This window comes from Corapipo altera, unplaced genomic scaffold (genome assembly GCF_003945725.1).
Source record: "Corapipo altera isolate COAL_440 unplaced genomic scaffold, ASM394572v1 308, whole genome shotgun sequence".
Taxonomy (NCBI): domain Eukaryota; kingdom Metazoa; phylum Chordata; class Aves; order Passeriformes; family Pipridae; genus Corapipo; species Corapipo altera.
The window spans coordinates 1,745,428-1,813,357 of NW_020884925.1; the positions used below are offsets into that span (position 1 = coordinate 1,745,428).

The following is a 67,930-nucleotide window of genomic DNA, read 5'->3' on the forward strand; positions in this document are numbered from 1 at the left end:
GTAGCCCTGCAGGCAGCCCTGGCTCTGACAGACAAGTGGCACTTGTCACCTTGTCACCATGGCCACACTGCCCGATGGACATCACATCCCCCAGTCAGGTTTTCCAGGGACTCTCTCTATGTCAGGGTGTAAGGCCTGGGATCTTCACCTCCCTTCCCAGAGCACCAAAACTCAGCTAGAAAGAAGATCCTCCCACTCCACCTTTTGGTCCCAATCCAGATGCCACCACCATCCCATGGAAGGATGGACACCCCCAACCCCAGGAGAGCATCCAACTGGGATGGATCCCAGCCCCCCATCCCTGACCCCTGAGTGTCCCAGCCTCAAGGAATCGACTCTCCAGCCATCCCTTGGTTTTGCCTGTGCAGGGAAGCAGCTCTGACCTCACCTCCCAGGAATGTATCACTCCGTTAAAAAGGTAGAAGGAGCCTGTAAAGTTCATGGCAACGCACACACAGGTCTGGAAGCCCCATTCCCCTCCTGTGGGGTCACCAAAGGCTGGCAGGGTTTGAAAGCAGGGCATGGGATTTAGACAGGTAAAGCAAGCCATGCCAGCCTTGGAATGGGAGAGCATCCTGAGAATGCAGCATCAGGATAAAGAATCAGTTCCAAAAGCCACGCTGGGATTGTCCATGCCCCCCTCTCCTCCCCCTGGCATCACCCACAGAAGGACAATGAGCAGAAACAAGATGCACCTTCCCACCAGCCCAGCCAGGCAGCATTATCACTGTGATCCACCACTGATGCCACCTTGCCAACGCCTGGATTTGCAGCCACTCAGGGACATGGAGGCCAGAGAAAAGCAGGAAGGGATGGAGAGAAAGGCTCCATGAGATGTCTGGTGCACACAACTCTCAGCAGGCAGGCAGCAATGTCTCAAGACTGAACTGACAATCTCCTTGGGTGATGTGTCATGTCCCCTTCCAAAACATCCTGCTTGGAGTATCACACACACCTGGATCTCAGAGCTCTGCTGCCCATTCCTGTCTGGGTTTGGGACCAAGATGAGTCAACACTGTCCCAGCACCATGTGATGATCTTCAAGTCCTCCAGTTCCACCCACTCATCCTCATGAGATGGGTGCTGTCCTGTTCCAGGAGATGGTCTCCTCTTGTGGTCTACCACGCAGGGTGGCAACATCTGGGTCACCATTTGTGAAAGGTCTGGAGAAACCAGGAGGTGCTTCAGAGCCTCCAACCTGTCTGCTGGACACCATCAGCCAAGCCACAACGGTGTGACACAGGGACATCCCAGCCTGGACACCAGTGCATCTCTTATTGCCAGGTGCTGGAGGAGAGACCTAACTAGGGGTGGGTATTTTGGCTGGGGAAAAGCATTCCATGAGGGCTTCCAGCCTCACATGGAACAGGGAAGGGTTAACTCTCTGTTTACTGTGAAGGTAGTGAGGCCCTGGCACAGGTCGCCCAGAGAAGCTGTGGCTGCCCCATCCCTGGGAGTGTCCAAGGCCGGGTTGGACGGGGCTTAAAGCAACCTGGGATAGTGGAAGGGGGTTGGACTAGATGATCCTTAAGGTCCCTTCCAACCCAAACCATCCTATGATTCCTGCTCAGGCTGCAAATCCCGCTGTCCCAGGAGAGGAGGGGCAGGTGTGCCAAAAGCTCAGCGGGATCAGCATCCCCAGCCAGGGCAGGGCCCCAGCTCTCCACCCAGCTTGGCGGGCGCCGGCTCCTCCGGCCGGGGCTGAGCCAGGAGCTCTCTGGCTTTGCAGCCCCCCCATGCCCCGGGTTTCCCCGAAACCCGATCTCTTTGCTCCTCTGCGTAACCTCAGCCGAAACAGGCTGGGCCTTTGATCGCAGCAGCCTCGCCCGAGATTGATGGGCTCAATAAAGCTCCTTCATATTCTTCATTTCCCACTATCCATCACTCTCCGGGGAGCTTTTGCATCCCAACACTATGAATTAAACTGGGAGGGGAGGAAGGGAGCCATAAGGGAATTACCCCTCTTCCCTCCTCCCATCCAGCCTAATGGTGATGCCTTGTGTACAGCTTTTAATAAAAATGATAAAGATCTCATTTCACAATTGTTCAGGGAGCCCTTGGGCCGGGGGAAGAAGGGGGGCTGTTTAAGCAAGACCTCCTCTAATTCAATTGCTTGTTCAGGAGCTGCGCCGGGACCTGCAAAGCCAGGTGGCACAGGGGTGGCTTTGGAGGGCGTCAAAAAGAGGATGGGCTTCCCAAAGGTGGATTTAGCAGCTTCAGATGATGCCTGGAGAGGCAAAGCCTGATCTGTCATTGGCACAAACCAAGGCAGCCAACCGCAGCCCCAAACTCCACTAAACTCAGTGTTCCAGCCCCAAAAACGAGATGAGAAAGGTTGGTTTGCAGCCACTTGTGCTCAGCTGGGAGGGACAAGGAGACAATTGGTCCCATCTGTTCCCTCCACCAGTGACTCTGGAGTCCTTCAAGCCCCAAAGATGCCCCAGCCAGCCCTTGCTTTTTGAAGACTTTCTGGAAAAGCGGAGCTGTCTCCAAGTTCTCCAAACACAAGTGACAAGGAGCCCACACACACCCTGGACCCTCCAGCTGGATGCTGGGGCCTCCGGGAAGTCGCTCTCCACCCTTCCCCCCAGGGACAGGCTCAGCCCCAGGGTGCTGAGAACGCTGAACTCATTGTGCTGATGAGTGGATGCGGGGGAAGCCTGATGAGTGGATATGTGGTGAACTCTCCTTATCCCATCGGGAAAGCCCCGGGGGCAGGGAAGGGTCCGGAGGAAGTGTTTCATCCCATTGTGACAACATTTTCCTCCCTCCTCCCAGCTCCGGCTGGTTCTCAGCTGATCCAAGTCCCATCCCCCCCCCCCCCCCCCGGCCCCTCCGCCCCCCCATCCTCTCTAAATCCCTCCAGCACCTCGACTTCCACCACCCAGAGAGAGCCGTGGAGCTGCTCCAATGCTTCACAAACCCTCTCCCTTTGCAGAGCTGGAGTTTGCAGATAATAAATCCACAGCGGAGATCATAAACAAACTCACAAGAAAGGCAAAAAAAGCCCCTTTTTGCATTTTAAAAGCAAAGGCAGCTTAAACGTTTAAGCCAAGGGGGCTGTTTAAGCTTATTTTTAGACTCCTGACCCCCCATCCTTGGTTCTTCGTTTCAAATCAAAGGCAGCAGCACCTGCTGCTCACAACCCCCAGAAGCCAGGAAAGGGGAAAAGTTTGGAGGATCACAGCAAAACCTGCTGGCACAGTCATCCATTGGCGTGGGAAGCAGTGCTGGGGGAATCCAAGGCAGAGCACCCTGTAACCTCTGCTCCTCTGGTGCTGGGGGAAGGAGCATCCCCCAGGAAAAGCAAAGCTGGAGGTAAAACCCCTGCTGAAGGGGATTTGGCGGGGGGCCTGCACCCCCCAGAGCAGGATTTGACTCTCTGTAAGTAAACAGGAGCCGCATTTACAACCTGGAGCAATCAGCTCCGTGGAGTAAACCCGGCTCCCCCCGCCTCACCAAGTCTGAAGAAGAAACAACAGAAAAGGGGTGGGAAAAGAGGAAAAGAGACCAAAATAAAGTTACCTTCTTCCAGTCGGCCACCTCCTTGGAAGGCGCCTAGAGGCTCAGCTGGGCAGGGGTCTCTGGAGCAGTGTGGCCTTGCTAAGCGGGGCCTAAAGCGCTGGCTGGCGGGGGTCGGGCGTGGATGCAGCCATGCAAACCCAAACGCAAAGTTCAGAGCACTGGCGAGTGAACGGAGGCTCGCGGTGGCTCAGGGAACTTTATCCCCTCCATCGCCAGGAGGCCTTGGCTGGGGGCCACCCTGGGGTTTAGAAAATTAAAAGCAACCAACCCCGTGCTCGGCTCTCCCTTTGATTCGGCAGAGCTTTTCGGGAGAGGAGGCAGCTTGAGCCAGCCCCCTTCTTCCACAGCGCTCCGCCGGCTCAGCTGGGGTTTAACTGCTCCCTCCACGCTGAAATTTAGGGGGAAACCCAGGGATAGAGATGCTGCTGCATGTCCGCCTCGGGATGAAAACGTCTCTCCTTCCTCCCAGGATAAAACAAAGGACCAGCTCCTGATGGGTGTAAACCAGCCGAGCCCAACCCTTCGCCCAAATCTTGCAGCTTTATTTGTTTTTTCCCTCACCCAGTGCAGCTGGGAACTGGGAAGGAAAGTTTTGGTGGGTGAAGAGCTTGGGGACAAACATCCCTGGGGACAAGCATCCCTGGTTTGGGGACACCACCACCTTGGACATGGCAGGATCCTGCCCAGGGCTCACACAGAAAGTGCCAAGGGTGCAAAGTGACGGTCCCACAGCAGCAGGAAAGGGATGCAAAACATTTTGGGATAAGAACTGGGGGATACTTTGCCCTAGGGGCTGGTGAGAGCAGCTGGGAGCAACAGGAAGCTTTACCACTGCTCTCATCCACCTGTCCCTTGGCCAACACACCCTTCCCACACAGTCCAGGAGACACCAGCTTAGGAAAAAATATATAATCTGGACAAATACACACACAGCCCACATGTGACAGCAAGCCAAGCAAAGGAAAACTAATTAGGGTCGAAGATTTAGCTTAATTTTTAGCCAAAACCTTGTGGCAACGCTAAACAAAATGACCTGAGGGTTTGTTGTTTTCTTTTTCCTTTCCCTGCGATTGTTTTTAAATAAGAAACACTGCTGTTGGATTCCAAAGCTGCTTCCTGGGAAAGCTGAGAGACTGGGAAAACAGCTGGTAGGGAGGGAAGGGGCTGAAATTCAGAGTCACAGGGTTTTTTTGCCCTCCTAGACAAAAATATGCCAGCAATATCCAACCTGATCTTCATAAAGTGACCATTACATAGACACACACCAGCCCTGGAAGGGTTTTGTAGCTACCAAAACACCTCGAGGCACTCTAACCCCCTACAAAGAGTTGGTATTCCGGGAGTTTTGCAATGTCAACTCAAAAATGGCTGTCGGGAAACCAGCCCCAAGCCTGGGATGTGTGGCTGTCAGGAGGTCAATGGCATCCCAAGGTGCTGCAGCTTGTGCTGGATAAGCAAGGAGATGGGATGGTTTTCCTGCTTCTCACACCTCTCCCAGCCCTGTGCAGCAGTTGGAGGATGCAGAGCCCCTCCAACACCACTGACCCCTCGCTGCAGGCATCCTTAACTTCTGCCCCACATGTGATAAGGTTTCCCCCAAATCATGGAATCACAGAATGGTTTGGGCTGGAAGGGACCTCAAAGCCCATCTTGTTCCACTCCCTGCTCTGGGCAGGGACAGCTTCCACTAGACCAGATTGCTCCAAGCCCCATCCAACCTCGCCTTGAACACTTCCAGGGAGGAAATCCCTTTTTCTTAGTCTCTGGAGAAATGTCCTCTCTTTGTGTGCATTGGTGTCCTGAGCCTGTTTTATCTTGTAACACTGGGTGAGGAGCTGCAGCATTGAAATCCAGGTGGAACCCGACTGTGCTGATGGGGGTCTCTCCCTCAGGAAAAGGAATTTCACATGGAGAAACAGAGCTAAGGACAGCCCAAACACACCTGTGGCCAGAACACTCAGCTTTCCAGACCCAAACCTTGAGCTCATTATGCAGGCAGAGCTCCAGCCATCAGGGACCTTTTCATCCCACAGAACAAAAACCCACAGGCTGCCAAGACAGACAGACCTCACACAATCCTGTGAATCAGCCTCACACCCAACAAAGCCGTGGAAACTGGTATTCACCTTTCTGGGGGGCAAAGGAGGGTCTCAGCCCCGGGTATGCCCCAATAACACAACAGGGGTGGCACCTCCTGATGTGCTGCACGTGTGTCTCTGGTACAGCTGGGAAAACTCTGCAGGAATGAGCCGTGCCTTAGATTAGATTATGGGAAAATTAGTCTTTGATGATGTTGTCATTAGTGATGGCTCTGTAATGTGTTTGCACAAGGGCAGGGAGGAAATTAAGCAGGCTAGTTAAGGATGAAATAGCTCCCGCTTCCCCACATTAGAACCTGGAAGGGTTTTAATTGAGGCAAAGGAAACTTTCAGGAGCATTTGGGAGCTGAGGACCAGGGTATGATCCTTCCCACAGGCACCAGTTTTATCTCCTGGATTCCTCCTGCTGCTGAGCCCCAGGGAAGCAGAGCCCAGCTCAGTGGCATAGGGTACAAAGGGGGGCCGGGGCAAGTCCCAGCTGCACATGGTGACACCTCCAGATGAGACCAGCAGCCCAAATTAGTAGGAATTTGTAGGTGGAACAGCTCAGAGTAGCATCACACAATCAATTCAAACCATCTCTGGGATCCTGGGAAAAACCACCTTCTCCAGCACAGCTCTGCTTTGGGAGCACTGTGTCTCCACCCATGAGGGGAAAGAACCACCAATTCCTCCAGCACCACTGAAAGCATTTATGCACTCAGCCCTCCCAAGGAAGCAATCCACCCATCAGCATTTCCCTGGAGACATTGGTTTGACTGGCAGTGGAATGACTCCCCCTCCTCATTTCACCAGCTCAGGCTTTGCACCACTCAGAGCACCCTTTTCTTCTACTTCAACTCTGTGCCCCAAATCCCTGAATTATGACCCATTTGCCTTCTCTCTTCATCCCGATCTCCACAGCATCCTCATCCTGACATCCTCACCACAGTGGGAGGTTAAATCCATGAGCCAAGGTCATGTTCAGGACAATTCCTCCAGGTGGGACATCAACCTATGTCTTTGTTCCCCAAAGAGAAACTGAGGAAGGTCCAGGACACACAACTGGTGCTTCCAGGGAGGTGTGGGAGAATAGGATTTATTTTTGAACTCCATCCATGGCCCATGCACATAGCCAAAGGGATTCTTGGAGGCAGGCATTTTGGAGCAGATTTTGGCTGGATGCCTTGCAGGTGCCTGGGCTGCTCCCATACTAGGGGGGAAAAGAAAAACCACCAAAATCCTACGCTGCAGGGTCCCAGATGCTGTTTTATCCCCCAGCCCGCTCCCCTCAGGGATAATCTTGTTGTTTCAAGCCTGCACCAGCGTGAAGAGCTTGGAATGTGGTTTTTTATATGGAGTATGGAGCTGTCTTAGAGAAGGGCCACCTGCTAGCCCAGCTCTGGCTCACGTTTCACTGGAGACATCCTGAAAACTGTGGGAACGTGCTATTCTCAGTGGTAATGGGGGAATGAGATATGACAGGGTGCTCCTGGTGAGGATCAGACTGAGCTTCCAGCTCCTGCCCAACCCAGACCACCAACCCCCTTGATGTCAGTCCCGAAATATCTGTGGTGAGACTAACCTTGGGATGCTCAGCTGGCTCAGCAGCAGGCTTACTAGGAAGGGAGCTCAGCTCTAGTTGCACCAGCCAGAAACACACACTCCAGTGTGGGAAAGAGCAGCCCGTGTAACACTGGGAAAAGCAGCCTTGGACCAAAACCCCTTTGTAGGCAGCCCTGACTCAGGTCACCCCAGAATGCTCCTGACCCTCCTTTAAGCACCCCAGCAGCCCCACTTCGCCTTCTGCAGCCCAACCCTGACTCCCGGGACACGCCCAGCCCTCCCTGCAGCACTGAAATCCCAATTTGGCTGCCTGATCCCAGCAGAGATCCAAAAACAAGCCATGGGCACAAGAGGAGCAGAATTAGGGCCAGCAAAACATGGGAGCAACAGTCAGAGCTTGTACCATCCTCAACACCTGCATCTCCTGGAGGCTTGAGCACACTCCTTTGAGGTGGAGGTCCCAAGGAAAAGGGCTCAAGGAGCCATCAATGCACACCCTGCCTGCACACATGTGTGTCACAGAGCTCAGCGTCACCCTGGATATTCTGGGCTGTTGCTGGAAGGCAGCCACCACTTTGCATCTAGTTACCTGGTTCCCCAGCAAACAAACTGGAGTTCAAAGTGTCTGTCCTGCCACTGCACAGGGGCAGGAAAGCTCTCGGCAGCTCCCCACGGCACCGAAGGATGATTTTTCAGAGACAGGGATTTCTTTTCCTTGTTTGCTGCCTTTGAAAACTGCCTGCGGAGATGTGAGGCCAACACACACCCAGGGGCACCTCCAGGCATTTTCCCTGCCGGAGAGGAGAGCAGAATCAGAGCTGGCTTGGCTCAGAAACCTGCCCCAGGCTGCCAGGAAGGCTTCCTCCAGGGAAGAGACCCTCAAACTCCCTGCTCCAAGGAGGCTTTATCCCCAAATCCTACTCTGTCCCCATGGCGGGCAAAGCAGGGGAGCCTCACATCCCCCTGACCCTGCAGCGCTCGCGGCTGAAGGCTGAGGAGAAAACCCTGGATTTTGAGTTCGAGGTGGTGAGTGCCCAGTTTAACCGGCGGGGCTGCTACGCCCTGAGGCTCACGGTGGAGAACCCGCTGCTGCAGGGCTCCGGTGCCGGCATCCGGCTCCGTGTCAACAGCGGGAACACCGCCTGGAGCAGCACCAGCACCACAGACACCATCGAGCAGAGACACCTCAACCAGATCTACTCCTTCCAGAGGAGGAAGTTCACATTCACCCTGCCCAGAGGTAAGGGGGCCGGGCACCACGGGGGTTGTCTGACAGGGGAGGTGACCCAGGAGCACGGATCTGGAGCAAGCACAGTCCATCTCAGGCTTGCAGGCCCCCGTACCACACTCACACCTCCACCAAACCAGTGAGCTGGGGTCAAAGCTGCCTGAGTTTCATGGGATGGATGGGGCAGGTCCAGGTTGGGGCCAACACCCCCGCCCAAGATCTAGACATATGCAGGCTGGATAACCCGTTTTCTAGTGCTCACAGAGCAGAGCTAAGCAGGGCTGCTGAGGGGTGAGCCCAGGAGATGCTCCTGGGACCACCAGCATTCCTAAGGAAGACTTCACCCCCCACCCTGCAGGTTTCTGCAAGAACGACAAGAACCACGACGTGCGGCTCCACATCGAGGCCTTGCGCTTCCCTGGGTGGGCAGAGAGGCTGAGGAGGGGCAGGCGGGTGGGAGAAGCCTTCTTTGCCATCTACCCCCGCCCTGACCAGCCCCGGCTGAAGCTCTCTGCCAGGAGGAACGAGGACTGGTACCGCTACAGCGCCGTGGTGGCCTTGCTGCGGGTGGGCAGCGAGCAGCCGGCGATGCACTGTGGCCGCCTGGCCTTCACCGCGTCCCTGCACGAGCATCGGCCACCCCCCACGCCGGCTGCACCCCCACCGCGCTCCCCCAGCTCCCAGGAGGACCAGCAGGCAGCAGGAGCAGCCCCAGTGTCCCCAGATCTGGGAATCTCCTGCCGCTCACTCGGCACACCGGAGTCCGCTTATCACTCGCTGCCCACCGAGGGCCATGCCCACTTCACCGAGGTAGGAGAGTCCAGATTTGGGGGCTAGAGAGCAAACAGGTCTGTTTAGGACAGGATGTGGCCCTAGAGTAGCTGGATGGTCCCACACGGGCTCCAGCTAGAGAAAAAGGAGAAAGGCAGTGGTTTCCATGGCTTTGAAGGGCAGCTTTGGGACACAGCACAGCCCTGCCTCAGTTTCCCCCTTTATTTCTCCACTGGCACAGGCTGCCCAGGGCAGTGGTGGAGTCACCATCCCCAGAAGCGTACAAAAAACATGTAGATGTGGCACTTGGGGACATGGTTTAGTGGTGAACACCACAGTGCTGGGTTACTGTCTGGTTGGACTTCACCTTAAGTGTCTTCTCCATCCTAAATGGCCCTGTGATCCTCTTTGCCCAGAAAAGGAGCCAGCTGGGACAAGCTCAAAGTGCTGTCAGGGTCTTGGTGAGATCACAGCCACCCCAGCAAAGCCAGGAAAGAGGGTTCTATAGTCAAACCATGCTCAGAGCTGTAGGAAGAAATCCCTTATGGGGTATTCACCTGGTTCTTTCCACCACAGCACGGTCCAACCCTGCCCTACCATCTACAAGACCTACATCTTGCCCCTACAGCACTTGTAGGACCTGAACCTCCAGCCCACCTGCATCCCACTCACCTTCTGGGTGGTCCAGGAAGACCCCCAGGAAGGATGAAGCTCCCCAACATCTCCCTGCCCTCCTCTACCTCACTCTTCCAAGCACTGGGAGCAGCCAGCCCCCTTCAGAGACAGTGGGGAGCTGGGTAGTGCTCCCTATAAAGGATGGCGGGAGGGCTGGGCTGTTACAAAATTCATTAATAATTTAATTAATTAATTACGTATAGGTGTGTTCTTTTCTTTATTTTCCTGAGGCAATTGGGGCTGTGCAGGAGCAATCCCTAGGGGTGCTTAGGGAGTGTCTCTTAAGTCTAAAATAAATGTTGTTGGGGTGGTTGTGGCTGTTTTAGTTGGGTGTTTTTTTCTTTGCTTCTTTGGGTTTTTTTTTGATTGCTATCAAAGGTTCTGCCCCTGAAGGATGAGGTCCTGAGCTTGACTGTTACAGAGGAAGGAGCTGGGATGCAGAGGGGTCACCCTGGGACACTGACAGGAACGGAGAAGGGGTTTTGGATCTCAAAGCTGAGTCTTCAAAACCTTTTTCTCCCCTCCAGAGGCTGCAGTCTGACCCTGAGCTCAGCTCCTCCCCGGAGCTCCTGGGTGGCTCAGGTGAGCATCCTTCCTCCTCCTCCTCCTCTTCCTCAGTGCCTGCTGTGCCGAGTTGCAGCAGCTTCCACCTCTCCTCACCAGGGCACAGCCCGGACTCAGCCTCCTCGCCAGGGCAGGTGAGTGCAGCTGGTGGAGAAAGCACCATCCTAAATCAATATAAAATGCTATTACTTATTGTGGCTTCCAGTGCTGGGGAGGAGATGGAGGGGTGGAAGGGGACACTGGAACCTCCATCCCATCCCTGGGTACCAGCGCTGCTCCCAGGTCATCACAACTCCAGCCTCGTTGCGGGAATGGGGGAATGACACCAAACTATGCATTTTTACTACCAAAACACATCCCTGCATGCTAGCTGGGCCCAGGCAGTGGATGGCATCACCTGAAAGGCCTTAGAATGGTGAGTGTGGGCATCTGGGGCTGCCATGTCTTAAATATTTCACCCTGCAGCTCAAATCTAGACTTAAGCAGCAGAACTCATTGGGCAGGGCTACAACAGTCCAAGAGGCTGTGTTTTTCTTCCCTTAGTTGTGTTAAAAGCTGTCTAAATAAAGGGAAAAAAAAGACAACCCTTACCCCAGGGGCTCCATTTCCTGCATCTCGCTGGAAGAATAACACACCCGTTGACGTGTTGTCTGTGCTGCTCTCAGAGGTGTCTCACACACCTGCGAAAACATCGCTTGCAAAGCTGGATTGCAGCGCTGGAGGTGGGATAGATCTCATGGACCTTCCCCAGGCATGCTCTGGGCTCTCTTCTCCCAGAGTGGGAGAGTTTGGGATGGTAGGATGGATGGCAAAGCTGTCTGCAACCTCCTGGCCATGGGCAAACGCTGCTGGCTCAGGGATGGGCTGGCAGCCCTCCCTCAGCCCCCCAGCTCTGGGCTGCGGTGCTGAAGAGTTGACAGGGGATACTGCACGGAGTGGCTCGTGGCCAGGGTGCAGTCATGAGGATGTTCTTAATGCTGGACACGTTCCTTGGTCCTGGTGACTCCACTGGTGAGGTTTTAGGGTCAAATTTGGGTTTGTCATCCCTCTCTCCTGCAGGGTGCCCTGCACAGGGGCTGCCTGCTGCATGCCGTGGCTCTTTCCCTTGTGCTGGAACGTGGAGCTGGTGGCTCTGGGACACTTGGAATGTGTATTCTAAGGGAGTTATGGGGTACTGGAGCTGAGCTGCTCTCCTTGCTCCACGTGCTGCGGGTAGGATGCTGAGCACCACAAACCCCCGGCAGCCCAGAGCGACTCCGGGCCCTTCGCGGCACTTCATTTCCAAGCGCATCTGCTATTCCCGGCCTGATCCGCCAAAAAATTACTGGCCAGAGATGCTTATTAGTGAGGTCTGATTGAGTTTGCTCAGCAAAAGTCTAGACGGAAACTCTTCGGAGCTGCGGGAATCGATAGCAATCAGCTGGGATGTGGAGCGGGATGCGGAGCCGGGCCAGGGGCGTAAGGAGAGGCATTAGCAAATGCAATCTCGCTCCTGGGCCCCTGGAGGGAATGCAATAAATCACCTGCTGCTGATGTCACCCAGCAAGTATTTGCCAGGATGGATTTTATTTAAGAAGTAAAAGCTGAGAGGTGGGGGGATGCTGGCTCCTGCCCTCCTGGGAGGCCTGGAGTGATGGACAATGTGTTGAAGGGTGGCTGAGCTGTCCTGGGTTATGGGGAAGCACCAGGTAGAGCTGGTTTTTAACCTCCAAAAATTTTCCTGGGATGCTGTAGCCCAGAGCAAGCTGGGAGGTGCTTGTGGGTCTGGAGCTGTTTTGGCTCTTGGTGGTCCAATCCTGAGCATCTCAAGGATGCTCATATGTTGACCCTGCAGTGCACAGTGAAAGCAAACCCTAAACTGAGGTTTGAGAGACCAAGTATCTGCCTAAATTCAGGCAGGATTTGGGTGATCTGATGGATTACTGACTTTGGGGAGTCAGTGATGCTGGGGCTGGAGAGGGGTAACTTCATAGGGGTGAGGGGTTTCATCTCAGGGCTGCAGCTCGGACTGGTGTCCTGGGAAATCAGGATGCCGGCTACCACATCCATCTGTTTTGTTTTCCTAAGGAGGGGGGCCAGCTCCTCGACACTGCCTCTGTGCTGAGCATCTCCTCTGCAGGATGCTGGGGGTGATGGATGTGTGCTGAGCTCCCTGCAAAAGGCCAAGGCACGGGGATAATGATATTTTCCTCATCTCCCTGCAACCTGTGGATAATGTATTCCCAGGCACGAAGTGGGAGGCTCTGCTGGCTGTTCAAATGACTGGTGTGTGTTGCAGAGCCAGATCGCTCCCTAATTTTGTCAGGACTTGGGCACAGCACCGAGCAAATCAATAACATGCCATGGATCATCTCTCAGTTGCCTTCCTCACAGGGAAGGAGGAGAAGGAAATGGGCTCACCAGGATCCTTGGGGATTTCACAGCAGGGCTCAGTTGGGGGGAATCAGCCCCCAGGTCAGCAGAAGTCATAGGAGAGTTTGGGTTGGAAGGGACCTTTAAAGGTCACCTAGTCTTTTAAAGGTCTTTAAAACCCTTAAAAGTCAGTCCCTCCCTCCAGGAACCATTCCCATTTCACTTCCCCAGTGGTGCTGGGAGAAAGGAGCCAGCTTTTGGAGATCTCCTTGGCAGCTGAACTTGGTTGCAAGCCCACAGAGTGGTTTGTTTCCAGTCTCCAGTGTCAGATGGCAGCGAGTAGCCAGCCCAGACCCACGGTCTGGTGCTGTCAGGGAACAAGGCATCGCAGCCTCCCCGCAACAAACACGTGGGTTTGCACACAGCTTGTGCTTCCCCTCTGGATCCTGGTTTACCAGGGTGCAGAGGGATCAGGGAGTGGGGTGAGACCCAGCTGGGGCTCCCAGTGGGGAGCACAGCCCACCCACACCGTGTAAAATCAGCTCAAACTTGGGAAGCTTCAACAGGTCTGAAGAATGGGACCAAACCTGCTCCTGACTCTATGGACACTGTGTTTTAACCCTTTGGATTCTCCATGAAACTACTCTGACTTGGACAGTTTCAACAGGTCTGAAAAATGGGACCAAACCAGCTCCTGGCTCCACTAATGTTGTGTTTTATCCTCCATGGAGCTACTCCGACATTTGAAGCTTCAATGGGTCTGAAAAATGGGACCAAGCCTGCTCCTGGCTCTGCTCAGACTGTGCTTTATCCTTTTGGATTCCCCATGGAGCTAAGCAGCTTCCCTGGCAAAGCCTGTGTGGCTGTAAAGTGACTTCATGCAAGTCATAGGGAAGAGGAAAAAAATTCCCCAGGAGTAAAAATCACCTTTATTTTTTAAGCAGGATATAGAAAGTAAAGAAGGGGTTCCTCAAACACTGAAGGAATTTGAGGCACAGGGTCCTGAGGGGTTCTGAGCCACAGCTGGAATAATTTCAGCCTCTTTTGTGTGGGATTCAGGATGGGGCTTCCTTTGTAGCTGTGCCAAGGGGTTGGTTTTGGGCTGAGATCTTGCATTTCTGTCCATCTGCAGCGGTAGGGGATGCAGGATGAGGATCTCGCTGTGGAATGATGATGCCCTTGGAACGTGCCCCGTCTTTCCGAGCGGTGGTGGTGGGTAAAACTTCTGTCTCCCGTCAGCAGAGCAGTGGGGTTGGGGCAGAGGTCCCTGTTCCCGGGTGATGGATGGCTCGGCTGATCCATCCCTCACCCCGCCGACAGTGACAGGGAGGGTGGAACAGCTCTAGCCCTTCTCCCCCGCCTGCTGCCCTGACGACAGGGTGAGGGGCCGGAGCTGCCTCCACTCACTAAAAGCCCAATGAGGCTGAAAAACAAACTTTGCTGACAGGGCTCACCCCGGGACGCGGCTGAGATGAATAATGCCGCTCCGGCGAGCAATTTGTAGGGCTTTGAAGAGCTGTCAGCCCAGGGAGGAGTGTGCCTTGATGGGTTCATTGGGGGCTTCGCCTCTCAGCATTCCTTGATCATCTAGCTCCGTGCTGGAGGGAGCCGGGAGCCAAAGGGGATCTGAGGCAAATGGCTTTGTGGGGCTGCTTGCACAGCTCTGATTTAAAGATGATGATTTAGAGTGTGAAAACACGTGTTGCTGGTGATGTATTGCAAGGAAATTATATTCCTGATCACTACACTGGGGACCTGCAGCTGCCCAGCTTGATCCAAAATTCCCTGCACGCTTCTCCCTGCCCACGTGGAGATCTGCTGTGGAAATGGGCCAGCAACGAGTGCCAATTCACCTTTTCATAGCTAAAATGGAGAAAAGAAAAATGTTCTCAGTTGGTGAAGATGGATCCTCAGGAGGTTTTCCAAGCTGCTTTGTGATTTGCTCCTCTGTAAAACACAAACTCCGGCTGCTCCGAGGAGACAGAAAGCTGTTGGCTCTAATTCCTGCAATTTCAGTCATCATGTCCCTTTAAGTGTCAGATAACTGCGTTGATGAGGAAAGCAAATGGGGTTAAAAAGAGAAAATTGCTCCTTTTTAAAAGGTGGGGGGGGGGAGGGAATTGCACTGGTGCCACCGATAAATATAGAAAGTGTAAAACTGTCCTAATGGAGCAGCCGAGGCGGTGCTGGGCTGCCGGCCCATTTCATTATTTGACAGGTGAATTGGGAGTTTTCCACGTAAATGGAAGGAAAATGAATTTGGCAATTTTTAGCCCAGAGGGATTCCCAGCCAGCAGCCACGGAGCTCCCCAGGGAAATTGTCTTGGAGCTGACATCCGAGGGGGAAGAGCATCCTTCCTCCCGGCGCCCCGAAACAGCCCTGTGATCTCTAACGAGCTCCCGCAGGGTCCCCTCAAGGAAACAAGTTGCTTAAAAATTATAATAATAAGCAGAATATATCAAGCTCAGCCTGAATCCAAGGGAAAAAAAATCTCCCTGTGGCTGACTGGGAAATGGGAGCAGAGCAGGGATGGGGGTTACTGGAGCAGCGGGAAAGGAGGAGGCTGCCAGGATGAAATGATGAATAAAACAGCGTTTGCTTGTCTTCCTCTCACTTTTGTTTTGCTGGGGATCTACTAGGGTGCTTTAAAGTGTGGTTTTCCTTGGAAGGTGGTTTGAACCTGCTGCGAAGGTGTTGGGAAATACCCCTTTGGAATACAATTGGGTTTGCTTCAAACTCGAGCTGGCACTGCCAGAGGAGATGGAGTTTTCCAGCCATATGGATATTTGTCTTGTTTGGAGCTGTGTTTGTCAGTCTGGAGCCTTTGCAGGGGGGAGGATCTGCTTGTGGGCTCTTAGAAATGGAAACCATGTATGCACTGACTCCTTTATTTGGGAAGCTGATGGCTGTCCCTTGCCTTGCACTTCCAAGTCCGTGGCATTCTAGAGGTTATTTTTCACGGATAAGGGCTCCTCTGGCAGGTGCTAATTATAGGTGTCATTACAGGGGGCCGTGTTCTCCTCCCATCCCATGCCAAGCAGCTCCAAGGCACCCAGGAACAAAACCTCAGCAATGTCTGAGCAAATAGGGAGAAAGCATTCATGCCTGGACCCAGAGGGATACCCCTTTCCTGTGCTGTGTCAGCAAACCAGAGAAATTCTTCCCTGAGGAAGAGGCAGGCACTGTCCCAGGTTGCCCAGAGAAGCTGTGGCTGCCCCATCTCTGGAAGTGTCCAAGGCCAGGTTGGATGGGGCTTGGAGCAACCTGGTCTGGTGGAAGGCGTCCCTGCCCATGGCAGGGGAGGTGGAACAAGATAGGCTTTAAGGTCCCTTCCAAGTCACTATTCCATGATGATGATCCCACAGGCCTTCCGCTGACACAGGGAGACCATGGCATTCATCCTGCAAAAGCCCTTTGCTTTGAAGGGGCAGCATCCTGCTTCAATCACATCTGTGCTGGAAGGACCACGGTGCTGGGGTTGCCCGTCCATGCAGCTCGATGTTCCCCTCCCAGGGGCAGGAGCAGGGGTCGGAGGGAGAGGAGTGCTGATACTGTTTTAATCTTCCTTTTAACTGTAATTGTGTTTGCCTGGCTCCCCCGAGCTCGTTCCAGGAGATGCATTTTTCCCAGCTAGATTGCTTTCCTTGTTTTGCTCATTGGAGACAGGCCGGGGCCTGTGTCGTGCCAGCTCTGCATTAATAGAGCCTCAAATGAGATTTCACAGCCTCAAATCTGATTAGCGCCGAGGCTCCGGTTGCTTCCAAGAGTGAGGTAGACAGATGAGGAGCCATGATGCTTGGGAGGGGGTGCAAATCCATGCGGATACGGGGTGCCACGCTCTAACACCCTAGGGACTGACACGGAGCCTGGGGGCATGGGGCAGCTGAGATGCAACGCATCTCCCACCCCCAGCAATCTGTGAATTCAGGATGCTGGGAGAAGGCTGGTCTAGGTGAAGCATCCACTCACCCATCAGCCACCAAGGCCCCGCTGTAAACCCATACTTCACCCCATTTTGGTGCCTGATGAAGTCTAACATCCCTCTCCCCATCCTGGTTTCCCTGTGCCTGGAGGTGTGTGCCATGATGGAGCCGACTGGCTGTTAGTTGGCTGCTCGCCCCATTGTTGAGAGATTCTCTGTGGTGTCCCAGGGGCTTTTGGTGTGCTCTGACATCCCAGAGCCCTGAGCTCCAGCTGAGAGGTGGCTAGATCTGCTGGGATTTCCCCAGGGACACCTGGGAATCCAGCATCTTTAAGCTGTCCATGCTCTGGGATGTCCTGGACCATCGTTGGGACGTCCTGGACCATGCTCTGGGTTGCCCCGGCCATACTCCAGGATGTCCTGGACCAAGCCTGGGGTGTCCTGGCTGTGCTCCAGACCTTCTTCATCTTCACAGTGGCACAGTGCTGGAGGTGGAACCTGTGACCTGATCCTGCTGCTTGTTTAAAGCCAAGTGGCTCTTTATTTTCCATCCGGGAAGGGAAGCAGCTTGTTGGCATTTAGCTGCCGTAAGGAGGCTTGAACGGAGCCTGGGGAGACATCACGAAGGAAAACTCACACCAGCCCCAGTCCATCTTCACTTATGGAGCCTACTATTATTTTATGGAGTCTCTGGAGGAGGATAAAGCTGACACATTCCCAACAGCTACTCATAAATTGCCAGGAGCAGGGAGGAGCTTGGGGCTGTTGATGATTCTGTGACAGCATCGCTCACGGCTTTAGCTGGCACTGGGGGGCTCACTATAAAGGACCACAAGGGTACTGTTCCTTCTATGGTAGGACAGGGACTGGTGTCTTCTCCTGCAGCACCTCAAGGAGCTCTGGGAGGGCTGGGATTGGAGCTGAGGAGGTGAACGCTGCAGGCCTACAGCCCCAGGCTCTCTCCCTCTGAGCTAATGCTGCTCCATGAAATCAAAATTCAAGGAGAACCCTGAAATCACCGACCTTCTTCCAGGGGGGAAACACAACCAATGGTCTCCAGGTGTGGGCAGGGGCTGGAGGAGCCCCTGCAGTGCCGTGCCTGGAGGTCCCTGCTGGCTCCCAGCCCGGGCTGCCCTGAACTAAACGCCGGGCTCTTGAGGCTATTTATGTCTTGTCAGCTCGCAGCCAGAAGCAATTTAATCTTGGCTGAGCACTGCTGAAAAGGAGCTGCTGGGCCCCAGTGCTTCGTTGGAGATGATAAAGAGTTGATAGAAAAACAAATTACGACGATGGCGGCTCAGACGCCGTTAATCAACCTCCCCGCAACAGCGCGGTGTGAATAATTAATAATCGTCGTTAAGGAGGATTTAAGGGCGGCTCGGGGTTAAGGTGCTGCGTGGGATCAGGGCAGAGGGTTGTGGGAGATGCTCACGACGCTCTGCAGAAGTCAGTGATTCTCCAAAGCTCCTCAAAATGTTCAAAACGTGGTGTCACCAGCTTGGGCACACTCGAAATACATTTTGTCTCCACCTCCGCAAGCTACAGGTTGCAAACTCCTGGGGGAGAGCACGTGGCTTGGAAGGCTGGAGAAGCTTTTCTCCCACTGAGAGGGAGCTGCAAACAAGCGTGGGCTTTACCTGGAACTGTAGGGTAGAGATACTTCTTCCTTTTGGGAAGAAACACTGAATCTCCTCCTGGCTTTGAATAGTGACTGGGGTTTTTTTGGGGGTAGTTAATCACAGGCTTGCTGGAGGTTTGAGGTACTGGTTGCCTGTGAAGCCTGGCATTGTTCACACCTGCTATTTTTAAAATGGTTTGTTCTCCTGCTGAGCTTTATTTTGCTTAACCACTTGTGAATTTTCTGGTAAAACCCTCACTAATTATCCTGCTGGCACTGCTGCTGATGGTAAAACCAAGGGAGATGTAAATACAGCGGTGGGAATGAAGACGTGCACTAAGAAACCTGCTTCTGTTACCTGGAATGTGAAAGAAAACAGGGAGAATATAAGAAAATGTCTCAAAATAGTGATCTGGAGCAGTAAATAAGAATGGGGGGGTGGGACACTGGCCCAGCATCACAGCTCATGTCCAGGGCTCCCCCCCAGAGCAGGGCTCCATCAGAGAGCTCCAAGGTGTCTGTGTAACTAAAGCAAGGTTGTTTCTGGGCTCTGCCAGCTGGAATTCCTCCAGATGGGGATTTTAGTGAATATTTGGCAAGGTTGGATGAGGCTTGAAGCAAGCTGGTCTAGTGCAAGGTGTCCCTACCCATGGCAGGGGGTTAGAATGAGATGAGATTTAACACCCTTTCCAACCCAAACCATACTGGGATTCTGCGATGTTTGGGATGAAAATGTTCACTGAAATTCCAGAACTGGAGCCTGAACAGATGCTCTCTTGACAGGATAGAGGGGTCTCCAGGGAGAGCATCCCTGCCTGCATGCCTGTGCCTGCTTCCTGCCTGCAAATCTGGCACCATGCCCCTGCTAAACCCCCAACCATCCTTGCCTTCTCTCAGTGATGGATTGGGATCCATTCTCTACTCTGCTCTGCAGGTCAGGGGATCCTCCCCCACTTTGTGTTTGTGCTCCTTCAGTGCCACTTTCTGGCTGTCAGTGACACCAAGGCTGTCCCAGCCCCAAGCTCCAACTGGTTTGTGAGCTGACAGGAAAAAAAAAAGGCAGGGGGAAGAAAAGCTGATTTTCATGTTTTTCCAGACTGCTGGTGATCAGAGCACCCAGATTTCCATGCCAGAAGTGATCCTCAGCTTTGGGCGTGTTATCCCTCATGGCGGTGGGTCACCAAGCCCACCACTGCTGCAACGGGGCAGCCTCGGGAGAGACGAGGGAGAGACAAGGGAGTGGTTTTAGGACAAAGCGATCCCTCATTACTGAGTTCCGAGGCACAGCCACGTGTCGGAGGGGATTTGCAGGCAGCGGCTTTGAGGAGCCCGCGGGCTGCTCGCCGGGCTGGAGCTTTTGCTTCAACCCCAGGAGGTCCAAAGATGCACGAAGGGTTTGGATTTCAGGGTCTGAAGTGGGGCAGAGTGGGTTTTAACTCCTTGCATCCCCAGAAACGTGAGCTTTTAGATGGATTAATGCTGTGTGCTGCCTGAGACGGTGGCGCTGCGGGACGCAGGGGGTGGGGGACAGCACCGTCTCTCACTTGGCCGGGGTGTGATGGGAGCAGGAATGGGATGCGTGAGGAGCAGCTTGTGGCTCTGCTGCTCCTTATCACATCAGCTGGTGGGAATTAATGAGCTGGGGTGGGGGGAGCCACTGCACTCCTGCCCTTCCCCCCAGATTGGGCTGAGATCCCAGTTCCCAGCAGAGTCCCTATAAATTGCAGAGATGCCTGGGTTGGTGACAAGGGGGAGTAGGGGGATGACAGGAGCTGGGGAGGGGGGTGGTTATTGGGAGGTCAGAGGGACATGGGGGACATAGAGGTGTCTTAGATGGTTAATCCCTGTTTTGGTGACCTGGCCTGGGATGTGTGGACCCCAGTGCAGCTGCCCCCCATGGCACCATGCTGGGCAGGGGTCCTGGGATGATTTCATCCTGTGCAGGATCCTCTGATGCTGCGGGGTGTCCTCCCCGAGAGCCTGGCACCACTGTGGCACTGCTGTGACATGGTAACATCAGTGGTGTGGAGCCACAGGGGACAGGGTGTGGACACACTGGGGACAGGGAAGAGGCAGCTGTGATGGGAATGTGGGGGGCACTACCTTCTCGGCTTGCTCTCCCTCATCTGGGACCAGTTTGGGATGTGGGGATGTGCTGGGATGAAATCTCCTCCCTCTGGGCTCTCAGCACTGAGCTGGGCCATGGGGACGAGGTGGGATGACAGGGACATGGCTGCAGCCCTTCCCACCTTCATGTATCCTCACTCACTCCTGGCAGGTATCCAAGTCCCCCGCTGTGACAGAGGGTCCTGGGCACACATCCATGGCTGGTGGGGGACACGTGGCCCCCCTGGGGAAGGAAAGCATCACCGTCACCGTCCACGGTGCCAGCAACCTGCCAGCCACACGCGAGGGCCGGGTGCCGTGGCCGTACGTTGTTGTGTGAGTATCCAGCATCCACAAAGGGGGACAGCAGGCATTGTGGGGACACAGAGTAAGGGTTTGGGAGCTGCCACCCTCTTCATGAGCCCCGGGGAGGGGGGAACCTCTCTGGCATTGCCTCCGTGAGAGGAACCAGGACTCCTCGCTGCGATGGGGGAAGGCAGACACGAGGCACTCTGGCTTGCTGGGGTGTCAGGAAGAAAGTGTTCTTAATATTGAAAGTATAAAATGATGTCAAAGAATCCACAGGGTAATGCTGCCTGGGTTTGGGGATGATATCACAATAAATAAAAGAGTGTTTTAATAAATAAAACAGGATGTTGGGTAAGGAGGACTTGGCTCCTCGTGCATTATGCATGTGCCGGGGGACTCAATTAGCCGGTCGGGCTTTGGTCTGTGGTAAGAGGGAGGCTGTCCTGTTCAGCACTGCCATCCCAGAGCCAGAGGGGCTTCACTTCCCTGGAAAAGAGGGGAGAAAGCAGCTGTCAGTGCCTTCAGAGCATCACCTGGCCGCAGAGCTTGGTTTTTGCAGGGCATCTCCCCAGGGCAGTGCCGGGCAGGCTGGTACCCAAGTGGATCCATCAGTGCCAAGGGAACAAGGCTGCAGAGTTGGGGTTCATCCACTGGGAACAATCAGCAGCCAGGACTGTGAAAGCCCGGAAACATCTTGTGTAAAGCAAACTGTTGCTTGCTGGGTGTTTTCCAGAGTAGAAACCCTGAGCTCTGCGGTGAAGGGGGTCCCAGGGTCTGTCATTGTGACAGAGTGCCTGGTGCCAGCCCCATCAGGCATCCCAGAGGCTCCCTGGGCAGGGGGGATGTGGGACTCCATCATCAGGATTTTGGCAGCTGGGGCTGGCTGACGTGAGCTGGGAGCCTCCACTGCCACCCCTCTATCACCCCATCCCCTCTTTCCCAACCCCCCCATGCCAAGGACCCGCTCTCCACCCCGACAGCCTGAGTAACTCTACGGCAGGACTTGTCTCTATTTCCATAAACCAATTATACCCAGATGATCTCCGGAGATTTAAACATCAATATCCTAAATGATAGCACGAGGGTGGCGTGTGATTGTTGCATCTCTCTTTACATTCTGGTGCTGCTCCATCACCACATTGCCATGGTAACGGGAGAGTGATGGAAGGGAGGGGAGGGGGGTATTAGGGATGCAGGACACATGAGGGGCCTTTTAGTAACCATAGTGAGGGAGCCAAGGCAGAAGGGAATCACTGATTGTTTTTCAGGGCACTTGCTCTTTAAGGAGAGTAGCATGTTGCAGTTAAAAGGTGGGGTTTTATGGGTGGGAGGGAGAAGTTGGAGGGGGATGTGCTGGTGGGGAGTTTGGTGGCATCCAATCCCCCCAAAACAGCCAAGTGGTAACCAGTGGAGCCATCCCAAGCCCAAAGTGCCAGCACACAGAGCATCACCCCACATAAGGATGTGATCCAAGTGGGGTGGGAGGGAGGGAGCAGCACCACTGCCCTCTGTGGCTGTGCCCAGTCACTTGTGCCTGGACTCAGCATCCCACAGCACTCCGTAGTTGTGTGCACCACTTCCAGAGATTTGGGGAGGGAAAGGTTTAGCAGAGCGAGCCTGAAAGACCTTGAGGAGCAGAAGATCCCACCCAGGGGCTTTGGCTCACCCTGCCTCAGAGAAAGCCTCCTCCTCCGGGGATGCTCTGGGGATCTGGCAGCACCTTGGCTCTGCTCCTCACCCTCTGAACACCCAGAAAATCCTCCCACCCTGCTTTCAGGGGCACCGGTGGGTTTGTTCCGCATCTTCCTTTCACTCCCTGGTGCTCACAGACAAATTGCTGCCGGACCGGCAGGATGCGGGGATGACCTTGGCGTGCCGGAGCCAGGCGTGTTTGCAATTAACGGCACAAAGCGCCTGGCCCCGGCCGGCTTCTCCTCCCCGCTGAGTACCACGGGCGGGTGAAAGGACCTCCTCGCTCCCTCCTTTCTGCTCTTCAGTGCCCAGAGAAGCAACTCAAGGTCGCTGCTGAATGCACCAGCTGCTCCCAGGCTGGGGAATGGGGGTCCGCTGTCCCCCTGCCCACGGGGGACCTGTGAAGGCAGCAGTCCAGGTCATGGTGCCATGGGATGCTCTCAGAAAGGGTGTTCCTGCAAAGTAAAACCTTTTGGCTCTGCCCAAAATTAAACCAGGGACTCAGCTGATAAACCCAGAGCACTGGGGCTGTGAGATCAAGCGGTCCCTCCTTGCCGCAGCATCCTGGTGGGATGAAGATGGGACATCCCAGGGTTAGAAGATCGGGAGCACTGTAACAACTGGGATATCAGCCCCGAGAAATAACTCACCCTGTAGAGATAATAACTCATAACACCGGATAAATAAACATTCTGAAGGCTGGGCACAGCCCTGCCAAGCCCTTTGCTGGGCACCCCGGTGTCACAGCAGCGGGGTGGCTGCGTGCCGCCGTCCCGAGCACCGCAGCCGAGACGTTGATGGGTAATAACTCCCCGGGGGCAGCCGTCTTTATCTTTTATCTTTATCTTTTATCGCAGCGGTGGGCGGATGGTGCATCCCCGCACGCACGGCAGAGCCAAGAGCCTGCCCCGGAGCCGGCAGGGAGGGATGCAGAGAATCGGAGGAGCAGCTCTTGGTGCATCCCAGCCATGTCCTGCCCTGAGGTGTGCGATCTCATGTCTGCAGACCCCGCTCCTGCCCCTCCAGCGCGTCTGGAGCTGGCTGGGGGGAGGAGAAAACATGAAACCCTCTCTGCTCTCCGCTGTTCCCCCTGCCCCCGGCCTATTCATTTGTTTTTTGAGGCACACCCCTGTGCTTTGTGCAGTTGTGGGTTGTTTTCCTCCCCCTCCCCACTTCACAGCTCTTTTTGAATGCTCTCCCGTCCTTAGGCAAGTCTATAATGAAGGGGGCCTGTTCTCACCCTCCTGCTCCTCCTCCCACCCCCCCAGCCAAGGTCTGGCTTCATTCGGACTCTGAGCACGTTGCTGGGAGAGCAATCCCCCACAGAGCTCATTACTGGAGAGCCAAGTTTTTTTCCAGCCCCTCCAAAACAGTGCCAGCCTGATGGCAATTCCCACCTTCCAAAGCTGGCCAGCTCCATCCCTGTGGGATGCAGATGGGCTTTGCTGGTGGGGAAGGGGACACGTGGGAGATGAGAAAGGAGCACGGGATGTGGATGCAGCATGGCTGAGGGCCCACTAGACCAATCTCTTCAGCAGGGAGAGGGAATGGAGATCTTGCAACCATCCTCTCATCCATCTGGGATGAACCTGCTCAGTCCCACCTGGAGCTCACCCTACAGCTGGAAGGACCTTTGTGAACGAAACAATCTTTAAGCACCCTTCCATCTCAAACCATTCAATAATTCTGTGCCTTATAATCTCTTTTCCCCCGGTGTTGAAGTCTCCAGTGACACCATCTCTTCTCAGTCACAACAGTGCCCTGGTAAACTGTCCCCAAGGGCCATGTTGGCTCTGCCCCAGGAAGAGCTTTTCTTGGAGGGGCCAGCACCAGACACTTCATCACCTTCATATCCAGAGCAACCCCTTCACAGGGCTGGGATATCTGTGTCACAGTGGGATGTCACCATCCCCTTTCACCCCGTGAATGGGGGTGCAGGGACTTGAGGTCACCACATCACCAGGCAGTGGGACTCTGCTGTGGTTTTGGGACTCCCAGGATAACACCAAGTGTCTCGCTGGGCAGTGGAGATGCCCTAAAAGATCTTCCAGCCCCACTAAAAGTGTGTGGGGGATTATTATTATTAGCCAAGCTAATGAGTAATTGGTGATTAATTGATAAAAGTGGGAGGAACAACCCCAAAACATGCCTGATGGTGACACCAGCACAGATGAAGAATTACCCAGGTCTGTAGCAGTGAACACAACCATAATTATTGCTCAGCATTGTTATGTGCCGAGTCTAATGATGACAGTTGTTAACATTCAATCTTCTCTCTCTTTTCCCAGCGGCACCTTCCCTGTCCCTTCATCAATACTGTGGATAATTAGCCTCCAGGCCTGAAATAGCCTTTGGGATAAAAGGGGCTGCAAACCCTGTCACTGGGGGCTGGGCAGGATCCAGGAGTAAAAGCAGCACTGAATCCCCAGCAAAGATCCCCCAGAGCAGGGGCAGAGCTTTGCTGAGGGCTGGATGCTCATCCCTCTCCCAGCTCCCTGCTGCCACATTCCCTGCCTGTTTTCCTCCCTTTTCCTCACAGTAAGACCAGTGGAGGGGCTGAGCAGAAGCTGGAGGCGTCTCGTGCCTCCTCAGAGCCCACTCACACACCCACCTGGGAGGAGGAGGTGGTGCTGGAAATGGATGCTGAGGATGCAGGCTGGGCAGGTGAGAGCATTGGAGGACTGTGGGGACAGGGATGCTGGGGGCCAGGACATGGCACTCATTCCTCAAAGGGCTAATTTGGGGGTATTAGGAAGTCCCTGCTCCTCAGGACCCCAGGCAGAGGGAACGAGCCATGTCCTGAGCTCATGGCTGTGATGTCTGCAGGGCGGGACCAGGAGGGACATGCCCAGGGTGGAACAGGCAGTGATGCTAGGCATCCTCCAAAGTATCCAATGGGAATCAGCATCAGAGGGGAAACACCCCAAATCTTTCCCCGCTGCCTTTCCTCACCTTGTATCATTTGGAGCCACATCCTGATGCTGGTACTCCCCACGCAGGGCTGCTAAATCTGTAACTGTGATAAAAACTCGTGGAATTAGGGGCCAGGATTTGATTATAAAATCAGCTCCTTACAAAACAAACGTTGGGAACCAATCTTCACATCGTGCCTAATCCCGTTAGGCCCTGACCTCAATGAAATTGAGGAGATTTTGATGTACTTTTTGCCCCGTGCGGGATCATGAGAAATTCAGGGAGACTTGATGGGGCTTCCAGGTCTGCTCCTCCACCTCCCAGCATCTCCCAGATGTTTGGCCACGTTCATCCCCCAGGTGTTCATCCTGGAGCTGTCATCCCCAGGTGCAGCTCACAGCTTTTCTTCCCCCGGCAATACAGTTTCCATCCTTTTATCTCCCAGAAATCCGAGTGTGATCCATCATTGGTGATGACAGGCAGAAAAGCCACTTGTGTCTCGCTCAACCCCAGAACGTTTTCTCTGGTGCTTCATCCACGAGGAGCTGGGAGAAAAGGAAAATTTCCATTTAAATGGAGCACGTGCTGTAAAGCACAAGCTCAGGGAAGCATGGACCAGGCACTTGCCTTCTTCATCCTCACTCTGGGGAGGTGCACAACCTGTGGAATTCCCAGGCTGGCCAAGCAGGAGTTAAGGCGTGGACCAGGCACTTGCCTTCTTCATCCTCACTCTGGGGAGGTGCACAACCTGTGGAATTCCCAGGCTGGCCAAGCAGGAGTTAAGGCGGGTGCCTCGGCGCAGTCATTAAGCTGGGGGAAGGGAGGCCCAACTCTTGATGGCAGCATAAAGAGAGGGCGGTTTTCCCTTCCATCAGCTCCCTTTTTTTTTCTTTTTCTTTTTTTTTTTTCCCATAAAAGGCTCCTGCTCCTGCTTGTCAAATAAATTGCAGCTTTGCTCTAATTTAAGGGAAGAACTGGGGGTGCCAGAATCCGTGGGGTGATGCTGCCATGCCAGGGGACAGATGGGGACCAGGCACCACTGAGAGGACTGATTTCATGGTGGACCCTAAGGCAGGGAGGACTCAGGGCAGGATGGAACCCTGCAAGCTGAGCAGGGTGGGCTGGAGGCAGGGAGGTGGATTAGAGGGATCAGTAGGAAATCCTGGCTTCTTAGATGGGAATCTGAGCTGTGTTGGTGCCAGCTTCACTCTCCTGGAATTGCCTGGGACCTGTTCTTCATGGCTCCCTGGGATGCACATGTGTGTGTGTGTATTATCCTGGTCTGGGTGTAAAGCCTGCTCCTGTCCACTCCACCCTGGCCTTGTGAGGGGAAGGGCCTGCTGAAAATTAATCACTCTATTGTCTCTCCGTCCCTTCCTCACCCAGACCTTCCCCCAAACCTCTGCCCTTCCCTAATCCCCTCCTCTTTCCCAAACCCTGCTCATCCTGACAGATGACCCTCTCCCTTCCAGTGCTGACCCTCACTGTGGCAGACAAAGCTACCAAGGAGGCACTGGGGACATTCCAGCTGCCAGTCCGGCATCTCCAGCCCTTCCAACCCCACCACTGCAGGCTGGTGCTGGTAGGTACAGCACGAACCCCTCCATCCTGCTCCTTATTCCTGCTTACAGTTTGATTTTCACCACCTGTAGCTGGGGGCTGTGGGCAAAGGGAGCCTTGTGTAATGCCATAATACCGGTGGGAAAACCACATTTGGCAAGTTGGGGAAGGTGCTCAAAGAGGCTTGTGAGCTTCCTGAGAGGGAGGAACAAGGCAAGCGTTGTGCTGGGCTCAAATGTGGTGGAAAAGTGATGGGATTGCAAGCTGGGAAGTGCTTTCACCCTTAGGATCCTGGGAAGGAGAAGCAGGGCAGGACATTCATTAAACACAGGCTGCATTAATTAATGCAGGCAGGTACCCAGCCCCAGAGAAGCAGCTTCCTGAACCCCTCCATGGGCATTTCTCCAACCCAGGGACTTGGCCAGTAGCGCCCTGTACAGCTGAGGCCTGATAAACTCACTCCATTACCCCCCCAAAATCAAACTCCCCTATGCTCAGGCTGGCAGAAATGAGCTTACCCTTCCCTACATAGATTTGGAACAATGAAATATTTAAACACAGAAGGATTTATTATATTGATCTTTTCTGGGAAGGCTCAGGGGGCCAGTGAGCTTTAATTACCATTTGGTGCTTTATTGCCAGTGATGGGCTGTCCATGCCCAGTGTCCACGTTTTGTGGCCTTGACCTTTTTTCCCCCCATGCTTTGCTCTCCTCCACACCCAGCCAAGGAGGCAGGACTCTGTGGGAATGGTCCTGTGTGTCACCATCACCCGCAAAAAGAGCTTCATCCCTCGCTGTGATGGACTGAGCTACGTGGCCTTGGAGGTGAGAGGTGGCCTTGGGGTCAGGGGTGGCAGGGAGGTGTGCAGGGTCTGCACCTTGTCTCCTGCTCTGGCAGCTTTTTCCCCTCCCCACATTCTCTGTCCCCTCACCATGGACCCTCCACCTCCCAGGTGCTGCTGCAGGGGCTGTCAGTCCCCCTCACCACCCTCCCCAGGACCCTCGTCGCTGTGGCCAGAGTTGTGAGCAATGTCCAGGAGTACAAGTGAGTGATGGCCAGGGGTCTGCTGGTGACACAGGGGGACAACTTGAACATCCCTGGTGCCATCGTGCCCTCCCACGGCACTCGGCTCGCTGGGGTGGATGTGGCCCCACACACACTGACCCAAACCTTTCCATCACTCCTCAGGCACCGCATGGAGAAGTATCCCAGCTCTCATCCCAGCACCAGCCCCACCACCATCCTGTTCCCAGACCCTCCAGCAGCTGCCTTTAGCATCGCCCGAGCTGCCAACCACGGCTGCCCTCAGGTACGAGGCCGAGCATATCCGCAGGGATGCAGGGATCCAGCAGCATCCATCCTGCCTGGGTACCAAAGAGCATCCCTCCCTCAGCAGGGGAGCTGAGCACCCCACGCAGGAAAAACTTCAGGGGCAAAACGATGCTTTGAGCGTCAGACATGGTCCTCACATGCAGAAACCCACAGGCAGCTCCTCGTTTGTGCCTTTGTCCTTCATTTTTCCCTCTGCTCTGCTCACGCCTCCGGCTCGAGTGCCTCCTCTCGAAGGCAGCGACCTTCTCCTCCCCGGGCCTCAAGTACCACGACGCACATCTTCAAAATAGCTGTTGCCAGGGAAACATCCCCTTTCCACACAGAGCAGCGTCACTGGCAAGCGAGAGGAGGGCCCCGCTTTTGTTCCTGAGCCCTGCCAAAAAATTGGCAAGGAGGGAGGGAGGGGACTGGAGGGCTGGTGGGGCAGGGAGGAGGCGGGATGGAGCAGCCGAGTCAGGAGCCACCGTGTGTAGCTGCCAGTCCTCAAAAGCAGAGCTGCTCCATCCTTTCACCTCTGCAAAGTGCCAGCCGAGGGCAGATGCCCGGCTGCACCCAGAGGACGGATCCAGCTGGCCCCCAGTGCCAGCGGAGCGCACGCGTTTCTCTGGCTCGATCCTCCTCCCCCGTGCATGGAATTTTGATCGGCTCGGAGCGAAAGGCCCTGGATCAACACATTCGGGGAGCCCATAAATAAAATATCATGGAGAGGAAGCTGGCCAAATGCCAAGTCACCCGTGAGGTGCTGAATTATCATAAAAATCACTAGTGTGTTCCATTCAGTACAATAATTATTGGTTTATCCCTCCACTCCCCCCCCCCCCCCCACCTCCCTGGGTTCTTCTTGCAGGTAAGAGACAGAGGGAGCACTGGGACCCTCTCCACTTTGGGTCTGCACCCCCAGTCCCACCATGGCAATGGATTCAGGGTACCAGTTACCCCCATCAACTCCAGACCAGATACAGGAATGAAATCCCTGTCTGCTACCAAAGATACAGGATATATTCCCTCTCCAATCTTTGCAACCCTGAGGCTGCCATTTCCCAGGGATATTTCTCTTTTGTAAAGACAGCCAAAATGCATTTATTTTGGATTTACAGGCATAATTACAAACACAGACCCCCACAAAGTTGTGGGATCCATGTGCTTGGTCCCAGCCCCACATCCCTGGCACTGCTGCCAGCACCGAGCAGTGGGAGCCCAACACAGGAGGACGAGTGATTAAACTCGGCCATCTGGCCTGTGTGCTGCCTCCTCCTCCTCCTTCTTGTCCTCCTCCTTCTCCTCCTTCCCTTTGCACCCACAGGGCTCAGTCTGTCTCGGCACATCCCCAAGAATGCTCTTCCTGGGGAGCTGCGTGACCCCCATCTCCTGCCTCAGTTTCCCCACCTGTAGGATGTGCTTCCCTCACAGGAGGATGAACTCTTAATGCCTGGGAGGAAATGTTAGGGGAAGGCTGGGGGGAGGAGGAGGAGGAGGGAGCATTGTTGCTCCAGTTCCAGAGGTTAATGGCTTTCCCTGAGTGAACTCCTGGGCGGGCTAATCGGATTCGATAATTCTGCCAGCCCTGTGTGTCCTCTCGCCTGTCGGTTCCCATCAGCATCTGCAGCCAACAGCACTTGGGTTCACCTTCAGGAGGGCACCCCTTTCACTCCTTTTAGGTTCCCAGGTCATTAGCCATTCTCTGCCTGGCTGGGGCTCCTGGAGACCTGGTCTTTCTGGCCAAGAGTAAGCTGAGACCTGCACAGAGCCGCCTGCAAGAGTGTTGGGTGCTCTGCTCTCTTTGGGTGCTCCCATTGGGCCAGCATCCTCTTTGTCACCAAAGGGATAGCCACACTGGTGGCAATGGCAAATCCATGGGGCTACTACAGAAAGCCATGCTGCATCTGTCCTCCCAGGACCAAGCTCAAGCCTTTGTTATGTTGGCCCCCTCTAAGATAAACGTCCTTCAGGGCTATTTTCCTTGGGAATTCTCCAGCTTAACCTACTTAACTGGAGCTTCTCACTCTTGTCTGTGGTCTGCAGCATCCAGACAGGCATCTGTGAGGAGCAGGGATGGCCTCATCCCTTGGGAAGGCAGGAGAGGGGCTGTAGGCTTGGCCGCCTCTACCTCTGCTTGTGCCAAGGATGCTGCCTTTGAAGCAGCCGTTGGGAGATGAGCTGGGACATCAAAAAAGGATGAAGGTGTCTCCTTCCTCCTCCTCCTCCTCCCCATCCCCTTTGTTGTGTTTCTGCAGGTGGCCCTTGGCAGGGGTGGCTGTTGTGCCAGGATGTCTGCCCAAATCAGCGCATTGGCTCTGACGCCCCGGCACAGAGCATCCATCTGTCCCACCGAGCCAGTGGGAGACAGCCCGGCCCCAGCGAGCATCCTGCCCCCTGCCCCCGCCTCTAAAATCAGGGGGGGAAATCAGGAACGTCATCTCCCATCCCTCTCCTGGTGAGAGGAGCCATGTGGGCTCAGGACCTCCAACAATTGGGGTCAAATCAGCAATATGCTCCCACGTTTGACTTTTCCCTTCCCTGCTGAGGCTGAAACGGCACCATCTCCAGTGCCTTGTACAGGTTGATGCCAGGAAAAGTAACTGGAGGTGGCATTTTGTGGTTTTGAGATTTTCCCCAAAAATTGGGTTTTCTGAGGCTGATGAAACAGCCCCATGGGCTGGGAAAGGAGAGGAGTGGCTGGAGGGTGCTGAGCTGGAACCAGCTGCTGTAAGCTCCTCCAATCCATGTGCATTTTCCTAAGGACTTTCAGGCACAGCCTGGGCTCCCAGCAGCCAAACCAAGCTATATCCCAGCTAAAAATCCCTAAGGATTCCCTGACAAATTCCTGAATGAGAGAGCCAGCCTGGTGCTGAGCCAGCACTAACAGCACTGCCTGATGCAGCCCATTGTCGTGGAGGATTTTTTCAGGCTCTGAAGCATCCCAACCCCACATTCCCCATGCTAACACCTCCCAAGGCTGGATAATGCACCTCTGCGGCTCTCCGAGGTGCATAATGCCCATTAGCATCCCAAAACATGAGCAGAGGGAGATGCCCCGCTCTTCCACCCTCCCCAACAGAGCAGAAATGTGCTGATGCAGAAAAGCCGATCGTTCCCGCTGGGCGATGCCGGCTGAAGGGATGGAGTAACAGCATTAAAAAGGAGCTGCTGTCAATAAATTCTTGGCGTTGGGAAGTCAGTGTTAAGGTTGACCTTTGAAAAGCTGGTGGGGCTCTCCGGAGGCGAAGCGGAGTAGCCACTGGTGGGGACAGAGGGATGCCATTTCCAACGACGGATGGCAGCTCTGGGGATAAACATGCTTCCCACTATTCTATATATCTGTCAGGTGACCTGGAATTCATGTTTGTGAAGGGCTTTTGAGGTGATAGACAGACCCTAAATGCCTGCAAAGCAGCCCCTTCCCAAGCGTGAGTGCTGTGTTCCCCCACAAATATGGAATTTCCTGTTGTCTCTTAAGATATCCCGACCAGCCGGTCCCCAGGAGCAGCCATCCTGGAATGCCTCCTTCCTCTTCCAAGGCCAAGATGCTGCCACCATCTTCTCTGAAGACACGGCTCTGACAATTGAGTTTTATCCATACAAAGACGGTGAGTCTCAGACCCCACCAGGGATGCTCTCTGTCATCCCAGCTTTGGCTGCTGTGCCCTCATCCAGCTGTTCTCATCCCTTCCAGTGTGGGATGCTCCAGGCACCCTCATTCCTGTGGGATACTCGGTGCTGCCCCTCACCAGCCGTGTTTTCCAGGAGCTGGCAGTGTGCAGCGGCGGAGTGCACGTGGATGGCCTCGCCGTGGAGGTGAGAAAGGGTCTGTGGGGTAATATCGGGTAGGTGATGGTATCTACAGGTGATGGTATCTACAGGTGATGGTGGGATGATGGGATGGTGGGATGGTGGGATGGAAATCCCACCTCCGTGTCTGGGTGAGCAGCCTGGCACAGAACTCCCAAGCATCCCCCAGGAAGCTGGGATCTCTGCTCCAAACCACAGCCCTGCACCTCTGGATGACATCTAGATGATGCCAAAGACACCAGGAGCTCCAGTGGAAACCCAATTTGCCTCCCCAGGGCACCGACCTCCAAATCAATACTGGAACCATCCCAACCATGGGGCTCTGCCTGCAGCTCCTTCGATTCGAGGTGAGATGCTGGGGATGGAAAATCCCGAGGTGAGGAGGGATGGGGACAGGGACAGGGAGGAGATGGCTCTTTAGAGCTGCCACCCTCTCTGCAAACCTTTCAGCTGGGCTGGATCTGGGTTTTGTCCCTTGTGCATGTTGTCCCAAGGCTCTGGATCATGTCGTCAGGCAGCTAGAAAAAGCAGCATCGTTCTTGCCATCACACATCCATCGCTTTCCCAGGGATTTTGTCACATGCTCATATTCCCAGGAAATCCTGCCTGGAGACATGGCACAGGCAGGGTATTTGGGAAAGGCTGCTCACCATCTCAGAGTGGAGAAACGCCAGGCTGGTTAACCATGGTGACAAATGTCCAGCTGTCTTCCTTCAGCATTTATGTTCCCCAGGGATGTCACAGCAGGGAGGGAATGCGGCTGCTTTTCCTGGGGAGGAGGAAACCCCGCCAGCCCTTGGCTCCAGGTCCGTGGGCAGGTTTGGATGCGTCCACGAGCCCAGTCGATCTAATTACTGCAGCCACCAGCCTCTGCTCCCATCTGCAAACCAAAAATCCTCTCCATAAAGTGAATTTGGGTCCGGTCTGGATGCTGCATCCCTGAGGAGCCGCGGCGGGCAGGGGCCGGCTGGTGGGGGGCTTTGGAGTGATTGCCCAGGGGGGTCAGCAAAAAGGGGTCTGCGTGTGATGAATTATTCACATGGGTGTCACTAAGTGCAGAATTAATCCTTTTGCTTCCAGCTGGCTGCTGCACTAAATTATCACTCGCAGTCATGCGGGAAAATGCTGCAGAATTCATTTAGCTGATTATTGTTTTGATCTGGGAGCCGCAATTTTTTTTTCTCCTCTTCCTCAACCTCTCCCATTCCGCTGCTCGAGCCCTGCCTTCCCTAATGTATGTAAGAGCTGGGAGTGGAAACAAAAAGCAAGAAAGCCAGAGCAAGCCTTGGGCTCTGGATAATTCATCCGGCAGCAGCCCAGGCAGATGGACCTGGAGCGATGCAAATCAGTGAGCGAGTTCCTACCGAGTGGGGTGAGGGCATGTTCTGCTCCTTGTTTCTTGCCTGGAGGTCAGGATTTTCTTAGGAAAATGCTCCAGCTGGCTGGCTGTGATCCCCAGCACCCCAAAACCAGCAGGTAGGGGAGGCGTTGCCTCAGCTGCATGGGCAGGGACTCTCCTGCTTTGGGCAGCCCTAGGCTTCAAGGGATGCTTGAAGGCTTAATTTCCAGCTTCTCAGCTCATGGATTAGTCTTGAGCTTGGCTTTGGGACAGCAAGAAGGGGCCAAATGGGGGCCGAGAGGCACAGACAGCCAATACAGGACTTGGATGAACCTGGTGATGCACTGGGCCTTTGTACCAGCAATGTCTCTGTGGTGCGAGGAGCCCCAGCATCCCTGCCCATGCCTGGATCTGAGGAGCCCCAGCATCCCTGTTCATCCCTGAGGTGTGAGGGAGCCCCAGCATCCCTGCCCACTTCCAGGTGCAAGGAGTTGCATCATCCCTGTCCATCCCTGGAGTGTGATCAGCCATGGTATTGCTGTCCATCCTTGGGGTGCAAGGAGCTGCAGCATCCCTGTCCATCCTTGGACAGCCATGGTATTGCTGTCCATCCTTGGGGTGCAAGGAGCTGCAGCATCCCTATCCATCCTTGGACAGCCGTGGTATTACTGTCCATCCTCGGGATACAAGGAGCTGCAGCATCCCTGTCCATCCTTGTCCATGATTTCTCACCCCACATCTCTCCCCGCAGCCGATGGCAAAGGAGAACACTCACTGAGCTCGTTTTCTTTCCTTTCCTATTTTTCATTTACCTCAGAGAGCTGAAAATGGATAACCCAGATTGGTTGGGCTCTTTATAACAAACAGCAGCTAAATAAACCCGAGGTGCCATCTGGTACCCGGCACACTCAGAGCCGGGTGTAAATCCCGGCTGTTCTGTGGCCTTTGCAGGGATTTCACCAACTCCTACCAGGGGCGTGGATGCCCAGAGCTTGGTTTCAGATGCTCATATCAACCCTTTGTGCTGGGAAAGTGTCCTCAGTGACAGGGTTTTCCAGGGATAAGGGACTACCTGCAAACTAAACTCCCTGTCTCAAAACTCTGCTACGCTTGTAAAAGCCACAGGGAAAGGGTTTGGAGCATCTGCTTTGTTAAAAGCCAAGAACCCAAACACCAGGAATGTTATCCCAGGGAAGGGGCAGACTCCTAGTAAAGGCACTGAGACCCCCAGGTTTGCCCCCACCCAGCCTTGTTCCCCCCCATCTTCATCCCCTCGAGCTCCCCCTCTGGACCCCACAGGAGAACAAAAGACTTTGATCATCTCAGGGAGACAAAAAAATCAAAGACTTCAGCAAAACGCTGGTGCTTCAGCAAATTAACCTTTGGCATTCAAAAGAACCCAGGTTTTCCAGGTTTTTTTCCAAGGGGAAAGCCTGTAGCCAGCTTCCTCCACCTCGGTACTGGCTGGGGCTAAAGGCAGGACTCCCATTTTCCCTTCACTCCAGATTTTCCTTTTTCACCCCAAATTTAGTGTCTTGCCCAAAAGAGATGAGTTTGACCTCACAGTAGCCAGTGGTAAAGCCACGTGCAGGGTCAGCAGGATGCATTCCCAGGCGATTCTGAGCCTCATCCAAGGGCTGGAAAACACACACTGGAGGCATCTGTATTACTGAGGGATTTATTTATATCCCTGTTTAATAACCAGCCGTGTTTTACGCTTTGTTTTGGCACAACCCCACCTTGCTCAGCCCATTAATTTGGCACTTGGGACCTTCGGGGTCACCTCAAGCCTCTGCCACCACTTTGCTGAGCGCCCTTGGTCACGTCACCCAAGATGGGAGTCTGGGGACATCCTGGCACACGGTGACAGCCTCTGAAAAAAAAAAGTGAAAAGTTAGTGCCAGGGTTTTTTTCCAGGCAAGAGGAAAAAAAAAAAATCAACAGGCTGGCTATTTCACTGCTTAAACAGCTTTAATTTATGTGATTGCTGCTGTTCCAAACCCGGAGCAGATCGGTGCCTGGCGTAAATTGTCACAGCGCCGGGGTGTAAATTGTCACCATGCCAGCCTGGCCATCAAACCCCTTTTGGGCTGGCTGAGAAAAATGGGTTTACAATTGGCTGTGGAGTAGGGAATTGCCATGTGTTTCCTGATATTTCAGCCTGGTTTGTACTCCTCAAGCACCAGAATTGGGATTTTATCCCCCAGTGTGGATGCTGACGCTGGTGAAAACTTTGCTTTGGGGGAATCGTATAATCATGGAATCGTTTGGGTTGGAAGGGACCTCAAAGACCATCCAGTTCCACCATGTGCCGTGGACAGGGACACCTTCCACTATCCCAGATTGCTCCAAGCTCCATCAAACCTGGCCTTGAACACTTCCAGGGATGGGACAGCCACAGCTTCTCTGGGCAACCTTGTGCCAGGGCCTCCCCACCCTCACAGGGAAGAATTTCTTCCTAATCTATTTTTTTTCCTGATAAAAATTATGTTCAGCCCTTCCCTGCTGAGCATCTTTTCTCGGTGAGCCGGCAAAGCCCCCGAGGGCTTCTGGCACAGCCAAACTGCTGCCAGCTGCTGATCGGCACTTGCCAGTCAAACACGGCCCCCGTTCCTCTTATTGTACGGAGGATTACAAGAGTCGTGATCTCGGCCAGGAAGAGCCAAACCAAGCAGGGAACGTCTTTGTTAAGGGGAATGGGTTGGCTTTCGCCGCCGGTCCCGGGGGAGCGTTCAGGGCAGCGCTAATTGAATTAAGAGCACGTTCGCTCGGGCTCCGACGGGCCACGGTGGCCGCGGCCATCGCTCCGGAGCGGCGGCAGCAGCTGCTCGCCGGCCTCCGTAATTGCAGCCAGAGCCTAAACTGTTGCATTTTGCATGATGCTGCTCCCCCGGGAAGGGGGAGAGTGGTGGGGCGGGGGGGCGTCTTCACCCGGCTTTGATGCTGGAGGAGCTCGGCTGAGGTCGGGACCGGCGGCGGAATGAAAGGCGGCGGCTCGGGGGATGATGCTGCTGATGGTGTTAATGAGGCAGCGGTGGGGAAGGGCACGGGGCGCCTCCGGACACCTCCTGCTGCAGAGGGGGGATGCGCCCGCCCTCGTTATCCGCACTAACGAGGCGAGGCCGGGCGCAGGCACGGAGGAAAACCCAGAGAGGGCCACTTTGCCGTTGCCCATGCCTGTGGCCAATTTGGAGAGGGCATCCAGGCTGATTGCTCAGCCGAGGGAGCCAGGAGAGCAGCTGGAAGGTGGGGAGTGAGGATTTTCGGGGTGGGTGCAGGGATACCATGCCTTGATACATGAATCCCAGGGCCAAGGCAGGTCCTCATCACCCTGGGAGCCAGGACTGGGCAAAGCTCCATATCTGTGACCTTGCCACTCAGGTGGCAGCAAGGAGCACATGGACTCCATCGTTTATTCCATTAGATCCTGCTTCCCCCTCTAACTGGATTAGAGGGGAGTCTATAAAAGCCAGGCTGGCGGGAGGAGAGCAGGACGCACAGAGCCGGGAGTGGGAAATGAGGGGTAGGGAAATCACATTACTACTGCCAGCAGCTTCTGGCAGGGCTCTGGCAGGGGTTGTTGGTGTGCTGCAGGGGCCTTATCCAGCAGGCACCCAAGGTGGGGGCAGCACCGGCTGGCAAAGTGGTTTCTAACATCCCAGTGCACCTGCAGGACCTGGATACCCACCTGCCACCCACCTGAAGGCTGAGGATGGGCATAGGCCTGCTATTTCCACCACCGCAGGCACAGAACTGCCTCCTTCTCCTCTTTCTCCACCTTGTCACGTGGTCACCTCAGGGATCCCCTCTCTGCCCAAAACTCCCCTCGTAACTTCCTCTTGGCCGACCCACAGCTCTTCCCCATCACTCCAGTGGCACACTGGGAATGTGGATGGGGGGGAGAGGAGACATGCAGTGGATGCAGATCAGCCCAGATGCCCCCTCATCGCCCCTGTCACCACATCCATCCATCCCACAGACCGTTGCCTCTCCCTCTCCAGAGACCAGCAGCATTCCTGACCCCGTCAGGCAGCGATGCCCTCCCCAGCCTGGACCCTGCCACACTCAGCACCCTCCAGAGCAGCGAGGAGCCACAGGCGACCCCCCTGTACACACTTTATGGCCAGGTAAGGACCCACGAGGGCATCCAAAGGTGCTACGCCAACACCCTGCCCATGGCATCCAGCCTCCATGAAGGCACACACCATCCTCATAAAGGTGAAAAACCAACATAAATCTCAATTTTTAATCTCTCTTCCAATGTGTGCATTGCTGGGAGTGGCTGTTTTTACCTCCAGCCTGGCTGTAGCAGTCATTTCTTGTGTTGTGTGGAGCATCCCTGGTATCCAGCTGTTTCAGGGTGGCACAGGGTCTGGAGGGGGGACATCATCCCATCACCTTGCTGGGGGCAGTACTTCAATGCACCAGCTTCGATCTAATCGCTCAATCCCAAACTCATTTAGCAAATTCTCTCCTATTATCACTGCATTATGTGGGAGAACCCAGGCACCTCCAGCTTGTACCTTTCGGCTCCAGGAAAAAAATAAAAGCCAGCTGTTCTCCTCCTCCAGCCCTTTGTACTGACAAATGGAGCCCTTGGATGAATTTAAACCCGGCCCTCGTGGTCCTAATGTCTTCCTGTGCTTTAAGCCATCTGGCTTTAAAAATAACAGGTTGTTAAAGCCCAATTCTGCTTATTAAATAGCTTGGAGAGAAGGGGTGGAGGGGGCCCATTCTTTCCAAAACCCCACTTATTTCCCCATCAGTGGCTTCCCAGACCCCACCTTCAACCTGCGATTCAGGCAGCAAAGCAAGAAGAAAATTAGCAATAAAATAACCACCATAAAGAAAAGAATAATACTACAGCAAAGCTATTTGTTTTTCCTCCAGCTGTTTTAATTCCTCCAATCCACTGAGCTTTATGACTTCCCTTTCCACAGCTTCTTTATGCTCAACCTAATAGAAACCCATAACGGGGCGTGCGGGGGCGGGTACCACAGCACAGCTTAAATGCCATCGGGGTGTGAGCTCCGAATTTGATGGATACAATTACCCAGGGGCTCTGGAGAAGCCCCAGCACCCTCCAGGCCTGCAAAGGATCCAGCCCAGTGCTCCAAGCAGCCTGAAATTCAGCTTGCTGCATCCTCACAAGAGCCTCCCTGCGAGGATGGGTGAGAAGTGATCTCAAGGATGTTTCCAGCATCCAATTTTAAAGCCCAAATGGGGCAACAAGGAGCCCAGAAATGTTTTGCACAAGGTCTGGGCACCCCTGCACGAGTATTTTCTCTCTTTCTGTCTAAAAAAAAAACCATTGCTGGTAGGATTAATATTTCCCCTCACACGCACAACCTTTGGCAGCCGTTTTCTTTCCTTTGCTTTTTTTCTTCCCCCCTAAAGCACAGATTATTTTCACTTGGCTTGCACTGTGGCGCGGGGGGATTTGCTTGGAAAACCCGTCTCCTGACAGCCCCGGGAACCGGGGCTGACACCCTACTAATGGAGCGTGTGTGCGGGAGGGAGCCGGGACGTGACAGCCCCCCCGGCGGCGGGGTTTGGGGGGGGCCGGTGGGGGAAGCACTCGGCTGATCACAGTCCTGTCACTTCTTCCCACTCCGCTCGGGCTGATCAAACCCGGATCCTCATCCCTACCCTGCGGCTTTGGAGGTCCTGCTCTGGATCTGCTCGTTAACGCCTTCATTAGAAAGTGGGAAAACAAAGCGATGAGGAATATTATCGGGGATGGGGTAACCCTCCTGCTTTTCCACCTCCCACGGGGGTGGAAATCCTTTGTGCCGGGACATTAACATCCCCCCCTCCCCGGGCTTACCAAGTTTTCCTGTTGGACGAGCTCTCCGACCTCAGGCTGAGCCTTGTGCTGGGCTCAGCCTAACCATGTTTTCCTACCCTCCTGCCCTCTCCCGGAATAGATTTGTGCCTCTCTTACCGGCTGATGAATAATTTACAAGCAGCACTTAACGATTAGGGGGGCGTTTTCTCCAGCCTCCTCAAACATTTGCTTCTCCTTCAAGCCTTTCTTTCCCCACTCCCGTCACACACATATTTCCCTGACCTGTCGACGCAGGGGGATTTACAAGCCACAGGGTCTCTCGTGGAGCTGGGAGAAGTAAATGTCGTATTTTTTTCCATGCTGGTGTTTTGTTCCCAGCACTGCACGTGTACTGTCAGCTCCATCACGTAAGATAAGAGCCCAGATGTGCAGTTGGTCCCCAAAAATATCCCATAGAAGAGGAAGCTGTGATGGAGGAGGAGGGGGGGGGGAATTTCTTGCTTCCCAGCAGCATTGGAGTCCCTTTGCTGGGCCCACATCCAGTTTCTGTGTGATTTCCGAGGAAGAGGGGGGGCTTTTGCACCCACTGAGCAGGGTCTGCTGCCTCAGCAAGCTGGGAGGGGACACCCAGCATGGTGTGGTGCTGCTGGGCCCAGCAGCAGCTTGGAGCTGGTGCCTGAAGAGTGTTTTGATGGCGAGGGAAGAGAGGGGGCAAGGGGTGAGGGATGTGAGGGGAGAAGGAGCTGTGGAAAAAGAGGATGCTGCAAGGGGTGAGGGTGCTGTGAGGGGAAAGCGGCATTCAAAGGATGAAGATGCTGCAAGGAAAAAGGATGGTGCACAGGGAGAAAGTGCAGCAAAGGGTGAAGGTGCTGCGGGCCCGAGGGTGCTGGGAGGGATGGGGAGAAAGATGAGGATGCTGCAAGGAAAAAGGATGGTGCACGGGGAGAGGGTGCTGCCAGGGACAAGGGTGCTGTGAGGAAAGAAGAGGATGCGAAGGATGAAGATACTGCAAGGAAATAGGATGGGGAACGGGGAGAAGGTGCAGCAAGGGGTGAATATGCTGTGAGGGTAGAGGGTGCAGCAAGGGGAGAGGGTGCTATGAGGGGTGATGGTGCTTCAAGGGGTGAAGATGCTGCAAGGGGAGAGGGGGATACAAAGGATGAGGATGCTGCAAGGAAAAAGGATGGTGCATGAGGAGAGGGAGCAGCAAGGTGTGAGGATGCTGCAAGGGGAGAGAGTTCTGTGAGGTGTGAGGGTGCTGCAAGGGAGAGGGGGATTTGAGGGATGCAGATGCTGCAAGGGAAAAGGCTGGTGCATGGGGAGTGGGTGCTTCAAGGGACAAGGGTGCTGTAAAGGGAAAGGGTGCTGTGAGGGGAGAAGGGGATGGGATAGATGAGGATACTCCAAGGAAAGAGGATGGTGCACAGGGAGAGGGTGCAGCAAGGTGTGAAGATGCTGCAAGGAGAGAGGGGGGAGCAAGGGGAGAGGGTGATGCAGAGGGAAAGGGCAACGTGAGGGGAGAGGAGGATGGGAAGGATGAGGAGACTGCAAGGGTAAAGGACAGTGAACCCCATCACCCCTGTGAAGGGAGAGGGTGCTGTGAGGGAAAAGGGTGCTGGACAGGGAGAGGGTGCTGCGAGGGGTGAGGGGACAGAAGGGTGCAAAAGATGAGGATGCTGCAAGGAAAAAGGATAGGGAGAGGGTGCTGCACAGGGTGAAGGTGCTGTGAGGGCTGAGGGTGCTGTGAGGGCTGAGGGGACACAGGGATGTGAAAGATGAGGATGCTGCAAGGGATGGTGCAAGAGGGGAAGGCGCTGGGAGGGGTGAGGGTGCGGCAGGGGGTGTAGATGCTGCAGAGACCGAGGAAGCTGCCCGGGACGAAGATGCTGCAGGGCCGAGGGTGCTGAGGGCGCAGGCGGCCGCCGGCCCGTGCGAGGCTCCAGCCCCATCTAGCGACAGCTCTGTCGGTCCCGGCTCCCCACTGGGGAGGGGACAACCTTCCACCGCGGATACCGCTCCTCTAGAGCCGGGATGCAACCGGTTGGAACGGGGATGCCTCGCTTTGCCCGGCCCGGGGATGCTCGGAGATGTTTGCCGGGAACTGGGCACCCATGGTTGCCCCGGCAGCCACGGGCACGGGGCTCAGTGCGTGGCAGGCTGGTGGATACGGGGGGGGGATCCCCCAGCAGGATTAAACCAATTAATAAAACAGGCCCATAAGTGAGCTAATGTGACCCCAGAGGTCACCACCCCGGCACTGCCTCCAGGAACAGGGGCAGGGTAAAGGCATTTATAGAAGAAACCTGCCAGCCACCCCAAATGCATCTGCAATGTCACCGCTGGGCTGGGGAAGAGTAAAAGTAACGGGAAAAGCTGTTTTCTTGGGGAGAAGGTGGGATGGCAAGGGCGGGGACAGAGGGACGTGGGTTTTGGAGGGCAGCAGAGGGTGCTGGAGAGGCAGGGACCCAAGGGTAAAGGGCTGGGGGAGGCTGCGTGTGGGCTGAGGGGATTGAAAATGATCCAAGTGCCACAGTTACGTTGCATGAGGGGGTTTTTTTGGTGATCCAGGCCCTGGGCAAAGGTGGGGTTTGCATGGGCTTCTCCTACTTGGGTCTTGGGTGGCTGAAGGTTTAGCTGGGTGGGGTAGGGACTGGGGACACCAGCACTGATCCAGAGCGTGGAAGAAGAGAAAATTATCTCCAAAATACCATTTTAATGTGTTTGGGGGTGCTTGCATTGGAACATGTGGCACCCTTGCGTGTCCTGCTCCAACCTAGCCCAGCAGTGCTACTAAACTCTCAGTGAGCCTGGCACAGAGGGACTCATCCATCCTTGTTTAGAGACTTCTCAGCCTTTCCTGGTCCTAGGGCACCTAAAAAGTGTGGGAATAGGGTAGAGCATATAACTTGAGTCCCATGCATGGATTTTTGAAGGTATGTTAGGATAGCTGCCTCTACGGAGCTGCCTAGTGCTGCCCCATCTCTCACTGGCACTGGGGACTTTTGGTGATATTTCTCCACTTCTTCACATCCCCAGGGTTTGTCTTAAAACACAAATGCAGATGTTTTCCAAGGAGGAAAAAAACCCACAAGGACTCAGTGGGAACCCAGAGTAACAGCTGGAATCTGTTTCCCTCATTTTTTTGATCTCAGGAGGGGGATTTTTTCAGGTCTGGCCCCCGTTTGTGGTCGTGGGTGAGTGGCAGCACTGGGGGATGCTCTGGTCCATGCTGGGAGGAGAAAACCAACCCAGGAGATTCTTTCCCACTGGGCACCATCAGGAGCAGGACATCACTTGGGGACATCACTTTGGCTGTCCCCATCCCTCCTGAAAGCAGCAGGATGAGGGAGAAAACTGTTTCTCGGGAGCCAGGAGCTGACTCAGCCGGCATTTGCTCTCAAAAGTTATCCCACCTGTTCCTAGCTGCATATATTTTTTCCCCTTTTTTTTGTCTTTTTTTTTTTTGTCTTCCTTTCATTTTCTTTGAGGAAAATAAACCAGCAGCGACTCACAGAGGACTCGCAATCCCTGCTGGTGGCACAGCTGCTTCCTTGAGCCTTATCTTGAAGGAGCAGGCGGGAGGGTGGGAGCCCGCGGAGCAGTCTCCTCTCCATGGAGCATCTCCCCTCCCCGAGCTACCCAGTGTAATCCAGAGGCTTTTATATCCTTGTAAAACATGATATCAGCAGCCGGCAGCTGGGCCTGGAGCCGGAGAGCGATGGCAATCACCCGCCCTAAACTCCAGTCCTCGAGGCTGGGGGGGAAGCAGAAGATGTGGTGTCTCTATTAAATGGGACATGGCACAGATTAAGCAGTTTTCAATGCAATCCAATTAACTCCTAAATTGAATTGTAATGCTTTGCCTAATACACACCCCCCCCCAGCACGGCCCCCCCGGTGCTTGGGAAGGGAGTTCAGCCTTGATTTAATCAGATAAAACCCCGTTTATTTGCTGCCTTTCACGTCCTGCCAAGGTGTAAGGGGAGCAGCCGGGTTAAAATTCTCTGTATTTCCCCTGGGAATTGGAGTTCCCCAGGAAAACACTGTGATTTTAGAAGCAGAGGAGGAAAACCAACGTTTTCCCCACTGATCTGGCCACCCAGCTGTCCTGAGGGTGGTTTGGGTACCCAGGAACATCAGGGACCTGGGACCTGGCATCAACCCCAGCCCCATCTATACCTGCATCCCAAGGGAATATGTGAGGTTGATGGGGGCAGTGGGCAAAGCAAAGAGAGGCATCACCATCTCCTGATGAGTTCATGAGCTTTTGTTACAGAAAAGAGGGGAAAATGGGATTTTTTTTTTTCCCTCTGATCTTCCTAAGCCACTGCAGTAATTTTTTTTTTCTCCTCAGATATGTAAATCCGAGCTTATCCCATCCTCCTAACAATTAAGGAATTAGGCTTAATATTCATCCGTGGATGTTTTATTTGTTGAGCTGGAGGGAGATTGTGCTGCAGCAGGGGGTGGGGGGCTGTCAGGGGTTCAAATGACTCTGTGTTCACACGTGTAACAAGTTGTCCCATCCTCAGCCTTTCTCATGTCCTCTCCTCAGACAGGGATGGGGTCCACACTTGCCATGTGGGTACAGAACCCTCTGGCACACCCTATTTTTGGCAATTTTTGGACCTTCCTGCCTCCTGCAGAGGTTTATTTCTAGCCCCCTCCCCGTCTCACTTTGCTCCGTGCTGCTCCATCTAGAGAGGAATTGATTCCAGCAGTCGAAGCTAATCGGATACATCAAAGCATCTTGGAGCAATTTGTTAAGTAAATATAAAAAAAAAAAAAAACAAACTTGGCCTAAGCAAATATGGGAAGGAGGGGGGCAGCATATCGGGCGATGAAAGGCTCCAAAGGCAGGAGAAGCTTCAGAGAGGCTTGGAAATGATGAGGAGGGGGAAAAAAAAAATGTTAAAAAATAAATAACGAGTGCCAGGAGTTTCAAAGCTTCCATCATTTCAGATGCGGATTCCCAGCCTTTCATCCCGGACCCCTGTGGGAAGGAGAGACGCAGCGATCTCCGTATGGATTTGAGATAGGAGATGCAGGGAAAAATGTCTTCAAATACCTTTAACCCTGTCCCTGGGGTGATGCTGCCTGCCGGGATGATGGGATTCTGAGCAGTGCTGAGCTGGGAATACAGGCTGGGGGAGCTTTTCCAGGCTCTGCAGGTGTAGTCTGAGCCTGGAAAAGCCGTGGTGGAAGGCAGCCCAGGCAAGGCAAAGTGCATTATTGATGGAGCAGATAATTGCACGCTTCCCACCATCTCCTTGATGAAAAATTGATGGCACGGGATGAGGTAGCGAAGGGCTCCATTGACTTACACCGGCCTCTTTGTTCCCTGACAAACCCTGGAGCAGAGGTGGATGCGGGATGCCGCAGCAGGTGGGAGGCACAGGAGCCTCTGTGGGGACCCTGAAAAAGGGACAGGATGAGGGACAAGCTGGGACAGAGAATCCCGTGCCTTAAAACACATTAAATTCAGTCTCAGGACGGAAGTGGGCTTTGCTCAGCAAATTATCCAGCGAATTATTCCCAGGCCAAACTCCAAGGTGGAGCTGAAGACTGATGCCACCCAGCACCTCCCAGACATGGGTCCTCCGAACTTAATTGAGTGTTTGAAACATCAGAGGAGCGTGCTGGGAAGGCAGAGCATTTCCATGCATGGAAATGAGGCGCTGTCATCACTGGAGCCACCCAGGAGTGCTGGGATCTGGTGATGGCCTCCACCAAGTCACCCTCCTTGGCTCTGCACTGCTGGGAGCAGGGAATAAGGCAAAAAAATGCCCAAAATCGGGATAGGAATGAGAAGGGAGGGCTGCAAGCAGTGAGGGGCTGAGGTCTCCACAAGCTCTAATGGTTTTGGAAGCAACAGTGAGATATTAAAGGGGAAGAGATGTGGATGTCCAGGGCACCTGTCTGCCTCTGGAATTGTCCCATTCTGGGTGCAGACGGGTGATTTTGGCCTCCCAGCTGCTCCAGGGAGGAGTTGCTAAGAGGCGAGTTGTGTTGTAGCAACAGCTGCTGGTGTGCCTGGAGCTCCATGCCACCTAAATCCTTTTGCCAGCAGAAAGGGCCTGGGAAAACCAGCTTTTCCTCATGCTACAACCCCCCCACATCACCACAAGTCCCCCAGCTGCAGCTCAGGCGGTGGCACAGGAACACGAGGTTTGCCTGGGGGGGATTTGTTTGGGGCAGGAGGAGCCTGGCAACCTGCTGTGGGCAGGGCTGACTGCGGGAACGGGGTGCTGGGGGGACCAAGACACCCCAGGAGCGGGAAGGATGCCCTACTACAGACCCTTCTCCTCCACTGTGAGTGCTGGGAGCGGCAGGTGGGGATGGGGATGTCACCTGGTGTCACCAAGGGAAGGGAGGACCCAGAGATCCCTGTTACACCCGAGCAAGGGTGCCTGGCTCAACAGTCCCGCTGTGGAATGATGCTCATGGAGTTGCATCCACGTCTTACATGTAGCGGTGGCACTTGGGGATGTGGTTTAGTGCTGGTCTTGGCAGTGCTGGGCGAATGGACTTGATGGTCTTAAACGATTCCATGATTCAAAGTCAGGGGTTTCTGAGTGCCCCCATCCTCAGGAGAAGGTCTTCCAGCCCTCTGGCTGTATCCAAGCCCCAAAGCGGGATGCTTGAAGCATCGCAGCCAGTCATTCCAGAGGTTTTGGGGCAGAGCTGGACCCTGATCCCAAAGCAACAACGGCAAAGGTGTTTTGCTCCAGGTGAAAGCCCAGAGAGCTGCTCCCAGCTGTGGGAAAGGGGATGAAGGAGCTTGTTCCTTCCCAGCCTGCTCCTCATCCTCACCCTCTGCTCTGATGTCTCCTGCCAGCTCCATCGAGATGACATGTCCCTCCCAGCAGTTGATGCCGTGGCCAGTATCCTGCCCGGAAAGCAGCCATTCCCACATGGAGAGCAGAGGTACGGGGACCACTGTGGGTTTGGCTCCTTCTTCTTATCCTCCTTGGTTTCATCCTTCCTCCACTCTCCCCATATTTTTCCCAGCGGCTTCTCCTCCTGCCCGAGTGCTGCAGATCTTACTCCTCATCTCCTCCAGCCTCCCACCCTTCCTGCGCTCCCATCCCTCCCAGCACCCCAAACAGACTCCTGTCTCCTACAGAGAGTTCCTTGGCCAGGGTTTTCCTGGTGTCTCACAGTGTACCCCCTGCTCTTGGCTCTGCAGGTCCCAGGAGATCTTTGGAGATCACCAGGAGCTGGTGAGTGCCAGGGAGATGGGAGGAGCAGGGACAGCGGGGACACTGTGGAGGGAAAGCAGTGTCCCCAAGGTTGGTCCTGGCTCCCAAAGCCAGTAAAGGTCTGGGAGGGGGTGGGGGGCAGCCCTTGAGCTTGGCTGGAGGGACCTTTACATTGGGAATGAACCAAAACCTGGATGAAACTGCTCCTGGGCAGATGGGGAGGAAGGAGCGGAGCCTCTGGCTGCACCTTCCCCCCTTTTCCTGCCTTCCCAAGGCTACATGATGCTGCTACAGCCCCTCCCCACGCCCTGGCCCCCCCACGGGCCACTGGCCAAGGCCATTCCCAAGGCTGGGAGCAGGGGGCCCAGGGGAGCTGGAGGCATGCAGCTCCCTCTGGCCAAGGTCCCTGCTGTCAGGATCCTCCCAGCATGGTAGAGAGGGGTATCAGCCTAAAAAGATAAAAATCCACAGGGAATTTTATCCCCCCAGCATCACCTGGCATCATCTTTCTGTTATTCTTCACCCCATCCCTTCTTTCAAAGACCTGCCTGAAAGGCTCAGAGCTTGGGGATGATTCCCAGATCCAGCACTGCTCCACCCCACATCCTTGGGAGATTTCCCCAAGGGGGTTGTAGGAAAAGATGGGGAAATGGAGGAGGGGTCTGTTGGGTGGAAGGAAAGGTGGGTGGATGGAGAGGAGAAGGTTTGGAAGGACAGAATGGATGGCTGGAGAAGAAAAGGATGGATGCATGGATGGATGGATGGATGGATGGATGGAGAAGAGAAGGATTAATACATGAACGTGTGGATGGATGGATGGGAAAAACAATAATAGATGGCTAGAGAAGTGAAGGATAAGTGGCTGGAGAGGGATGCATGGAGATGAGAAGAATGAATGTATGAATGCATGCATGGATGGATAGATGGATGGGGAAGAGAAGGATGGATGGAGAAGAGAGAAGGACTGACACATGAATGGATGGATGGATGGACAAACAGGAAAGAGAAGGATGGATGGAAGAGGTAGAGAAGGATGGATGGTGTCGAGAGGAGTGGAAAATCTGGATGTTCCTTAGCTCTCCACAATGGGTCTGACCCTCAAGCCACATATTCTGAGCTGATCCCTTGGATCTGGGGACAGCCCTGACTGCCATGGGGTGCCAGCAGCTCTGCTCTGGGCTGGCAGGATGTGGGCAGCTACCGCCTGGCACTGAAGCGGATGGCAGGGGACCTCCTGTCCCTGCGCCGGCACGTCACCAGCCTGGAGGTGGAGAACGGGCACCTGCGGGGCAGCCTGGCCTCGCAGCAGGAGCTGGGCCACGCTCTGCTCCACGACGCCGACCTGCACGTCATGACCCGGGAGGAGCTGCTGGACAGGCTCGGTGTGTGGCGGGGAGGGGGCAGGTGGAAACTGGGGAACCTCCTCCCCGGTCCCCTGGCCGGGTGACAAGGACGTGGCATGGGCTCTTGCAGCCACCCTCAAGCACCAGCTGGTGGCCAGCACAGCAGAGATGAGGAGACTGAAGGATCGCGTCCAGCAGCTGCAGAATGAGCTGATCCGGGTATGGATGTGAGCAGGGGCTGCCTGGGGGATGGAGCGGGCTGGAAAAGCAGGGGAGCAGCGGGGCCCCCAGAGCCCAGCAAGTGCCTGAGAGCCCCAGGACCCCTCCATGAGGTTCTCCCAGGTGATGCCCCAAGGCTCGAGGCTCAGCACAGAGCTCCCTGGGGGAATTTCCTCTTCCTTCCTCACAGAAAAATGACCGGGAGAAGGAGCTGGTGCTGCTCCAGCGAGCCCACCGGCTGCAGCAAGCCGTGCTGAGGAGGTGCCAGGATAAGGTGGCCAAGGCAAAGGGCTTGGAGGAGACGGTGCAGCAGCAGGAGAAGGTGAGCCATGGGGCACTAGGTTGGGGTGAGAAGGACAGACTGGGGGGCACAAGGCTCTGTGGAGCAGACGGGACCCTCTGGCCCATCTGGCTCCTCCACGAGATGATCACCACAGCCTGGCATTGGGCTGGTGACATGGGGACAGCTCTGCCCTCTCCCACAGGTCATCCAGGTGATGGAGTGGGTGCTGCAGGAGAATCTCACCAGGGCGGGCAGAAGCACGGAAAAGCCGGCAGGTGGGTGCAAGAGGGAATGAGGACTCTCGGGGGGGAGGATGTCCCATACCCAGCTGCTGGGCTCCCTGGGATGATCCATGGTGGGGGATCAGTCGGTCCTGAGCCCCCCTGCACACATTCCTGGGCATGGGAGAGGCAAGGGCTTGCTCTAGCCCCCATCCCTGCAAGGGGAGGGCCGCAGGGCACGTCCCAGTGTCCCCCCCCACGCCATCCCCCAGGTGAAGCCCTCTCCGGGGAGATGCACACCGCGCTGCTGGCCGAGAATCGCCGGCTGCGGGAGGAGCTGGCGAGGGCCGCCCACCCCGCAGCCCCCATCGCCCCGCGGCCCCCAGCCCTGCCGGTGAGACTCGGGGGGGTGGGCAGAGGATTGGGGAGGGGGCAGAGCCGTGGCACCCCAGAAAGCACTACTGGGGAGTCGCCTGGGGGCATCACCTGGGTGGCATCTCCGGCTGTGTGGGGCAATAGCCACCCCACGGCTCGCCCCCACCGTGAACAGCGGGAGAGAGCAGGGGAATCCAGCACGGCCGTTCCCGCTCCAGCTCACCTCGTGCCCACAGGGTGTTTTGGGGGGCACGGAGAAGCTGTCTCTGCTGGCCAGGCTGGAGGAGGCACAAGCCCGCGGGCGGGTGCTGGACAGGCAGGTGGGCATCACCCCTCTGCACCCCACTTGATGCTGGGAGGCTTGGAGTGTCAGGCACCTCTGGTCCCCATTTTTTGGGGAGAGCCAGCCTGTTTTGGGTCTGTCCCAGCTGGAGAAGGCAGCGAGGAAGTGGGGCCGGGAGAAGCAGGAGCTCGGAACTCGGCTGCTGGAGCAGGAGAATGGCTTCCCTCACCCCTCGGTGAGCACACAGGGGGGACCAAGGACACCCCTCACGGGAGCTGGCAGCCGGTATTTGCTGCCAGCAGGAAGGATCGGGACTCAGTGCCACCCCTATGTGCTCTTGGACAGTTTGAGGGAGGGGTGCGGGGGGTAGTCTCCATGCCCACCCTCACACTGCGGGGAATGTGAATCAGTTTCCCTATAGAACAAGAGATAGGGTGGACCCTGGGGCCCTCAGAATCCCAGAATGCTCCCCTACCAACCCAGAGCCCTCTCACCTGATGCCCCCCAGAGGGCGAGGCTGCATTTGCAGCTCCCCAAGACCTTTTCTCGTCCCTCAGCAGAACCTGACTGCAATTTCCGCGGCCCCCCGGAGAAGACCCCACACCCTGCCCCCCCTGCCCTAACCCGCCCCCGCTGAGAGAGACGGAGAGACGCAATGCTGGCAGGAAGAAGCCGGTGCTTTTTCACGGGATGCGATGACAGAGGAAATGAGAGGCAAAGCAGAACATTGGAGGGGGTCGGAGGAGCTCGGCAGCAGTCCCCGGTGCAGTTCCCAGGGAGCCCCGAGCAGCCGGAGGGTGCAGCAGCACCAACCCACCCTCCCACCCCGCACTCCCTTGGGGTGGCTTCAGTTTATCTCCCCCGTGGCGTAAGCACAGCCTTGAGCCAAGGCAGGGATGCAGCAAGCCAAGGCTGCGGCCCTGAAAGTGTCCCAGCCGTCCCCCAAATCCCATCTCCAGGCTGGAGGCTGGCTGGAAGGAGCCGAAAGTGCCTGTTGGGATGTGGGAGATGTCCCGAAATGGGGACGGGCTGGGTGTCACCCGGGATCAGGCTCATCACGCCCGGGACTCGAGCGGCCGTAAGGTCAAGTAGATGGGTTTGTCTGGGATCAGAATGAGATCAAACTTGGTCCCAATTTCCACTGCTCTCATGGTTTCAATCTTGAAGTTCTCCAGGATCTGGAATGAAAGAGAACAGAGCAGATGGGTTGGATAGGGCTTGGAGCAACCTGGTCTAGCAGAAGGGGTCCCTGCCCATGGCAGGGAGTTGGAATGATTACACAGAAAACTCTGGAGGTAGCAACACCCAAGTGCCACTTCCCCGATCCCTTCCAGTGACAAGTCCCTGCTGTCCCCAGCAGCAGGATGCTCACCTGCATGAGGAAGAGCTGCATCTCCAGCTCAGCAATCCGGCGCCCCAGGCACTGCCGTGGTCCAAACCCAAAACTCAGTCCCTGGAAGTGCTTGGGGCCAGCTGCCAGCCAGCGCTGGGGCCTGAACTGCTCTGGCTTGGGAAAGACCTCAGGATCCCGGCCCATGGCGTAGAGACCGACCTGCACCAGCGTCTGTAGGGAGGGATCAGCCCCGTGGGTCTGGGCTCTCCATGTGGCTTTGCTGGGGTGCAGGGGATGGCATCCAGCCCTCCAGCTGCTCCCCCCATGTCACCCAGGTCCCATAACCCCGTCAGGGTGAGGAGGGACCCGATGGCCATGCTTACCTTGGGGGGGATGCAGTAATCCTGGAGGATGACCTCTTGAGTGGTGTACCTCTGCAGGGTCACGGCCACGGGGTGCAGCCTGGGGAGACAAGTGCCACACACCTCATCTTGGGGACAGCCTGGCCTGCCCACATTCCCCTTTGATTCATGATGGTTCAGGGAGGGAACGGGCTGGTGTTTTTCAGCGGGGCTCCTCCTCACCTGAGCGTCTCCTTGATGGCAGCTTTGAGCAGCCGGATGGTTTTCAGCATCTTCACCCTGTCCCCTGCCGCCTCACGCTTGGCAGCCAGCACCTCTGCCCGCAGCTGCTCCTGGACCCCCGGGGCCCGTGCCAGCTCAAACATGGCCCACTGCAGCGTCATGGAGGTCTGGAGTAGGGCAGGGGAGCAAGGCTCAGCACCAGCCAGGACCTGCACCCTGCCCAGCCACCCTGCCCGCTCCGTACCGTGTCCACCCCGCCCGCCATCATCTCGGTGACACTGGCCCTGATGTCATCCAAGGGCAGCTTGTCCCGCATGATGAGGTTGCAGAGGATGCCCATGTACTCCTTGGTGCTCTTGCGTTGCAGCCGTAGGTCCCGGTAGACATTTTGGATGCATTTGTCCGCTGAGGAGACACGGAGGCATGGCATGGTCTTCCTCCCCCAGGGAACAGCAGAGGAGGAAGGGACCTCAGGACATTGCTGCCCCAGGGGGAGACAGCCTGCAGGAGGGTTATCCCAGGTGCTCAAAGATCTCTGAGGCCACAAGCCCCTCTGGGAGAGCTGCTCCCCTCAACGTGCTGCCCATCATCTGCCCTTCGTCACTCCTGGATGATTCCCCTTGGCTCCATCCCACAAGCTCCAGACGTGGAAACCCTTCCTGGCCTTGGTGACTGGACCCAGGAGAACATCTCCAGAGTGGTGACATGGCGCTGCACTATGGAGCCAAGCCCTCAAAGGGACCTTGGATGACAAAGGGAGGTGCAGGCAGGAGGAACACTCACCCTGGGAGAAGATTGCATCCCAGGCCTGGACGTGGTCCCGCCACGTCTTGGTGTTGAGGTGGCGGAGGAGGGCGGGTGGCAGGTAGAGCATGGGTGATGTGGTGTGGAACATCAGGCTCACGGCATCGATGAAACGCTGCGCATCAGGGTCCACGAAGTCCTGCAGCAGCCCCAGGCGCTCCCCGTACAGCACATGGCACACGGCTGCAAGGACAGCACCCATGAGGGGGCCCATCCCCATCCCCTTCCACCATCCCACGGCCAGCTCCAGCCTTTCCAAGGCCTGGCTTGGCCTCCTGTTTGTTCAGGGTCTTGAGGGGTTGGTTTGGGTAGGGTTGGCCACCAGTTGATGACCAGTAAATGATAAAAGAGTGTTTTATCAAGTATTGAGTTGTTCTCCTCTTGTCTAGAGAGAGGACAGCCTGCCTGGAGAGAGGACACTGCTCTACACACTTTGGCTTTGAGAGAGACACTGATTGGCCCATCTCTGAGGATGCAGCTTGGGGAAAAGGGTGGGTTTTTTTGTGGGGACACAGGCTTTGAGTCTCATGCCCCTGACACTCACACTCCAGGGCGAAGCGGAAGAGCTCGTGGGTGAAGTCGGCCGTCCAGTGCTCCCGGCCACTCTTCTCCACCTGGGCTCGCGCCCGCCGGATAAAATCCTCACCCACCTGGCTCAGCAGAGGCACAAACCCCTCCACCACCTGTGGCGACAGCACCTCCTTGTTCAGCATCAGGCGGTCTGAGCGCCAGGCCTCCCCCGTCCTGCAGGGCACCAAAGTGGGGGTCAGAGGTGTCCCCCTCGCCCAGGGGATGCCACTCCCCAAAGCCCAGGACCAGCCGATGTCCCCATCACCCTCCTGATGCTCCAGCTTCTCCCCAGCCCTTGTGCCGGGGCTATGGCAACAGGACCTGGTAGCCCCACTTTGAGGGCACCCCCCGGCCCCCCGACTCACTTGAGGAGCACACCATAGGGCTTGTTGCGGAAGTCACGATATGCCACCCATGGGGGGACACTGAAGCGCTCTGGCAGTGTCCCCTCTGCCTGGAAGAGGGTGGCGGCGTCCCGGGGGCTGATGATGTTCACACTCTCATAGACACCCAGCTTCTCCCTGATGGGGTGAAGAGGGGGGTCAGCCCTGCACTCTGAACCTCAGCACCCCCAAATCAACCACTCACCCCCTTGCATGCCCTAAAATCCTGCTGGAAGGTCCCATCCTGGGGAATGCAGGGGCTCAGCACCAGGATCGGGCCCTCAGGACTCAGGTGGGAATAGAAAGTGGTGCTGAAATCAAATTCCCAGCCTTTCCTCCTCAGATCCAGACCCCGTGGAGATACGGGAGGGCAGAATGCTCTCCAGCTCCACCATTCCATCCTCCCGATATTCTGCATCCACAAGGCACTGCCGCATGGTCCCTGCCCCCTCCTAGGGCACAGGGTTTGTCCCTTCCTGCCCCAGGTTTCCGGTCCCCTCCCAAGGACCTGTCCCCTCCTGCCTCCCGTTCCCTGTCCCCCTCCCATGGCACAGGGTCTGTCCCCTCCTGACTCCCATTCCCTTTTCCCCCCCAAGGCACCAGCTCTGTCTCCTCCTGCCCCCCTCACACCCATCGCTGTGGCATCAAGCCTGGTCGGCGCACAGCAAGCCAGGCTCCTCCAGCAGCTCAGTCACATATTGCCCCCTCCCTCGCCCTGAGCAGGGTTGGGAATAGCAGCATTATCCCGGTCTGGAAAAGCCACTGGGGTTGGGGGAGCAGGGTGAGAAAGACAAGGAGGGGGGCCAGATGCCACCTCACCTGTAAATGGGCCCGAACTGCTGGAACTTGCGAGCCATGATGTGGTGGACGTTGTTCAAGCCGCCCTCCTGCCAGAAGCGGTACAGGTTGAGCCAGCCGGCTCGCCACTCCCCCGGCAGCTGGTTGAAGGGCCGGGGAGTTCGGGGGGTGGAGGTGGCAGCCCCCCCAAACCGGTGGCACCCCCCGGCTGGGACAGAGGGACATCCCCGCAAGGCGCCGGGTTTGGGCGCAGCACGGGCGAGCATGGGAGCGGGCGGCAGAGAGGGAAGGGTGGCCTGGAGCGGGCGGTGGAGAGAGAAGGGTGTCCTCGCTCTTATCCCCGCTCAAGGAGAGGTGCTCTCGCCCGCCTCCCGATGAGTCACGGCCCCCCTGGGGCCGGGGACAGACGGACACTGGGGCATGGGGCAGCGCCAAGGGGTTGGCAGAGCATCGTCCCCTCCCAGCCTTGCCATGGTGGGGTGTGACAGGTGACACGCTGACCTTGAGCGGCAAGGGGTGACCACGGGTGACACTGGCAAGTGGCCTGTGTCACCCCACTAAAGGCGGGTACTGCTGCCAGCCCTGACAATGAAAACTCGGCTGCCAAGGAGAGAAATGGTTTATCTGCCAAATAAATGATAAAAACGATCTAGGGGACAAAATAGTGGCGGTTAAACACAATAAAGGTCACATCAGCCCAGCAGGGGACAGCCTTGGGGACCCCTGGCCAGGGTCACCCCAGGAGGGGACAGCCTTGTGGACTCCTGAACATTGCTGGGGATGTCTCACTCCACCCTCCCCAGGACAGGGAGTGCTGGGGGCGACACATCTCCACTTCCTCGTCTCTAACCCTAACGGCAATCACCCCCCTTCCAGGAGGGAAAGGCTTTTTGGGGTGTCCTGAGCCACAGACAAAGGCTGCAGCACCCGAGGATGGTGGCAGAGTCCCTTGTCCCCAGGCACAGCAACAGCCGCTGGCAGTGGCGGGGTGGGGGAGATAATGGGGTGGGCTACACTGAGGGGTCCCTGAGGCATCTCTTTGGGGTGTCCCCCGGGTCTCTGGAGTGTCTCTGGAAGGGACTGGGAGCAGGATGAACGGCGGGATGTCCGGAGCCGGGGATACTGAGCCGGGATGGGTGGTGGATGCGACAACGGCGGAGGCCACCGGGAGGCGCGCCTGGCCCGTCAGTGCCACCGCACGGGGACGGCGCCGACTGTGCCCCCCTCCCCGGCACCTGAAACCTGTCCCCTGACAGGGCATGGAAGCTGTCCCCTCCTGCCTCCCCTCCCTGTCCCCTCCCAGGAAACAGGGTCTGTCACCTCCTGCCCCATGAGTCCTGTCCTTTCCCAGCCCTTAATATCTGTCCCTTTCTGCCCCAGAGTCCCTGTCCACTTCCAGAGCACAGGGTCTGCCACCTCCTGCCCCACAGTCCCATTTCCCTCCCAGGGCACAGGATCTGTTCCCTCCTGCCCCATGGTCCTTCTCCCTCCCAGAGTACAGGCTCTGTCCCCTCCTGACCCAGGTTTTTGGTCCCCTCCCGGGGAGCAGGATCTGTCCCTTCCTGCCCTAGGGTCCCTAACCCCTCCCAGGGCATCAGCTCCGTATCCCCTGCCCCACAATACCTGTCTCTGCACATGGCACCGGAATCTGTTCCCTCTACCCCACAGTCCCTGTCCCCTCCCAGAGAACAGGATCTGTCTCCTCTTGCCCCACAGTCTCTGTCCCACTCCAGCCCCAGGTTTCTGGTCTCCTCTCAGGGAATAGAATCTGTCCTGTCTTGCTTCAGGGTATCTGTCCCCTCTCAGGGAGCAGGATCTGTCCCCTCCTGCCCCATGGTCCCAGTCCCCTCATGTACCAGGCCCCAGCATGAAAACACCAACTGGCTGCATGTGCACTCCAGAGCAGTCCCACAGCCCGGAGACATGATGGCACAGTGTCACTCCCTGTCCTTCCCCCCTGCACTGTCACTGTCCTGGGTGGGACCTGCTGTCACCCCTCCAGACATGACCATGAGGTCAGGGCCCAAGGGACACAGAGGGACATGGAGGGACACACTGCCACACACTGAGCTCTGCCCTGTCAGCCACTGCCTCCAGCTCCAAGATCACAGCCCCCATCACACTCAGTGTCACCTCTGCACCCCCCTTTCCACCACCTCCCCAGAGCATGGGGACAACTCCCGGGCTCCTTCGCCCGATGCCTGTCCCCTGCACGATTAAGAGGTCTCACACACATTCTCCATGGGGTCCTGCCCTTCTTACCCTGAGCCCTCAACCCTGGCAGGGCTCCAGATTTTGGCGGCGCCTCTGCCAAGGTGTTACCGCTCCTGCAGCACAACGGAACCGGGACCGTTTGTGTCCCCTCAGGGAACAAACCACAGGGCACCTGGGGGGCTCTGATGGGAACTGGGGGGGTGGGCAGGAAGCGGTTCAAGGACTGCAAACACCCACAGCAACACCCTGTCCCCAGCCATGGCAGAGGGGACGGGACTCGGAGCACAGCGGCTTCATCCCTGACGAGCAAAGCGGCACCGCGTGGATGGAGGCGGCGTTTCCCCCGCCTCCGCAGGCGGCCCACGGTACCCGCCTGACTCGGGTGGATCCCTGCTATTTTGGGATGAGTGAAACAGAGAGTCTCACCCCTCCCCAGTGGCCTTCTCCTTATGCCACCCACACTGGGGACAAGAAGGGCCCCCCCCAGTGTGGTTTCGTCCCGCCGGGAGGTGACACTGTGGGTGTCGTGGGCTTTTGCTTTCCACCCGAGGGGTTTTCCTGACGTGTCACCTCTGGAGTAAGCAGGTGACTCACCACCTTCACACCTTCCCCTGGTAAACAACCCCTCCAGGAGGCCATTGAGACACCCTTGGCTCTGCTCCACAACCCCAGATCCAATCAAACCCCAACCTCTCTGGAAAATCCCCCTCCTCAGCCTCATCTGTAAGAAACTCAGGGCTGGGAATGCCACAACTGCAGTGATTTAGGGTAGAGAAGGTGTTTTGGTGGAGCAGCTCATCCTTATGGTATCTCTGCCCCCCCCAAGGCCAATGGGAATAGGCTGGGATGGGTCTGACCTCAGGCAGCGTGATGCAGGAAGTGGATCTGTTTTGAAGGAAAATAAAGGGACAGTGTAACATCACTGGGTTGGAGAGCAGAGCACAGCAGAGTGAAATCCATCTGGGAAAAGGGCATGGAGCTGCTGCTTTGCTTTCTTACCTTAAAAATATACCCTGCATTCCTGCATAGACCATCCTCTTTGGCTCCCCACTGCTCACACCCATCCCGTGGGAAGGACAGTGGTTTTCATGTATTTCCTGGCAATTTCTTCTCTTTTCAGCAGTGATTTCATCCTGGGGGTCTTCCCTGCTCTCCCACGAATGAATTCATTCATTGCAAGCTTTCAGCTCCTGCCTACAAACAGGTACTTGGGAAAATTCCAGCAGTAAAACTGCTGCCCAGAAACCCCCTGTGATTCAATCTGGGGCTGGAAGAGAGGGAGGGAAACTCATTTTCATAATATTATGTCAAAAAAGAGAAACTTTCAGTTGCAAACAGACTGTAACTGTGACCAAGCAGTTCTTGGTGGAGGGTTTCCCCTGGAAGCAGAGAGAAGGGGGTGACCAGGCACATGGTCATCATCCCCCACAGCATCCCTGAGGCACTGGTGATGCTTAGGGAGCTACCAGAGCATCCAGAGGATGGAGCCATCCAGGACAAGCTTTAAAGTCAAACAGGAACAAGCCTACCTCATTTTTATTCTCCTGCTTCATTAAACAGAATCTCTTCTTACTAATTTATTCCTTGCAATCCCAGACCTAAAAACTGCTGGGCTGATGCCTGGTTTTTGGGGTCTCCATCCAGCTGGGATGGGGTATCCCACCCTGATGGGATGCATTCTTCAGCCAGGATCATCCCCCAGGGACGTTGGAGCGGAAATTCACAGCTCCAAAGGGAAAGCATTTGTGTGTGTAGCTGTGGGGAGGAGGAACATGGCAACTGGGAGGAAGGATGATCCCATGTTTAACTTCCTCCAGCTTCTCCTGGGTCATGTAATTTCTAGTAAATGGTTGAATTTCCCACTTGGCCAGCCCTGATCCACCTCAGCAGTGTAGCATCACCCACACCTTGCCCTCCGTGTCCCAGCATTGGCCACAGAACAGGCAGACACCTGTCCAAGGTGGGGTAAATCCTGAGAGCCTTGGGAAAGTAGGAGAATAGCCACAGGGCAGCAAATAACCCCTACAAATAGAGCTGTCACACCACTGACTGGGAAAACAGGTTGGACAAGGGGTGAAGGCGGCTGGGAGTGAGCCAAGTGGGTGGCACAGTTTCAGGCATCTGATCTAGACATGTGAATTCCCTGGATAGAGCCATAAATACATTCATCCTCATTTATGGGAGGATGGAAGGTGTGGCCATGATGCAGCAGCACCTCTTCATCTGGGTCTTGTAAACCCAGGGGTGGCTGTTAGGGTGTCCTGATTCCAGGCTCCAACAGCTCCTTCTGGGGTGGCTCTGTACCCCCACCCCAGCAGGAAAAGCTTCCCAGTGTGGTGCTATGGCTAGAGACACCATCTCAGCTGAGTCAGTGCATCCACTGGGTGCTACTGTGGGATTTCCCACGAGCTCTGGCCTCTGATGCAGAGGGATACAGGATTTCCTGGGACTATTGTCCTTCACAGCAAACCCTCCTCCTGGAGCAGTTTCTGGTGAGGCTGGAGGCAGAAATACCCCCCAAAAAAATGATGCTGGGGAAAAACTAAATGCTTCTGGCTTTTGTTTGAGGTGTACAGCTGTTCCCACTCTGCCTGTGCCGGAAGAAGCCCAGAGAAGCTGCTGGAATACCTGACCTTCCTGTGCGTGCCTGCTCCAGTGGAAACACAGATCCCAAAATAACTCCTCAAACAATGTGGCCATAGTTGGGGTGAGGGCGGTGACGTTCCGGCTTTTCCCTCCAGCAGCCCCGAAGCCACAATAAGTCCTGATGCCTGTGTTTGCTCCCGGGTTTTGCCTCATTGTATTTAAGGAAACAGCCAGCGGGTGGTGGAAATGTATCCCAGAATAAAACACAGCCCAAAGGCTTCAAGTTTTCCTGCTTTTCTCAGGGAATTTAGCAAAAGGGTCCATGTTTTGTTCTGGCTGTTCCCAAGGAGTGGGGATGGAAACCTGCTAGGGATGGAGATGCTGCTGCAGCCCCTGTGTGTGTCTGTGAGTCTCCCTGTCATCCAGGGATCCCAGGTTGTCCCTGTGGTGCTTGATCCTGTGCTCTCAGCCAGATGGTTTGGGCAAACTGGAATTTTTACTGCCTGCACCTGGCTTCCAACCCACTCTCAAGGGGCTCAGGATCACCTTCATGCACTGTTCCCAGCCCTCTTGCCCAGGGTTTTAGTGAGGGAGTTCAGAGCTTTGAATTTCCGTTGGCATCAACGGAGCTGGGAATGCAAACAGCTTGGTGTCCATATACAGCACCCCAAAAATATGTCTGGGTGCTGAGTTCGTCACCGTTCCCGTCCCGGGCGAGCTCCCCACCTCCTCCCATGGCAGAGAGGGGGCTGCCAAAAATCACACTTCTTGTTTTAGCTCTGCTGAAACCCGCTGCCTTTCGGGCTCGTTTCTCCTCCTTTACGTCAAGCTGCCGCATATGCTGCCGGCGCCAGCGGGAAGTTTTCTGCCAAAGGCAGTGCTAAGGAAGAAAGGAGGCAGAGGAGGGTTTCGCTTTTGGCTGCCAAACTCCCCTTCTGCAGATCAGGGACCTGCAAAACCTCCTGCACGTCCTCCAGCACAGATCCCGGGGGACACAGGTGCCTGTCGGTGCCACTCCTGTGTCCCCATCACCTCCGAGGCTTTGCAGACACATCGCTGCAAAACAGGGCTGCAGCTCAGGACCCAGCCACCCATCCCTGAATATTTTCCAGCAGAAACGCTAAGAATAGCACATAGAAAGGCAGTTGGGCATGAATTGGGGTGAAGCCATGACACTCCAAAAGCCCTGCGCCAGGTCTGCCTTTGTGCTGAGGTGCTTTGATGGAGGATTTGAAACAGAGAGGGAAGGTATTGTTCTCTCTTGCTTTTGTTGGCACCTTTTAAAAGCTTGAATTCCTGTTCTCTGCTTCCCTCCAGCCCAAGCCTGGCCTTTTTCCCATTGCAATAAGCTCATTTTCCCCCAAAACCAGCTAAAAAGCAGGAGCATCATAAGCAGAAGGTGATGGGATGGTTACACACCCATGAGGACCACCACTATTTCCATTCCTCATTTTCCATGGGTGCTGCTCACACCCCTGTTTGGATTTTCCGGTGGGAATTTGCCCAGCTTCTCACTCCAGAAGGTACCAGCCTGAAGCAGAAGCAGCAAACCCAGGACTGGTTTGGGGCTGCTGCTAGTGGGACACGGAAAAAGGCGTGGGGACCCCCCAGTCATGGGGAAGGGGGGGGTAGGGGAGACCCTGGTCACCATCATAGCAGCATCCCTCAACTCCTGGTGAGAAACACAGCACTTGCCTGCTCTTTTCCATTCTTTATTCCAACCATCCACTTTGGTTACAGTTCTGAAAGATTTTTTTTGGTAGCTGTTGTGGTGGTTTTTTTCATCTCCTCTAATCTGAACCCACCTTCGGCAATATTATAAAACTCTACAAGTACAGTAATGACCAGTTAACAATAAATAGGTATTTGTTAGTTCACGAAGTTAAAGTGCTTTGAGAAGGGATGTAAGAAGCTCTATCCTAGATTCCAGGGTGGGGGGGGAATACCTTGGAAATGTAGTGCAGTAGGAAGCTCTGGCCCGTTGTCTGTAGTCTGTGGTCACGAGAGGCACGTGGCACCTCCCCCTTGCCCAAAAGACTCCTCGGGCACTCCTGAGTGAGCAGGCACGAAGCAGGAGCTGTGCTGCTGCGACAGGTTATTGGAAGCATAAGACAGGATGCCCTCACCCTTACACAGCCCGAGGCTGGGGTGTTTCAGACTGGGAAAGGTTTGGACAAGGTGTGGGATCACCCTCTGCAGGGAGAGAATCCCGTTTTTTCACAGTTTAGTCTTGCTCGGAGACCTCAAAGCCCGAGAGAAGCAAACTCTGGGCCCCCCGTGTCCCCTCAGCGGGGGAAGGGAAGCAGAGCTGCTCTGGGTGCTGGGGACAGGCACAGCCCCCCGAGCCCGGCGGTGTCGCCCTGAGATCCGCAGCCTTTTTCCCTGAGGAAGCCCGGTCCCTCTCCCGGAGGAGCGGTGTGGGGAGCAGGGGTTGCCTGCTGCCCACGGATAAATGCCCTTAGCTGCCTGCAGAGGATTTGTGCGTTTCAAACGTCTTCCCAGGGCCTCCCAGTTTGGTTTGGGCTCTGCTTCCACCTTCCCTTCCAGTCCCCTTCCATCTGTCCTTCCCCACACCTCAAATCTAGTCATCTTCCAAGCCTTTTCCATGCAAACTCCTAACTTTGCACCTGCACTTGCAGGTTTCCAGTGCTAATTCCCGATCTCCCTCCCACATCAAAGCCAGCTGCAAACAAAAAATAATAAACCAAACCCAAAAACCCTTCCAGAGCCCAATTCTCCAGACCAGAAGGGGACTCACAAGTGGTGCTGGGAGTGTTCCAGCTGCTTACCAACCCAAACATCAGCCACTAAAAACTTGGAGGCGTCAGTCCCCACTCAGATCAACCAGTTCAGAAGGCCGAGGGCTGGCTCCTCCTCTTCATCACATGCACGTTCCTAAAGTGAGGAGTGGCCGTGCCCTGAGGATCAGTGCATGCACGTCGGCAGAAGTCCCCTAAACAGCATAACAGAGCTGCCAGGGAGAGGCTGTCACTGGTACAGTCAATGTCCCCCACGTGTCCCCAACCCCTGCTCCACCTGGCCCTGCAGTCACATCCTCCTCACTGAGGCTCTTCCACCGAGGCCAAAAACGGAAAAGGTGCTGCCCAGGACCCCTCTGGGGACAATCAAAGATTAATGTCCAAGGAGCGCCTAAGAAAACAAGGATCTCGCTTCAGGAGCGGACAGCAAGTGCAGGAAGAGCAGGACGGTGGGAACACTGTTGTGTTCAGTGGAAGAGTTCCACCAAAGCCACCATCAGGAGCAGCTGCAGCCACGAGCCAAAGGGCATGGTGGCCTGGCCCCTCTGGAACAGGAACCGGAGCTGGTTGACCAGGCGCTCCTTCACCAGCGCCTGCTTGAAGCCGTCCTCCTCCGAGATGCAGACGTAGTGGCCGTAGTGGCCGTGGCTGACATTCTGGATGAAGTGGAAGCAATCCTGCTGAGGGTGGGTGGTGTTGCAGGTCTTGATGAGGCTGTTGTTGTGGTACCAGTTGTAGGTGGCGTAGTGGGACTCGATGGAGCAGTTGAGGTAATAGCGGGAGAAAGGGACAACTGCGATGTTCTGGTAGTCGTCTGCAGGAAGACATGGAGAAGGAGGGGTTGAGGCAGGATTGTCCAGGAACCACAGATTCCCCCAAAAGCACCTAGGGAAGACCACCTGGGTGGATGAGGACGTGTCCATGGCAGGAGGGGTAGAACTGGATGACCTTTAAGGTCCCTTTCAACCCAAACCATTCCATGATTCTGTGTTACACAGCCTTTTAACAACAATGGCCCATGTCCGGTGAGGTCCACAGGACTCTTCTCCCAGGAATCAAAGCTTAATCCCTCTCACCCAGCTCAGAAATACACTATCTCCCCTAACTCCAACCTGGTGTCTTGATTTCACTCCCAGTTCCCCAGCAATGAGTAGTAAAACCTCGCACAACCCATCCAAAGTCACCTTGCCCCAACCACAACTGGGGACATTGTCCTGTGGCTCAAAAAAACCTTTACATACCTTCCTTAATAGCCCCATTTTGGCAGTTTCCTTGCCACACATCCAAATTCAGGTTCTGAAGCACCTCCCTAGCAGATGGAAATGGGAATAAGCATTAACAAAACATTAGCGAAGTGGCATTTCAGGGATAGGAAAGGAATCACCCATATGAGATAGAAGGAAGTTTATTACCTGGTATTGTTGGGGTAGGGAAAACACCTCCCCCTCCCACCCCTATTCCCAATTAGGAGTTTGCTGATGGCAAATGTGAGACCCAGCAGCAAAAAGATGGAGAAGGTGCTGCCCAGGATCCCTCTGGGGACAGCCAGAGGGTTGGGCTGGGGTTGGGTTGGGTGCTCTAAATGCCCTCAAAGGAGGGATGGATCCCTGCGGAGAGATCCCAAACGTTTTGGGATGGCACCGACATCCACGTTTCCCTGCCTGGAGATGATGGGCTCATCTCTCCCTGTGGTGGGAAGATGGCCTCAAAACCACACGTGGCCGTGGTCTGGAACAGGAATACCGAGGATCCGGGTGTTTCTCCCACGGAAGCAGCAGGAGCGGGCACCACGTACCGGTTCAGGGACACAGACTGGCAGGAGCCGTTGGCCCAGCCGCAGTAGGGGTCCCTGGCCAGCAGGCAGCTGTGGCAGTTGTTGCGATACGCCCTGCACATGTCCATGGGGATCTCCAGGACTTTACTCGTGGAGCCGACATACAGCATGGCCTGAGGGAGGAAAGCAGAGGGGATGGATGATCATCCCAGCACCAGATCCCAGTGCCACCTGGTGAGTGTCTTCAGAAGGATGTGGAGCTGCTGGAGCGAGTCCAGAGGAGGCCACGGAGCTGCTCCCAGGGCTGGAGCCCCTCTGCTCTGGAGACAGGCTGGGAGAGCTGGGGGTGTTCACCCGGAGAAGACAAGGCTCCAGGGAGACCTTAGAGACCCCTCCAGTGCCTAAAGGGGCTCCAAGAGAGCTGGAGAGGGACTTGGGACAAGGGATGGAGGGACAAGACAAGGGAATGGCTTCCCACTGACACAGGGCAGGGTTAGATGGGATACTGAGATGAAAATTCTTCCCTGTGAGGGTGCTGAAGCCCTGGTTCAAGTTGCCCAGAGAAGCTGTGGTTGCCCCATCCCTGGAAGTGTCCAAGGCCAGGCTGGACAGGGCTTGGAGTAATCTGGTCTAGTGGAAGGTGTTCCTGACTATGGCAGGTGAGTGGAACTGGATGAGCTTTAAGGTCCCTTCCAACCCAAACCATTCTGTGATTCCATGATTCTACTTTCAGACCCAGGGGTTGGCAGTAAACCATCCATCCCTGCCTTCCCTGCTGCCTGATTTTAAAGTTACAGCTCAACCCACTGTTTTCCTTCCCACAGAACAAGCAGAGACCCACCCTCTGGTGGTCCAGGATCATGGACTGGATCGGGTCCTTGTTCGGAAAGACCTGGAGCTCCATGATATTCTGCACCCCATCTGGCAGCTCCACAACCTTGTGGATGGATCCTTTGTCTAGGAAGAAAGAGAGGAGAGCCCTGATGAGACATCCTGAGAGCGGAAGAGATGATGCCAAGAGATTCCAAGAGTCTAACTGGATTCCTGACACCAGCCACCCAGAGAGAACAGGAACTTTCCCAAAAGCAGCATCCTGAGGGAACAGGGCTCAGGAGTCCTTGTTGTTCACCCTCTTGCATAGTTTCCCCTTCCCAAATAGTCTTCCCTTCATCCCACCATCAACCAGAGAGAGGTGGAAGATGTGATCCCAGCTCATGCAGGGATCAGGACTCCCCAGGTATCTCTCTACCCATTCCAGAGAGAGTGAGCATTGCCGTGCCAAGCCCTTCATGTGGGATCAAGCTTCCCAGTGGGACTCTGCAAGGAGTTAGCTGCATTTAAACTCAGGCTTTTGGAAAATAAGACCAATCAGAGCATGCGTGGGCCCTAATCCAACCTAGGCCACCTACTGAGAGTTTTATAATCATAGATTAGGAATTTAAAAAGTCCCTACACAAGTGCCAGTGAACGGATTCCAGCACAGAGCAGAGAAAGGGATGAGCACAGCTCGGGCAGGTAAAGCAGGCAGGACACGGAAGCACTGGGAAATGATTGAGCGTGTCCCTTTGGAAAGGATTTCTGCTTGTAAAGCCGTACCTGGGGAGAGCTGTAGCTGTGCTACCCCTCTCTTGCCTTAAAAAACTGGCCCTGAGGCCTCCCACAGGTTGGAGCTCAACGGGGTAAATCCCACATGCTTGGGATTCTGCTTTGATTCCGGCTTTGCCTACGCAGCCAAATTGGAAGTATTTAGTAGTACTTGGGACTTGGCAGCTCTTTTCTGCTTGACAAACATATGCCAAGCTGGGAACACAGCCCCTTGTTCGCTCTGCACTGAGGGTCTCATCTGCTTCCCCTGGGCTCCCTACCCTCGAGGGGAAAGCTAATTCCGGGGATCTCCGTAGGGAACGGTTCCCAGTACCTGTTGCCAGATAAAGCACATTGTAGTGGTGCCCGTCAGCCGCAGAGACCTCGTGCACCCCGATCTTCTGGTAGCGGTGCTTGTTGTGGAATAAGGGGCTCTTGGTGGGGGACAGGGGCTCCACCCGGTCCTCCACCTCGGGGTGGCTGTCGGCGATCTTGAAGGTCTCACTGGGGGTGTGCTGTCCTGAGGGAACACACTGCAGCAAGAGGGCACAAAAGCCACTGTCAGAGTCAGACAGGTGCCTGAGGAGGAGGGGGGAGGGCAGGAGAGCTCAGCAGGGGAACGGCATGGACACCTCAGCCCGGAGGAGATGCCCAGGTGTGGTGTGCAGCCCTGTCCTGGGGGCAAACACAGACCCTGGGGGTGTTGCAATTGTGCTAGTGCCAGGTGAATGTAAGAGCCTGTCTCCCCATGCTTTCTGTGAAAGGCAATGGACCTTCTCTGGCCTCCTTTTGTTTCCAGCAACAAGGCTCAGCTCCTTCCTGCAGTGCCTACAACCACCCTCTCTGCCCAGCTCTCACCTGGCTGCTCCGTGTCCCCTCCCCTGCTCCGGGTACCCTGAGGACTGCAGTGGCACTGCAGGGACTAGCTCTCCTGGCCTTGGGACCCTTCTCCACTTCACATGGGGCAGTTCACTCACCTGCCCAGGTTTGATCTCTGGGTTGGGACCATTATAGCCTTTGAGTTTAGAGGTCCGGAACACGTCGTCAATGTCCCCAAAGGAATAGACACAGACAGCAGAGCTTCCCCTGAGGGCAGTGAGACAAAGAGGGGGTCAGGGAGATGCTGGTCACCACCCCTACAGCTGGGGCACAGCTGTGTTCACCACCACATCCACTCCATCTGTTTCCCAGAGACACTAAAGGGTTGGAAAGAAGGATCTGGTCTGTGGGACAGGGCATCCCCCTCCCTGTTTTGCAGAGACCCTCACCAGGTGTTTGTGAAGAGCCCATAAACTTTGGAGAGCCGCCAGTTGCTCGCAGGGACAAAGAAGACATCCTGCAACCAGTTGAAGTTGCCCTTCGTGACTGGGTCAACACAAATCAAGCTGGCCTTCAGGAAGGTGGTCCACTTGGAAGCAGAGAGGGAACTGGTTCCTCCTTTATCTTCCTGGGGGAGAGGGAAAGCAAGGAGTCAAGGTTTGGCAGAGAACACCACAAAGTCCCCAACTTGGGAGCGATAAGCCCCCCAACATCTTGGATGGATAACTGGGGGATGCTCCAGAGGTATATCTGATGCTGGTTACAGCAACAATAGTGTTCCTCTAACATCCAAGCAAGACAGGACAGGTATTTCTCTTCCCTACAAGCAAGATGGGAGCCAGAGGAGGGGAGGGCCAAAGGACGTGGCTGTACCCCACACAGACTCTGTGGCAGAGGAGACGTTTGAGGCAGAAGGGCCAAATCAAGTGTGGATAACCCCAGATGAGCCACCATGTCCATTTGTCACCCCTGGAGCACTCCTGCCTCCCCACCACACATGGTTCCCATGGTACCTTACACAGCTGGGCCACACGGGAGATGTTTCTGGGGGCCTCAGGACTCTTATCTGGGTTGTCTTCACGGAAGAAATAATAAATCTTGTCCTGGTGAGGCTCTTCGTGCCTTAACACGGTGGCTTTGACGAACTGAGGGTCTGAAAAGAGAAGTGAGCCATCAGAAAACAGTGGCTTGAGCACGCAGACTTCATCTGAAAAGCCACTGATGGGGACGAAGCAGCATGTTCTGCAGCCAACCACCCACCCGCAGCCCAGGGAGGGAATGAAACACATCTGTGCTCCAGGGAAAGGACAGGTCCGAGACCATCTGCTGTGCCTGACCTGTGCATTGCACCAACTGTGCTGACACCTTCCCAGTGGCTCTGTTTCCTATCCCTCCTGCCCAACATCCCAGATTCATTCCCTTGAGGGCCAAATCCACAGAACCTCGTGAAGCCTTGGCTGCTTAGCAGCAAAGGAAACCCATCTCCCTTCTTGCTCAGGGAGGTGTTATCGAGGAGAAAGGATCCCTCAGTGCTGTTTGTGTTTGGAAAACCCAGTGACGCCGTTCATTCCTATTAATACACCTCTACCATGACGGGCATCCCCGGCAGCATCAGGTCCCTCTGGGCATCATTAGCTGCTGTTCCCATGGCAGGAAGCTCTGTGTCAGCACGGGATCAGCCTGGCAGCTCTGGGGCTCTCAGGTTTGGTTTGGCTTCCCCCTCCATGCACAAGTTCTGTTTTATTCTGTTGTCATCTTGATTTAATTTTTCATTTTGCCAGAGGTTCAATAATCTCCCGTTTCCCGGTGTCAATGGGGAGACAACATAACAAACTCGTGGAAATGGAAGAGGGTCCTTTCCCTCTACCCCCACACTGTCCTCTGCACAACTCAACATGATTCTGCCTCAGGGTCTCACCCTGGGCTGGGGTTTTGGAAAGAGTCACTGCCCGGAGTGGAACTTGTTCTTCCTGTTTCCACCACCGCAGGGCAGCTGATGGGCACTTTTACACAACCCTATTTCCTCCTATCTGAGAAGGGACTTGCCACCCTCATTTCCCCATTACTCTGAGGAACAGGAACTCACTTATCAGGTGTTTTGTGACAAAAGCGAAGAGGTGAAATTCCCTCAGCTGGCACTGAGGGGACCAGATCAGCCTTCCCTGCAACTTCAGGGGTGCCTGAAGACCCCAAAGAACAAGCCCTGGAGCTCCACTCCAGCTTGGTAGAGAGGATGTCCCCCTCCAAGCTGTGGTCTGACAGAGTCCAACTTATCAACCTAGTGGGCTTCCACACCTTGGGAATCTCCCCCACACTCACTCTGCATCACTGTGTCACTCGTGTAGAGCTCTCCACCCCCTCTCACTCGACGGAAGCGAGGGATCTTGCCATTCTGCTGGCTCTTCTTGATGGTGGAGTAGATGTCATCACCTGTGGGATAGAAAGGCTCATTTGCAGTGGGATGTCTCTGGAGGGGACAAGAAGGATTTGTAAGAAGAGAAGAAAAGAATGAAACAAGAACTTTTGGGCACATGAACTCACAGAGATGGTGGACACAGGTCAAGAAACTCAGTCCTCACTGCTTAGGACTGAGCAGGTCTGGCAGGACTCCTTAAAGAGCAGCAGAAGGATCCCCTTTCCAGGTCCAGAGCAGTGTAGGATTATTG

The 67,930-nt window shown here is 55.3% G+C and overlaps 4 protein-coding genes across 6 annotated transcripts in view; 1 reads left to right on the forward strand and 3 right to left on the reverse strand.

The window, feature by feature from the left end:
• The window catches only part of STRA6 (stimulated by retinoic acid 6), a 16,922-nt gene extending 13,218 nt beyond the window's left edge, over positions 1-3,704 (reverse strand). The window contains exon 1 of the mRNA XM_027657889.1: positions 3,526-3,704. The gene's annotated coding sequence lies outside the window, so the exon portion shown is untranslated. The remainder of the gene's footprint in view (positions 1-3,525) is intronic.
• A 4,120-nt stretch (positions 3,705-7,824) lies between these two features.
• Positions 7,825-49,708, forward strand: CCDC33 (coiled-coil domain containing 33). The gene is made up of 23 exons (XM_027657766.1): positions 7,825-8,409; positions 8,756-9,207; positions 10,371-10,541; positions 20,579-20,742; positions 24,947-25,071; positions 26,793-26,902; positions 27,605-27,706; positions 27,835-27,926; positions 28,071-28,191; positions 31,672-31,801; positions 31,888-32,009; positions 32,279-32,350; positions 37,344-37,469; positions 45,969-46,057; positions 46,320-46,353; positions 47,519-47,714; positions 47,806-47,894; positions 48,085-48,216; positions 48,380-48,452; positions 48,671-48,792; positions 49,010-49,093; positions 49,202-49,291; positions 49,617-49,708. The coding sequence occupies exons 1-23, from the start codon at positions 8,100-8,102 to the stop codon at positions 49,677-49,679; spliced, it is 3,069 nt and encodes a 1,022-aa protein (XP_027513567.1). The 5' UTR covers positions 7,825-8,099; the 3' UTR covers positions 49,680-49,708.
• Positions 49,709-49,712: 4 nt separating this feature from the next.
• On the reverse strand, positions 49,713-55,850 carry LOC113953976 (cholesterol side-chain cleavage enzyme, mitochondrial). Of its 3 annotated transcripts, XM_027657769.1 has the most exons (11): positions 55,791-55,850; positions 54,030-54,152; positions 53,550-53,617; positions 52,713-52,868; positions 52,322-52,521; positions 51,757-51,960; positions 51,218-51,378; positions 50,974-51,140; positions 50,773-50,851; positions 50,429-50,620; positions 49,713-50,234 (listed from the first exon to the last, which is right to left on the reverse strand). In XM_027657769.1, the coding sequence occupies exons 3-11, from the start codon at positions 53,585-53,587 to the stop codon at positions 50,112-50,114; spliced, it is 1,320 nt and encodes a 439-aa protein (XP_027513570.1). In that variant the 5' UTR covers positions 53,588-53,617; positions 54,030-54,152; positions 55,791-55,850; the 3' UTR covers positions 49,713-50,111. The 3 variants fall into 3 exon arrangements, with proteins under 3 accessions (XP_027513570.1, XP_027513571.1, XP_027513569.1); XM_027657770.1 differs by lacking the exon at positions 55,791-55,850 and having other exon boundaries at positions 54,030-54,189; XM_027657768.1 differs by lacking the exons at positions 54,030-54,152; positions 55,791-55,850 and having other exon boundaries at positions 53,550-53,950.
• Positions 55,851-60,027: 4,177 nt separating this feature from the next.
• SEMA7A (semaphorin 7A (John Milton Hagen blood group)) overlaps positions 60,028-67,930 on the reverse strand; it is a 24,235-nt gene continuing 16,332 nt past the window's right edge. Inside the window, exons 6-14 of the mRNA XM_027657767.1 lie at positions 67,584-67,694; positions 66,278-66,417; positions 65,714-65,892; positions 65,423-65,531; positions 64,780-64,978; positions 63,703-63,818; positions 62,883-63,034; positions 62,329-62,396; positions 60,028-61,901 (exon numbers count right to left, since the gene is read on the reverse strand). Coding sequence (XP_027513568.1) covers positions 61,555-61,901; positions 62,329-62,396; positions 62,883-63,034; positions 63,703-63,818; positions 64,780-64,978; positions 65,423-65,531; positions 65,714-65,892; positions 66,278-66,417; positions 67,584-67,694 — 1,421 coding nt within the window. The 3' untranslated portion in view covers positions 60,028-61,554. The remainder of the gene's footprint in view (positions 61,902-62,328; positions 62,397-62,882; positions 63,035-63,702; positions 63,819-64,779; positions 64,979-65,422; positions 65,532-65,713; positions 65,893-66,277; positions 66,418-67,583; positions 67,695-67,930) is intronic.

Bases quoted from the DNA above. Each gene is read 5' to 3' on its own strand.
- LOC113953976 (XM_027657768.1), bottom strand. From the start codon at position 53,794: ATGCTCGCCCGTGCTGCGCCCAAACCCGGCGCCTTGCGGGGATGTCCC. The intron at 51,379-51,756 runs GTGAGTGTTCCT...GTGTCTCCTCAG, and splicing joins GGATGCAATCTTCTCCCAGG to CGGACAAATGCATCCAAAAT. The intron at 50,235-50,428 runs GTGAGCATCCTG...CTTTCATTCCAG, and splicing joins TGCAGCTCTTCCTCATGCAG to ATCCTGGAGAACTTCAAGAT.
- CCDC33 (XM_027657766.1), top strand. From the start codon at position 8,100: ATGGCGGGCAAAGCAGGGGAGCCTCACATCCCCCTGACCCTGCAGCGC. The intron at 48,217-48,379 runs GTGAGCCATGGG...CCTCTCCCACAG, and splicing joins CGGTGCAGCAGCAGGAGAAG to GTCATCCAGGTGATGGAGTG. The intron at 49,292-49,616 runs GTGAGCACACAG...GTCCCTCAGCAG, and splicing joins ATGGCTTCCCTCACCCCTCG to AACCTGACTGCAATTTCCGC.